The following is a 64,007-nucleotide window of genomic DNA, read 5'->3' as shown; positions in this document are numbered from 1 at the left end:
TATTCCAGCTATGAAAATATTTGCAAAGAAAATTAATTACCTGGAAGGAACCAGTCTGGATATTTCCCTAAATGCTGTTTAAATGGACTGGCAAGTGTTAGTTGAGAAAGAGGTCATGCGCTATTGACACATGCACTGTAAACTGCCATGGGCACTGATTTCAGAAAGATGTTGAACATCGTTTCGAGCCACCACTATAAAGTGCTGCTTGTACTTTGGCAACTGTTGACACGTTTCAGAAGTGCCCATCAACCTGTGCCCTGAGGTCTCTCCCAGGAGTTCCCAGCTGGAACTATGGCTGTGTGAATAATGGTTTGGAGGTTGGGTGGGGGTTTTTTAGTTTTGTTGCTGAACACAAAAAAATGACAACAAATCCACTCACCCCAAGATACCTTCCAGAAAAAAGAAGCAGAAGAGGCATCAGCTCAGACTGATCATGTTAGTTTTCCCAACTGAAAAGAAATACTGAAATATTGTTGTAGGCTGCATGAAATGTTGCACTTGACCCAAGAAAGAAGTGCTTCATTTTGGGGATGTTTTATGAAAGAACAGGAAACCACAAATTGTATTGCTATCAATCATGAATACACAGGACACGAATGAACCTGAGAAGACTATCTAATACCTACTTCTATTGTAAACCAGAATTAAATTTCATCCCTGACAGATCTGTCAGACCTGATCTTAAACACCTCAATTGATGCCAGTCCCAGACTCCCCAGACAACCTCATTCAGTGCTTAACTGCCCTGAAAGTCAGAAAATGTTCCACATTATCTGAGATAAATCTCCTGTCCAGAAAATTAGACTGATTATTTCCTCCTACCCTTGGTGGCTATGAGGATAATTGATCAGGGACCTCCAGCCCTTCCCCACTGGAAAGCTGTTATCACACTCATCTGTCTGATCTCTGCTTCTTCTAGATTGAACAGTCTCAAATCTCTCAGCTTTCCCTTGTAGGCTGGGTTTTCACAATCCCTGACAGCACTTTGCTCTCCTTTGAGTTGCCTCCGGATTCAGCTTCTAATCCTGTCCTGTGAAGTGCTGGTGGTTTTTTCCAGTTGGGGTTACCTGTAAATTTTAAGCTGGTTTCCTAGGGAAATGGGACTTACCTAATCATGTTTTATGTCTGTCCGTTTATTTTTTCTATCTACTTGGCTCATAATTTTTTAACCCTTCTGCCACTTTCAAGCAAACATGACAGTGGTCAAATATCTCTAAGATATTATGTCCATATATATTTCATTTAAGAAGTGGTAGGATGTAGGAGACGCATCTCATTAGAGCCCTCACCAGTGAAAGGCTGCGACATGATAAAATCCTCTGCAGACACGAAGGCACCTCCATGGATGAAAGGTGCTACAAACATCCCAAAACCCTTCAGCTAGAGATTGTTCCTTATGTGATATGGGGACACAAACACCCTGGGAGCTAGGGTGCATCGCTTCTACTCCTAACGCAATGTCTGGCTGTAAGAATATGTTGGATAGGCTAGTTCCCTGTCAGATACATTCATTATTTTTCTTTATTTCATAACAAACCAGTAACATGTATTTTTGGCAGACTGTTTCCCAAGCAGTTAGACTTCCACCACTGTGGAAATTCACCAGTGGAAGGTGTGGCTTCAAGTCAGCAGAAAGCCTTAGGTACCACACTATAGCGGACGGGCACTTCAGGTTTGCTGCTGGAGCTGTTCCACATCAATAAAAATCCTTCAACATTCGTAGGCATGAGGGCCAGAATGCAGGTTTCTCCTCCAGGACCCTCTTTGTGAATAGTGTGACATTTGCTCCCTTGTTCTCCTTCTCCTTCAGTGAATATTAAAGGAATTGGCATAAAAACACAGCCACATGGATGAAGCAACTATGGATGCTGCTTTCCATTCCTGCAGCATGGAGGTGAGGGTACCCTTTTGAGATGCAAATCTTTTCACCAGAGAGGATGCAGTGAGAGCACATGGCACTGGTGAACTATTAAAAAAAAAAGATATTGTCCTTTACCCAGAAGTTTTGTCGACTAGTCTTTGAGACTTTTTTCACAGACTATCAACTTCAAGCCCCCTCCAAAAAAAAGGGAAAAAGACATCAAAAAAAAAAGGAAAAAAAAGGAAGAAAAAAAAAAGGAGAAAAAAATAATATTGCATGCCACTTCTGTGTAAGAATCCGTAGCTTGTCCTTGTCAGCAGTTGCCCATCCATCAGCTTGACAGACCACACGTCCAGGGGCCCAGACACTGAATTACCCTCTGCTTCCTGCTCAGAAAGTGATGCTTCAGAGGTGCTTCCTGCCTTCCTGCTGCAAGCGGGAGAGAAATTTCCAGGGACTTCAACCACATAAACAAGTAAAGGCAATTGTCTCTTCCCCACAATGCCCTTGCCCCACAGAGGGTTTAGTGGTGAACACCAGCCTGGTGGGGAAAAAATCAATAGCTCCCTGAATGGAGGGTACACAGGACCCTATCTTGGCATAAGCAGTTATACAGGGTTTTTGGACATGATGGGGGCAAGCAAATAAACAGTGAAAGAAACTGTATTTTTCAGAGGTGTGTCCCTAAAATTCCACATGCCTCCAACCATAAATAAGTGCCTTGGAGTGGAGAGACGTATCCTAGGCAAGTTAACTAGTCTGGGCCTTGACAGCAATGAACCTGCTCCTCCAGTTTTACCATCAGCATCCAGCCAAGTTAGAATAAAGGTGCTCTGGAGATGTCCACACATGCCGAACTCACACCTCCTGTTTATAACTGGACATAGCCAAATACAAGTGACATGTCCACAGATTCCAGCAAAGGTCTTAACATTTTTGGCATACTCTGAAAAGAGGGTTATTCACATCTCTACCTTTAGGCAATTCTGTCTGAAAATGAATGATTTTATGGTTTCTCATGATTGCTTCCATGCCTGTTCTCACCTGGGGCAGTTGTTAATTTCATTTCTAGCTGGAGGGATAGATTTTCTGCTTTGCAATGTCACTTGCAAACCAACACATTTTCTGGGGGCTACACATGGAGTACATGTCATGCTAAATGTATTTCCGATTTTACATGTGGTTTATATGAAAAGTGATGGCTTTCAATGTTAAATGAATGCCTTCTCATTTTCTTCTTGTAGCAGCATCTTGAATGTGCTTCCACATCTGCCTTAGGAAGGTTTATGGGCATACTAGTGAAGCATGCCTGATGAAAGCCACACTAAGGCCATACTGCCTGGCTCCAGTGGTTGTTGCAAGGGTGCAGGCTGTTGCAACAGTGCAACCTGCAATGTAGACAGAGCTGAAGGTAGCTTCCACCTTTGCATTAGATGCTGAGGTGCTTACAGCCCCAGCTGTGGCACAGAGGTGTGACCTGAGCGGGTTCAGCTGCTGGCTGCAGCATCCCAGATGTATTCTATTCTGTATGGGAGGTTGACCACTTGCAAACTTACTGAGCTACACGAGCAAAGCAGCACATAATCATGGCTCCCAGTGCCAGCCCTTATCTCCCTCCAGGTTGTTATTTGAATAATTAAGCAAACAAAAGGCAGCCTGGCTGCTCCTTTGGCCTGGCTTCTCCAGCCCGGGAGGCGCTGACAGAGCTGGTGAGCACGGGGGAGTCGTGACAGGTCGGGGAGGAGAGCGGAGGGGGGTTGTCCAGTTCCTCTGCTGCTTCTTTGTGTCTTGTTTTTAATGAGCTGTTGGCGACCAGAGAAGCAGATGGATAAACAAAAGCTTGCTGGCCCTGTTTGGCCAAGGCAAGCCTTGGTGCTCCTCCCGTTGCACAGACCGTTCCCAGGGACCATCCACGGACACAGTTTCCCCTGCCCCGGGGATGCAGCAGAAAGAGGCTGCAGGGAAGGAGAGTAACCCCATGGGCTGGGAACACACTGATTTCAGGATGGTCGCTGCTTTCTGAGGGGCTCTGGGAGATGCTGTGAGAGCAGGGAATTGATCTGATGAAACACAGTGATGCATGTGATCTGGTTGTATCCTCTCTGTCAGCTACCAGCTCTCCTGCAGATCTCCAGGTCCGGTCCCACAGTGGGCTGAGATCTGCTCAGTGTAGCAAGAGGGCTGAACGTTGGTGGAGCTCCTTCCAGCCCCTTGTTTCTTAACTGGTATTGTCTGGCCAAGGCAGGGGCAGTTTTCTGAACAAAGCTGAATTTGAAATGTCTTGACAGGATTGCCTGTTATTTAAAGCAGGTGAGGGTGCTGAGACAGAGGGTGGCGTAGCTTTAGAAGGTTTTGCACGTTGTTGTCAGGACCCCAGGACGTTTCCCAGGTTGAAACTGTCTCTAGGGAGGGAGGAAATCCCACCCCGTGCTCACTCAATGACATGAATATATTTGGCTTCTCCAAGTAGCTCCCCATGGTTCAGCACTGATGGTCTCTGGTACAGGCTGAGCTATGTGAGATACTCTACAAGCCTAAAGGATGACACAAAGGCTGTGCAGAGACTACTGCCTAAACGGCTGGATAAGAAAGCTGCCGTCACTTTAAGCACTGCAGTTTTGGTTTTGTAAACACACATCTGTTGTCCATAGCTATCATGGTAGCAGTGTATTTAGAGGAATCTTTCTTTTGGACTTTAGGCAACTCTCTTTCTACTGCGCTTAGGTTGATTTTTCTCTCAGAGGTTCCTCATGGCATCCTTCAGTGCCAATCCACTACTGAAAGCTCCACCAAAGCTCAAAACAGACAAATCAGTGTAGCAAACATGTATATTACCATACATCCTGTGTCAGTAAAGTCACCTTGCATCTCTTCTAGCTCTCACTTTTCCCAGACACCTACCATTCCCAATGACTCTTGGTTATAGTTTTTACCTGATCTTACTAGAGGATCAGTCCCACCAACACCAGGTGTATAAGCAATTTGATTCAGATAAAAAGCCCTGCGTCTAGGATGACTCTCCATAGTAGTTATTCTTGTGCTTAAATGTTTACAGGGTCAGGTCCCCGTTCAGGTACCTGAAGTGTAAAGCAGTTATCTTCCGATTTGCTCATTGGTATCACAAATGTCCCTGGTACTATAGGGATGGCAATTCATACAGTGAAGCAGCAGTTCCTGCAGCATTATTCTAGTTAACAAGATTAGACTGACAGCCAGGCAAAGTACTGAAGGATTGTGTCCCATTTAGGAAACACAATGTAAAGACTGAGATCTCACTGGAATCACACAGGGAGATAAAAACACTTCGTGCTTTTGAAATGTGCACTTCCTTGTGGATGCCCAACATTCACAATGTGCAAGCTTCTTGCTGCCGGCTGCTCGGTTTGATGTGTGCACTGACCAGCCAGGAAGTATATGTGTTTGTGGGGTCAGCCCCCTCCTTTCCTTCTCTTCCTTTCCTCAGGACACTGCAGGGGAGAAGGAAGCAGGGGCCATGGCAAACACCAAAGGGCCTGGGGAGGGCTAGCATTCGTCTATCTTTGCTTAGATATGCTCAGGGCAAACAGTGGGTATTTGTTCCCATAAAGCTCAGGCACCAAAATAATTTTCAGCAATGACAACGACCACACCCCTCCAAACCACTCACTTAATAGCACCAACTGTGCATGAAAACAGAGCCTGGTTGGCATTGCAGTAAGCTTGAGTTGCACATCTTCCGACTACATTTCAGAAAAGTCACTTGCTAAAATCAATATATTTTCTACAGATTGCATCTTTGGAAACTCGTGCAGGAATGCAGAAAGTACTATAGTGAGCTACTAGTGATTTTACTGTGTTCTATGGATCCTGTAATAATTTCATGTGAATATTTTTCAATTTACCTCTATAACGGCATTTGCTTTGTTCACTAGCTAAACTGCTCTGGAGGCAAACAATTCTTGCAGGGCATCCGTCCCTCATCAAAACTTTTCTGTTGTAGTCAAGGCCAGCAAAACCAGCACCACCACAAATAAAGTTATAAAAAGTGGCTCTTCAGCCGCAGGTACCCTTGGTTCTCACTAGGTATTTATTACTGCCTCCTAACCCTATGTGCAGCCTAGTCTCAGCAAGGGTCAGTTGTTTAGTAATTGCTGCCAGAGTTCCCAAAATCACTTAGAAATACCAGTGACCTGACCTGCAGCATGATGGAGGTGGGGATATTAATGAGGGCTACCAATTTTCTGGTTTAAAAGCTCATAAGAATAGCAAGAACACATTTTATTTGCACAGTGCCGAATTGCTGCCCCTTGAATCACATGAGTCTTCTTTGACTTTCCCTGGATTTTATTGGATCTCTGGGAAAAATCAGTATAGAAATTTGGCTTCTACTGTTCCCTGTATCTTTCTGTGAGCAACAGGGGTGTAATTTCAAAGGAAATTACACTCATCCCCCAGTACAGTAAAACAGCTGGAACTGCATAGCGTGCAAAATAAAATCACTGCTTCATTAACTTAGTCATTTGTGGACAAGCTCGAATGCAGTTTTGCAGGGAAAGAGAAAAATGTAGCATGTACAAGTACATATATGTATATGCATGCATAGTTACGTACATAGCCGCATGTTTCCATCTATTTGATTATCTATGTATTTTTCTACGTATGTGTCTAGGCAAATGTATTTATTTCCCCCAGAGGCTTTATGGTTATGTGTATGGATAAAGCATTAAAAAGCGTGTGTTTGCTTTTCTCAAAGTGCTACCTCACAAACTTCTCTTTCAACAGTAACTGGTTAACACTTTTGATTAAAAGGTATCGTTCTGGTTGGAGGTGTGTGTCATTTTTGGAAAAAAACCAAACCTTTGGTGTGAGCAGGGAATGGTTGCTGCCCCTGGGTAGCATCCCGCAGAGAGCAGGATGGGGCTGTTGGGGGGTGGGAAGGGTGACCCTCACAGGCAGCTGCTGGATCCTGTTGGATGTGATGTGGCCACTTAGACTGGTGGGTACCTGCTGCATTGGGGGACCCCCATGCTGTGAACTCAGCACCGATGCCGCCGGACGCTTCACACCCAGCAGAAGGATGGCTGCGTCTCATGGCACGTGCCCCACAGGGCTGGTTTTTGGGGCCTTTTCTGTTGAGGGGCTTTTAAGAAACCCCAAACGCACGCCGAAGCGCCAGGCGACGCTGAATGTCAGCGCCGCCGTCCCCTCCGGCCGAGGGCCTCCTGCCGCCGAGCGGGGCGGAGAGCCCCCGGGCCCGCCCCCCCGGGCCACGGCATCCCCGGCGGGCTGCGCTGCGGGGCCCCGGGCGGGGCGGGGGGCGGTGCTTCGGCGAGGGGGGCGGGGTATCGGTGACAAGCCCCGCCCCCGGACACAAGAGGGGCGGTGCTGCTCTCCGGGGTCCCGCATCCCTGCGGTGCGGCGCGGCGCTGCTCGGCTCGGCTCGGCTCGGCTCGGCTCGGCTCGGCTCGGCTCGGCTCGGCTGCTGGCCCGACGGCGCCGTCGGGCAGAGGGTTCGCTTCGCGCCCCGCAGCGCCCGGCGGCCGCGGGATGGAGCTCGGTGCGGCGCAGCTGCTGGCGCTCCTGCTTTGCCTGGCTCCCGGTAAGCCTTCGGGGAGCCCCGGGCGCCCGGCGTCCGACCTGTCGGGGAGCCGTCGGGCTCCGGCAGCCCCACGGGGCCCCGAGGAGTGGGGGCGAGGGGGTGCTCGGGTGCCGGAAGCGACGCGGGTGGGATTCCCTTGGGGCTGTCGGGGCTCGTAGGGCGGGTGGGGCAGGAGCCCCGGTGGGACGGGGCACCCCGCGCTGCGGGATTGCTGTCCCCTCCTGTCCTGTCCACTCCGGCCTCCTGCCCTCTCCCGTCTGGCCGGCCGGTGCTGGCCTGTGGGGCAGGGCTGCCTGCCGTGACATGCTGTTCTGCTCGCTTGGCTCCAGCAGCAGCCACCCCTCCCGAGAGCGAACTGTCCCTGGAGCCAAATCCGGGAAACCCGTCATCAGCGAAGTACCTGCTTGGGATTGCCAGGGAAATATTAGCGAAAGGGGGAAGGTCCCAGTTGGGCCATGCTTTCTTGTTGCCCATTGTAGCTGGCCGAGCTGTCCCAGTTGGGGCTGCTGGCTTGTCCCGGTGAGGCGGGATTCCTGATGGTGATGGGAGCGTCCAGGGGGAACTGAAAACCTCTCCCTGTGGTACTCCCAAAAGTTGCACAACTGGTCTGGAGCCTCAGAGCAAGCAGGGGCACCCAGATGGCAGCCCTCATAAGCATGGGTGGCTTGGGCGGGCGTGATGCAAGCCTTCGTGCGAATAAAGTCTGATAGCAATAGATTTTTGCCTAACTGCTTCGAAGGAAAGAGATAACCTTAAAAAATAATGGGATAAAATACATTTTTGGGATCTCAAATATGTGACAAACTGTAAAAGAGTTTCTTCACGTAATTCATTGATAGGCGGTCTTGAAGAACAGAAGTATATTGAATTTATTATAAGAGAAGCTGGTAATCCCTTTCCCCAGGGAGTGAGATCATCTGATGAAGGTTCACTTTGTTTCAATGTCCTACATCCTCTTGTTAGACCTTGAAGTTGGCAACACAAGAAAACAGGAACTCCACCCTGGCTGGCTGAATTGTAGTGCTTTGCAGCTAGCTCCTGACCATCTGCCTTTGCTTCCTGTTATGACAGAGTTTTTGAACTTTCTGGGATGTGTGAAAAGTCATTATTTACCCGTCGCTGCTAAGTAGGTGATGTGAAATCATCTGCTTAAAACATGCAACATATTCCTGTATATAATGCTTTTCTGGTTCAGTAGCATTTACTTTGTCTATTGAGTTGATATGAGGGGTTTTATATGTGTTTTCACAGGTTTATTTATTTGTCTGGATCAGCCAACTCTTAGCATCCAAAAAGATGTCCTCACAATAACTGCAAATGACACTCTAAATATTACTTGCAGGTAAGGGCAAGTCTGTCCAGCATGATTTTGATGGGGATAATTTGTGTAGTGAGTTTTTGTACAGAAACGCAGGTGATTCGTTCTCTCTCCCATGATCACTCTTGTTCTCCCCACTCCCTTTGTACCCTCTGCCTTGCTTTTCCCTGACAGACTTTAGAAATGACCATAGAGGGTTGCAGCAAGGGAGAGCTGGGGAGCGCATGGTGGCCAGGAGGAGGAAGCGTTAGCCGGGTCCTTGTGGAGCCCGCTGGTGAGCTGTGCTGTTGGTGCTCCCTTTTGTGTTCTGTGTCACTTAGATTCAGCAGAACATAAATCTCAAGTAGCTTCCTTATAGGTATTAGCAACAGGTTGATTTACGTGAATTTATCCTATGTGGCTTGATGTCCCATTTGACTGAATGGAGCCTGTTCCTCTCCATAGCCATGGAGACTAGCCAGGTTGAGGTTCACCGCCTTGGCATCAGTGTTGGTGCTCATCACATGCTCACGGTCCTCTTAACGTTTGCTTTCACAGCGGTCAGAGACCTCTGGAGTGGTCCTGGCCAAGCAACCAGAGCAGTGCTGAGAAGCGTATCTCTGTGACAGACTGCAGCAATGGCCCCTACTGCAAGACACTTACTCTCCTCAGAGTCATCGGCAATGACACGGGGGACTACAGGTGCCTTTACAGGGACAACCAGGCAGCTACAACCATTTATGTCTACGTTCAAGGTAAGTGCTTACACAGCTCTTGGGTGGCTCTTCCCCTAGCCTCAAGAGAATAAAGGGATATCAAGTATCTCAAAATGTTTTTGACATTAAATTTTATTAATCTTAGAATTCTGGATTCTGCGAAACTGTTATTTTTCTTGTTTTCACATTGAGTAACTACATGCCAGTGTGGTAGCTGCCATCAACAGAAAAGCCTTTGTACCTGTAATTTTGAACTGACCTGCCGTATGCCGTACTCGGTCTGCCATTCTCCTCCAGCCAGAACTTAGCATACGTGTCTCCGCTGTGCTCTGAGCCTGTACTCACGAATGCAGAGCTATTACTGACCTCAGCAGGAGTTTCATACGAGGGAGGATTACAGAGACTGTGTATTTATTAAAAGGGCAGATCCAATCCCTTTTACAATTTGTACTATCTGATACCATTTAAAAAACCCCAAAAACAACAACCCAAAAACATAAACTGTCATACATTTGCTGACTGTGATGGTAAAATCTATTTAGAATGTAAGAGCTAAGTTTTCAAACTCAGGTTGTCAGTTGCATTGGCAACACAGGCACTGTAAATCCTCCTAGTGTATGCTCAGTTTAAGGAAGTGCATTCATTGAGGAATCTGCCTTTTTGCACTGATGGCTTCATACTCCTTTCTTGTGCACCCTGTTTCCTTATTATTATTAATGTATAGCTATGATTTTGAAAAATGAAATGTTATGATGTACCTGGGTTAGCTTGTTCTATAAGATCATGAACTTTTTTTTTGTTTGTTCTGACTTTGTAAAGGATGCTGCCATTGGAGGAGCCAATGTAGCATGTCACTACTTTTAACTGGTATTTCCTGTAATACTTATGCAAGGAAAGTCACACTAGGGTAAATCACATTTTTGTCAGCACAAAGACTGCGGTGGCAGGAAGCTGTTCTCCGAAGTGTGCACTGCTGCTGAAAACTGTTTTGAGAATAATGATATTGTAAAGCTGGGGGGTGTCTGTCAAAATATGTACCCCCTATTTAGTCTCATCGTTAAAGTGCTTTACCACATAGAAAAGAATAAAACTGATTTGAGAAGAAACAAACAGGGAAAGGACAAAATTGGAAAAGTTTCCTCCAGAATCACATGACAAATAACATCCACTTACTGATTGAATATTCTTCTAGATTACAGATCTCCATTTGTGACTTCAGTTAGTGATCAGCTTGGCATTGTATACATCACTAAGAATAAAACTGTGGTAGTGCCGTGCCTTGGAACTGTATCAAATCTCAATGTATCTCTACATGCGGTAAGGAAAAACCCCATTATTATTTTAAGAGTTAGTTGAAATCACTGTGACATAAATACATTGCTTGAAGTATAAGTACATTTCTTAAAAACTTCTTTCCATTCTTGGGAATTTTACAGCCTGTGATTACAAGGTGAGTGCTGTAATTGCACTTGTCCATGATCCTGCTCTCTCAAAGTGTGGAGTGATTGCTTGTGAAAGGGAGATTGCCTGAGTTAGGACATTAAAACTGGGACCCTGTAGTTATGGAAAATGTTGGACTTGAAAATTCAGAGTAGTTTACTTTTTGAAATCTGACTATGTATTTTATCAACATTTCAAACAGAAATATCCAGAAAAGATATTTGTTCCTGATGGTAAATCAATTTCGTGGAATAATAAAAAAGGCTTCACGATACCCAGTCATTTAATCAACTATGCGGGCATGGTCTTCTGTGAAGCTAAAATAGATGATGAAAGCTACCAGTCTGTGATATACATAGTTGCAGTTGTAGGTAAGCCAAAGTTTTTCTTTTTCTCTAAAGGCAATGTTATTTCGCTCACTACAACATACTGAACCAATTACATTTGGTTGGACTCTAGGTTATTCAATACTGACAATATAGCTAATGCAAAATGGATGTTGTGATATATATTACTTTTCTATTAAATGCAACATATTGTGTTCTTTCTGGTTGATCACTGGGTTAAGTGCTTTAGTGTTTTGCATAGATGCCAGGGATTTTTATTTTTTTTCCTGACAATGCAAGCCTTTTTCCTAAGATCACTCTCTTCTGTACTTTATTCCCATAGCCAGGATTCAAGTCATAGTTGAAGGGATTTAGAGGCAGACACCCATCAGCAGCAGAAGGAAGGGAATTGCTCTGAGGGCGTACCAAGGGAATGGGGTATCTGAAGGTCTCACTAGGAGCTTGGTTGTCTTGTCTCCTTCGGACCTATGTCCTGACTCTCACAGGGGTTTATGCTTTCCTGGTATATTTTGTTAGTTGTTCATCAGAACCCAGAAATAGCATGATGATTCTGTGGAAGCTCAAGCCTGAGCTGAAACTGCAGCTGTTTCTCTTCTGGCTAAGGACATGGTGACCACTTCAAGTGGCACCAAGGCAGTCTCACCTTGCTTAGCAGGAAGGCATAGCAGCCCTCCACCTTTTAATCTGTGCAGCAGGCTCTTGCTTCTCTACCAAAGTCATGAGTCCTCTGATTCAGAATTTCTGCATTCAGAATATTCTGTTTGGGAATATTTAAAATATTTTATTGCACAAAGTAAACTTTGCATAATTTTGCCAATGCCAGGTTGTTATTCTTAAGAAAGTTCCCACTTACTGCTGGGGAGGGGGATATACCTCCTTCTGTTTCAGGTCTACAGGGGTAAGAAGTAGGTGTCTAAGGCAGAGGAACTGTGTGGGGTCCCCGTCTCCTGCCTGCTCCCACCGCCTGGGGGCTCAGATCGAGTGCATACATCCTGCTGCGCCGCTCTGGTGCGGCTGTCAGGTGGGAAGTGCTCAGGGCAGGCACATCTCTTCCCTCCAGCCTCCTTTGTATGCCAGTCTTCATGCTGCACTGGGACATCTAGGGGCTTCTTTGTAGCTGGGGATTTGGTGGGAATTCAGTGAATTCACTTGGGAAATTTGGTGCTGAGTCCGGTAAAGAAACCTCTTCTTACCCCAATGTTTTGTGTGTTTTTTCCTTCCTCTAGGATACCAAATTTATGACCTGACAATGAACCCACACGACCAAGTAGAGCTGGCAGTGGGAGAAAAACTTGTTCTCAATTGCACTGTAAGGACAGAGCTGAATGTAGGAATTGATTTTAAATGGGACTACCCTTCCATCAAGGTAAATCCCTAATAACTTCAAGGCACCAACATCACAGTGAAATTTGATTTGGGTATAATGTCACTTCCCCCTTTATAATATTGATAAAGCAGATGATAATACACAAAGAAATTGTTAGTATATATGGGTGTGCAAAAGGTTACAGCAGGAATAACAATAGAATTCCCAGACACCTCTGTCTCTTATCTATTACAGGAAAAACGTGCCACCATAAGGGATTTAAAAACCACTGCAGGAGAAGTAAAGAAGTTTGTAAGCACTCTTACCATCGACAGTGTGTCCTTAAGTGACAAAGGTCGATATACTTGCGCAGCATCCAGTGGTCGTATGAACATGAAAAACAGCAGTTACTTCATTATCCATGGTATGGCATCTTCCACTTCAGTTTTGTTTTTGCCTCAGGTTTGGGATTGATTACTGGGCTGCAGGAGGCACCTTAGTGATGAATCAAATGACAGAAATTAACCAAATTGCAGCTGCAGTATTTCTCCTGCACCCACTATAGGATTATTTTTGTACCACAAGGTTAGTTAATGATAAGATTTTAAAGGATCCGGTATGTTAATGAAAGCTGTAGAATCCCATAGGGAAATGGGCAGTAAAATAAACTGAGGTAAGCCTGCAGTCCTCTTCTGTGTTGACCTCCTTGAGGTGTTGTAAAACCGATTTTGTGTAGATGACTTTCTGTAAGGCTTGCCTGTTCTCACTCCAGGTGAACTCAGGCTAGATTCTGGTGGCTTTGTGGGGTTCTGGGTCAGCATGAATGAAGCTAGGAAAATAAAACTTTCAGCTTTTACATTATGAATAGATGAATCAAGTGGAGTTTTTGTTGTACAGAAGTGATGCAAAGGAAACATGGCTAAGTGCATAGATAAGTATGAGGCCACATCCTACAGCCTTTTCTCAAGCCCCTCTTGGGCACAGTCCCAGCAGCTCCACTGGCTTACTTCTAGAAAAAATTGCCAGCATGAGAATGGCCCATTTTTAATCACTGGGTCAGACAAAGGGGTTTGTATTTCGAAGGAGGCTGGTTTTCCCAAGGTCTGATTTTAGGGGCCAGAATATTAATGTTTTTTTTTAAAAAAAAACCAAAAAAACACCAAACATTCAGACTTTATTATGTGGCACAGTGATTCAAGACAACTCAATTTTCTCCTGGGTTCTTTCTGTTTCCTTTCAGAAGCCAAAACAAAATCATGTGCTATAGTGAGCGTACCAGATATTAAGTCTATACCATCCTAAATCTTAAATCAAAAGGCTAATAGCTGTCTTAGTCTGAATGCAAGTTTATAACTTATAGCAAGTAATGCAAATCATTTCAAAGTATTCTGTGACTGCAACGGTTCAAATACATACTTCAGAAGAGGCTGAAAGGATCGGATCTAACTTTATTACATGCATACTATTATTTCCTGGACTGAGTAGATCTGGTCAGTTTTATGATATGTGTGTGTGTATATATATGTATGTGAATATATATAGATCTGACAGTTGGCACACCATCCAGAGAGCTAAGCATTGTTTCTGCTTTCCAGAGCTCCTTAGTGGGGCAACTGGTCCATTCCTCTGTGCAAGAAAAAGGACTGGGTTTTCATGGTGTTTCCATCTCTCCAGAGCCTGATTTGGAGCCAACTGTGCTTTACTAGTGGTGTCCTGTCACTGGGCCCTATTTGTCATCTGCTGTTAAGTGGTAACTCAAATGGAGAGCACTTCCACCTTTGTCCACATGGAAAGAACATTTAGTTTAATTCTTTTTTTTTTTTTTCTTTTTTTTTTTTTTCCAGAAAGTCCTTTTATACATCTGGAGAGAATGGAGAACTTGGTTGAGACAAGACTAGGTGATACAGTCAAAATTCCTGTCAAGTTTAAAGGATATCCTCCACCAGAGGTGAAATGGTAAGAATTGGGACATAATGGGTTTGAAAAACTGAGCTATTCTTAGTTCAGGTAAACCTCTAAAGTATTCAAAGTGCTCTATATTTTCTTCAGGTATAAAAATGTAAAGGCCATCAATGCAAATCATACAGTTAAACTTGGCTACACGTTAGTGATTACTGAAGCAACTGAAAAGGATGCTGGAAATTACACTGTTGTCCTTACAAACCCTACTAACAAGATGCAGAGGAGGCATACATTTACGCTGCTTGTGAATGGTAAGTGGCATTTCAAAGGGGTGCCTTTCTTTCACACGTGGATGTGATGTGTTACCATTCTTAGGATGAAATTAATCCCAGAGCTGTGAAGATTTAAGTGGGAGTGGTGGCCAGGAGAAGAGGGCAGAAGTGGCCTGTCTCTCCTGGCTCCAGGATGTGCCGGTTGAGAGGCTGCAAGCTCCTGGGGTTGTTGTTGTGATGATACCTTGTGTGTGTAGGGGTTTTTTTGTTTGTTTGTTTTCTGTATATTATTTCTTTGCCTCTGTGTCCTGCTCTTTTCCTGCTCTCCTTGCTTGGCTGTGCTGCCTGAGTCCTCCCCCATCCTGCTCCATCCTGGCCCTGTCCCACCTCGCACATCCTTCCTACCCCATGCAGGCTGTCCCTCCTCTTCTGCCCTGCCCTATGCAACCCTCCTCCTCTTCCCCTTTCTCTTCTTCCTCCTCTTCCTCCACCCCTTTGCTCCTCAGGAAACAGCCTAGCCCCATGCTTTGAAGACAGCAGGTCTTGGACAGGGCAGCAAGGCTACGTGCAGTGGGATGCATGGTTGGACATAGTGGTGGGAGTCTAAAGGCTGCATTTTAAACCAGGGGGTAATGAAGGGAGATTTTATAGGAGATCCTAAGCATTGTATCTTGAGGGCCTGATCCTCAAGGTGTTGGGCAGGTTCACCCCTTTCCAACATATCCTTGGAGACAGTGCTTGCACCTGGACACGAGGCACAGTGTGAATTAGTTGCTGTGGGTGTAATGCATGCATGCGGTGTGTTGGGCAGCTGTTAGCAGGAGGTGTAACCTGCTGCTTTCTCCTCCAGTCCCTCCCCAGATTGGCGAGAACGCGCTGCTGGCCCCTGTCGACTCCTACAAGTACGGTTCGACGCAGGCGCTCACCTGCACCATCTATGCTGTCCCACCACCCGCCACTGTCCTCTGGCACTGGCAGCTGGAGGAGGAGTGCACTTTCAACCCCCAGTGAGTGCTAAGCCCTCACCATCTTCTGCAGTTTATGTAGCTCTTGAGGGATGTTTGGATCGAGGGTTTTTTTGGGTGCATCCCCTGCCCAGGCTCATCACCGAGTGCAAACCCAATGGCCAATGAAGAAAAACTGTTGTACTAACAGGCAGATTGTTGCAGGAAGGCTGTGCCAAAGTCATTATTGGCAGAGGCAAGGGCCACCACAGCGAGGAGCTGGCAGCACTTGCATGTTGCTGTCTTGCTTTCTTGAAGGGCATCTTGACTTGCATGGAATCCCAAATGCATCTGTCTGTGTGACCTCCCCTCAGATCTCCCCATGGGCTGCAGGCCCAAAACCCCATCCCAAACAAAGAAAATTTGTTGTTTATGCGAGTTATGGATCCTGGTGGTGGTTTTTTTCTTACGCTCAAGTGCTGAGTGTGATGGTGCTCTTTATCTGTGTGAAAGTGTATCTCAGAGGAAGTGCACTGATTGATGTTGGGGAATGATAGAGAGAGTGCCTGACTGAGATTCACACAGCTTCCCTTATCTGGGCCTGCCATAAGCCCAGATTTCCTTTAAAAAAAAAAAAGCCACGGTAAAAAAAAAAAAAAAAGTCCTTCTTCTTTCCTGTTGTTGTTTTTAAAATGATTTCCACTAGTTTCTTCCTTTGGTGCCTGGTTGCTTCCTACGCAATGGCTACTGTCCTCAAGAAGTTCTTGTAGGGAGTTCAGTGATTTCTATGTCTCTCTGTCTTCCTTTGAACTAAATTAACTTGAATCATCTATTTATGAATGGAGGTTTGTTCCCAGAATAGCTGCTTCCCTCCAAGCATCCTGATTGAGCTGACACAGGCAGATTAATTAGGAAATTCACCTTTAGGCCTGGGGTTTCTTATTTTACAGTGCACAAAGGTCTCAGAAGGGTATAGAGTGCAATCTAATAGAAATATTTGCAGAAACTCTTCCCTCCCAGATACAGGCTGTAGCTGGTGTTGCATCTGATTTATAGACAAATATCTTCATATTATAAAGAGAACAAAAAACCCCACTGTATTGAAGGACGAATATTCATCTTATCTAATGCATGTGTCTTTACATATATCTCAGGAAAGTTCGCTCAGGAGCCAATCCGTATGCATGCAGGAAATGGAAAGCCATCTCGGAGAGAAAGGGTGGGAATCAGGTTGAAATTAAGCACCGAGTTGTTACCATTGCTGGGAAAACAAAGGTGAGCAGGTTTTCTTTTCTGTTGGTTGGGGTTGATTAGCCCTGTTCAGCAGTCCACGTATCTGGAAATTTATCAATAGAGATGAGACTCCTTTCACCTATCATTAAACTTGGTGATATACGCTCATCTAGTTGTGCTCCTACTGAAGCCAATAGGCAGTGGTACACACTTTCAAGACACTGACCCAAAGTAAATCTCTGTTGAGCAGCATAACTTAGACTTCAGTGGTCTGAATTTAGGTGAGTTAATCTTGCTGATTAACTGTAATAGGAAGAAGCTGGAGAGACCAAAGAGCAGAAGAAGTTGTGGGTGCTGTATTTATTAACACATATATCAAAGTCTGCCTTCTGGCAGGCTCCTTTCTCTTGTTTTCTTTTGCCTGATTGTTAGAGTTAAGGACAAAAATGTGAATGTCAGGAGGGGACTGTGCCCCTGCGGTGCCATGGATTTGTGCTTTGGAGGGAGTTTTGGTTGTGCAGATACCTGCAGAGCCTATGGTTAGGCTCATACATACTTCAGCACTTGACGTGGTATGAAATTGCTTGATTGTTCTTTTGCAGACTGTGAGCACCCTTGTGATTCAAGCAGCGAATGTATCTGCTTTGTATAGATGTATGGCTATGAACAGAGCTGGGTCAAGCGAGAGAGTTATCTCCTTTCATGTGACCAGTAAGTACACCCTGCTGAGGGCAGCCATGTTAAATTAATGTTATTTCATCTGTTTCACTAATGATAGGCACACCAATGCCACTGTCTAATTGCTGTCCTTTATAAAATCCTTTAATCCTTTAGAATTTTAAGTTTACCTAAGCTTTTTGGAAGTCAGCCTCTAAAGACACCACCTAACTTCAGCCAAGTGATTAGTTCTGCTGGCTCGGTGCAGTGGTGGTCCCAAGAAAGTGATGCAGAATGGGCACTGTTGTCCCTGAGAGTGATTACTGTTGGGCTTTCACAGTGATTTGAAAGAGCTACAGAAAGATTATGGTGGTGTCACAAAATGAGTAAAGATGTACCATAGAAGCTGGGAAACTAGTGGGAAAGAACTTCTGTCTTCTTAAAAATCAGTCCCCATATTCACATGCTGAAATACTATTTTAACTGAAATCTAAAAATGAACTAACTATAAGATAATGCTAAGAATCATCTTAGGTTGCTGTAAGTTTCTACAGGAAGAGGACCTGTGTCCACGTAGGCATTCCTTTGGTCCATTTTAAATGTATTGCTTTTAATGAGATTGTACTTTTTAGATTGATTGATTGATTTTTTTTCAGTGTTTTGTTTCCTTATTTGCAGCTGGATGAGGATAAGGCTATATTTGTAAAATGGCTTTTTCAAGTTAATGTTGGCAATAAAATATGCAACCTAATAGGATTTTTTTTTATTATTTTTTTAAATCACAGGGGGTCTTGAAATTAATCTCCAGCCTCGGAATCAACTCACAGAGAAGGATAACATGTCCTTGCAGTGCACAGCAGACAAATTCACCTTTGAGAAGCTATCATGGTACAAACTCAGCACTCATGCTTCACAGACTCCCTTTGGAGGGCTGCCCATGCCTGTTTGCAAGAACCTCAATGCTCTCCAGAAGCTGAATGCGACAGTTTCAAATATCAATGGTGAAAATATCACCTTAGAGCTCATCCTCCGTAACATCTCCCTCCAGGATGGAGGGGACTATGTTTGCATTGCCCAGGACAAGAAGGCTAAAACACAGCACTGCCTGGTGAAGCATCTCACTGTTCAAGGTACAGATCTCTTACTGTGATCCAAAATGGGTGGTTGCTTATGACAGTAACTGCAGTAGTGTCAGGTTTTGGTATCTTCAGGCCTTGCATGTGTTGGGTTAATGGTGCAGTCAGTTCGTTAAATAGATTTAGACCATTTGTTGTAACATGCAGGTCTGGGGCTTGTCCTGGTAGCAAGGACTTACCATTTCATCAGTAACAGTGAGGAAACATTGACCAAGCCACTGTGCTATGCAAGGAGATGAGTTTGGCTTTTGCACAAATAATGGCATGTTTAGCACAATAACTTCTCAATTTTACTTTTCAAAACATATTTTTCCTTGTAGCTGTATATGCATGTGTGTACTCATAGCATTAATGTTACTGCCTTGTGTCACTGACTCTAGAGTTTGAAGTAGTGTCTGTAATTTAAAAGTCATCAAGTGGTGCTGGTATTCAGGTGCAAGCAATGCAAGCTGATAATCAGTCAGCTTTTCACACAAATAATGATGACTGCTTTGAGACTTAGATGTCTAGACTGATAGGCAGATTCAGGAAAATATCTACCCTGTCCTGAATGGATGTTTGATGGACCAGCCATATCAGACTTCTCGTAATAACCCTGGAAATAGAAATGTGAGGGAAGCAATTTCTCCTCTATTCCCTCTTCCCCCAGCAGCCTAAGCAGTTACAAAATGAACCATCTAAAACAGGTTACATCAATACTGTTAACATTTTCTTGGCTATTATAATTTTTTCACGTCGTGGGAGTTTAACTATGATCTTAGCATGAATGCTGTGGCTGTTGGTGTTGTAAAAGGATTTGAGACTTCGCTACTGGGCCATCAGCTGCTATTACTGCAAAAATGCATGTTTTCTTTAACGGTCAGTAATTTTGCTATATTTTCAAACCACCAGAGCCCATGGCACCCACACTTGTAGGAAATCTGGAAAATCAAACAACAAACATTGGTGAAACCATAGAAGTGTCATGCACAGCGAATGGCATTCCTCCCCCAAACATCATGTGGTTCAAAAATAACGAAACCCTCGTTGAAGATTCAGGTGAGGACTGCTACTTTGCCATGAATTTTCTGTCACTTAAGGGCTTTCTTTCATGGGACTCACTGCTGATTTTCACCATGAAAGGTTTAATTTTTAACACATAGTGGCATAAAAATAGTGGAACTAAGAATCATGATTTTTCCAGGTATTGTTTTGAAAGATGGAAACAAAACACTAACCATACGTCGAGTGAGGAAAGAGGATGGAGGGCTATACACCTGCCTTGCCTGCAATGTCATTGGATGCAGAAAAGCAGTGGCTTTTTTTTCAGTAGAAGGTTAGTGTCAGCTTCTTTCCAGATTGTGCCTGAAATCTTTATAATCACTAAAAGGAAAATCTACTGACTATGGTGATCAGAGATCTGAAAATACACCATAAGATTTGTGAAAAGTCCTGACCATTCCTATCAAGCTCAAATTGTGTGCTGTGATAGCCATCATAATCCCAGCTGTTGAGGCTGACACTCTTCTCCACAATGCTGTTTAGTGCTTTTCAACGAAAGCTGAATCTACCTTATTTGTAGTTACAAATAAACAGAGCCTGTCTAAACCTGCAGATATCCTGGGACATCTCTACTATGTTTATTAACGGTTGTAACTTTTGAAACTATGTCATTGCTGTCACAGCATCTAAGAAAAGCAGAGTGAAGACTTTGTGCAGTCTGTTATGATTGCCGTCCCATTTCAGTGATAGGAACAGGTAGTAGTTTTGGGTTAGGGGACTCTGGTTCACCAAGCTCTGGAAGTATCATTTGTGAGACCCATCTCTCACTTGTTCAAGTCCTATTGTGGCACACAATAATTCAGTTTGCAGTGATGAACAATAAATTCTAGCAAGAATTAGTCTGAAGTCTGAGTAGCTGGAACCATGATGGACTTTCCACCAAGAATTTCAATGAGAAGCCTCAAACTAAAAGCTCCCTGCCCTTGATATTAGTACATTTGCAAAATTTAGTCACTGACTCCTTCAGGAACCTCCGTCTCACAAGTCAGGGTGATGGTCTGATCTGTTCCGTTAAGGTAATTAAAGCAGTATCCTGTTATTCTTACAGGTCCCATTAGGATATGAAGAGGTTGAGCAGTATTTTTACATGGGGTGGAAATTATCTGCAGCTGACATCAGTGTAGATTTCAGCTGATGTGGTAAATGTGGTTGGGGCATGTCTCTAAAGTTGGACATCTGTGTAGGACATATTATTTCACTCCAAGAAATTCATAGTGCAGCTCTTTGGGGTCATGTAATGGAGTGTGTTACTGTGTAGGAAAATCTGTATGGTGCAGAGGATGAAATATAGGAGCATGATCTGGCCAACAGGAGCTGAAGAAGAGAGCTGCTCCTGGACATTAATAGATGTATTGGCTATATCTGCTGGAGGCGATTTTACTGGAAAAGAGATGTTGTAAATAAGACCTTATTTTCACATGTTCTTGTAGAACCATGTTTTTTCGTGCCCCAGCTGAAGCGTGTAAAGAGACAAGACAGAGATTGTTCTCTGCGTTGTTCTCATAGCACTTTATTTACTATATGATGGAATTTTTTTGGTTTCTGGAGAAAGAGTCATTCATTTTGGATATTCCAAAACAGTGATTTGTTTTTCAAATGTGAGATTTTACTTTTTTATATTTCCCAAAGGTCCAGACATTGTCCTTGGAACAAAGCTGATGCTAAGAAATTGTGTGGTGTGTAAAACAGCACGAAACTAAGTGCAATATTCCAACATAAAGCCCCAAGCTTTTTGTTTTGTTTTGCTTTCATTTCCTTGCTCCATGTTACACTTTTAAAACGAACCTTCAGAACAAGGACCTCCATTCTCTACTTTAATGAATGAACAAAACAAATACGCTTCCAACTATCACTCATATATTCATTTATTTCTTCCCAGGCGCTGAAGAGAAAACAAATCTGGAGCTCATTATCCTCGTTGGCACTGCAGTGATTGCCATGTTCTTCTGGTTGCTTCTTGTAATCATCCTCCGAACCGTTAAGCGGGTAATGACAAAATTCTCTTACTGCCCTATCAGCACTGGTCTAGCATGACAAATGAGAGTTGGCTTGAGGACTTTTGTGTTGCTTCTTTCCATTGTTCTTAAATCAACAGACACATTTTTTCTCTCCATGCCATAACATTCTTGCCTGGAACCAGGGGCACAGAAATTTGTTTTTAATTGAACAGGCCCTTGCAAGAGAAAAAGTGTTTCAGCTGGTTTTGTTTATTAAAAAAAAGAAGAAAAAAAAGTGCAAGTAATTAACGATGATCATACTCACAATGACATGGTGTAGGGAAATGGTAGCCTGGCATTTCTGGGAACTAGTGAAACACTACAGAGTGAAAAAGTGGCACTTCGCCTGCACATCACCAGTGAAAAATCCATGCAACTACAACTAATACCATTTTCCAGGCCAATGGAGGGGACATGAAGACTGGCTACTTGTCAATCATCATGGATCCTGATGAAGTCCCTATAGACGAGCACTGCGAACGGCTCCCATATGATGCCAGCAAGTGGGAGTTTCCCAGAGACCGGCTAAAGCTAGGTGTGTCTTCACTGCATGAGCTGTTTAGTGATACTGCAGCCAGCTCTGTGCTGGGGGGTGTTTCAGGTCCTGGCTTGCCGTGAGGCTGCCCTGATGCAGGACCTCCGGGTGGGCTCTGTGGTCCTGTAGGATATAACACAACCTCTCCCTGTTATCAGCCCTCTGTTAATTTCTGATACATAAACTCAGTTTAGAGCTGCTGTTTATTCTGTATCTTTTGCCCACTGTGCCAGGCAAATAAATTGGAATATGTTCATCTTCTCACTTCAAGGTAAACCTCTTGGGCGTGGAGCTTTTGGCCAGGTCATAGAAGCAGATGCGTTTGGGATTGACAAAACTGCTACCTGCAAAACAGTGGCAGTCAAAATGCTTAAAGGTAAAAACGATGACTAGAACTTCACCTTGAATACACAATATAGGGATAATTACCAGTACCATAGCCATTAGATAGGAAAAAATCAAAATGTTTGTACCAATGGTGTATACAAGTTTAGCTAAACAGTTGGTGTCATGAAGCAATGATTAGGGAAAGTACATGCCTTTCCCTCATGGATAACTGGAGCAGTGCAGTTGTGGTTTCTCAGCCATTGCTTGTAGATCTATGCAGGTTCAGAATATAAACTTGCTCCTGCAAGCAGTTTGCATGTGTCCATTTCTGTCTTATGCAGCCTGGTAGGGAGCTTTCTGCAAGCGTCAGACAACAGCTTAGGCATGCTCCAATGGGAGTAGTTTTGTAAAACTTCCTTCTCACTTTAAATCATATTACAGTGCCTCACATTCACCACAGAAGTAAAAACTGAGGTTCACAGACACATTGTTTCTGAAGTGAATGTAGCTGGGGCAGCAAAATGGGATTACCAGCAGCTGGGGGCTGTATCCTACCCTGTGCTGTACTGGAGGAAGGGTGGGAAAGCTGGGGGATTTCTGACAGTACGCTGTGAGCAATTGCAAGCGCAGGCAAGACCTGTTGCAAACTCATTGCAATGGGATGAGCATGCAGGAATGACAATAAAAACTGGAAAGCCCAGTCCCTCCAGCTTCCTAGTGCTCAGGCAGCCTGCAGAGAGCTGCTTCTGCTGCCAGTCTCTTCCCACTGCTTCAGCCCTTTCCTCCTCCCCTTCTACACCTATGGGATGAGGACACCAGCCACATCTCCAGGTTTTTGGTGCAGTTTGGCTCTGGTCTTATCTCCCACAGTCCGTGGACTCATTGGACCCTTAGCATGAACTCCAGCAACAGTGACTGTGGGCTATTCTTGGTTAGGAGGATCAAATGGCAGAGCACAAACTGCTCAAAAAGTGTGTAGGAAAAAAGATGTTTGCTAATTTGTTTGTGTCCCTGTTCTGATGTACTGCCCTTGCCAAACTTTGGAAAATGTTTAAAAGCAGAGCAAACCCAATCCTGTCATGCATGTGCCTAGCTTTCATCAATGTCCTGCAGTACACCTGACCCAGGCTACCAAGGAGCAAGATTTCTCACTAGATGGTCTGGAAAATTAACAGAAGGGAATGCAGAGGGGAAAACCCCTCTGTCTGTGATGCTCCTGATCTGTGTTGTTTTACCTCTGCAGAAGGTGCAACTCATAGTGAGCACAGAGCACTTATGTCAGAGCTGAAGATCCTCATTCATATTGGCCATCATCTCAATGTTGTCAATTTACTTGGAGCCTGCACAAAGCCGGGAGGTGAGTAACTTCTCAGCAGGTGGGAAGCCGCTAATGAAAACCCTATTTCTGCCTTTTCTGCTGCATAGAAAATGGAGTTTCAAAATCAAATGTTGGAAGAAATTCTTACTTTAAAAAAAATAAATTTCTGGTAAGTGTGAGCAGGTCCAGAGGTTGAATAAGGGCTCAGAAGCCCTGAGTTCTACATCCAGCTCCATCCCTTAGTTGTTCTATCACTTTGCTTTTCTGTACCTCAGATCCACTTTTATAGTGGACACCCCGCATGTGACAGACTTTGGGTCTGAGTCTAGCACCAGATTTAACAAACTGGCCTTATTCTTGTCTAACAAATGGCTACATTGCAACTGCAAGTTGTGACTTCCCTCACTCTCTTTGGATGGGCTGGGGGTGCCTCTGTGTGTGTGTGTAGGAGGGAAGACTGCACTTTGGAGTCCAGCTCTAGGTGGATGAACCTATTTTACTTTATAATCAGGGACAGATGTTTTGTTTAACAAATCCAGCACTGCACATTAATTTGGAAGAAATTCAATGTAAAGTAGTTCAGTAATGATTTTTCAGGGAAGCTGACTTGTTGGCTTGTTCTGGGATCAGAATTTAATTTGTCAAGTTCCTTAACAGAAGTGCAGTAGTTGAGGGAAACATAATCCATAAAATATTTCTTTCTTTGTTTATTCCACAATAAGATAGGGATGGCCAGTATCTGGAAGCTAGGATGGAAGTGTATCATTGTAGCGTATGCCTATATGAAGCAACCTGAGCATGAAATCCCACATTTGGACTGTACGTCAAGGAATCTGTGTCTGAAACCAAGATTCTTGTTTCAAATTTTTAGGACTTAAGCTGCATTTTAGGACTTAAAGTGCATTGATAATCTTGTGTGTACTTCATTGCAGATGAGGGGTTAATTGCACTGAAGTTCATTCAGATATGTATGTCACATCCTTACAATGTCAATTAGTGTGGGCAGTTATTAGCACTTTAAATATAAGCATACCAGTATACATTTTCACATATGAAATTAGGCCTGTGATTTTCAAATGTGCTTTCTTTTCCTTGCTTATACAGCAGAAAAGGAATTATTTCCCTGGTTTGATTAGGTATTTTTTTATTACCAGTATTTAAAAAAACCCTTGGATAGTAGAATGCTTTTTGAAACGTATGTATTTCTAGCCAAAAATTATGCTGTGAGATAAGGCGGGATATAAATGGTCTTTCTAAAGAATTGCTTTATGTGTTGTGCAGGCCCACTCATGGTGATTGTGGAATATTGCAAGTTCGGAAATCTGTCAGCTTACCTACGGAGCAAGAGGAGTGAATTTGTCCCGTACAAGGTAAGGAGTCAAGGCTGAGGCTGACAGTGTAACGTTTGATTCGGTGGGGTTTTTCTGTACACGATGTTTCTGTTTCTAGTGCAGACTGAAGTGTCAATCCTTGGGGACGTGGAATAGCTAGTACTTCTCACGGGAATAAGAGATGGCAAAGACATCAGAGGTCATCTAGTCTTTCCCCTGGCCCCTGCAATGTAGCTATTTTGTTATTGTTAGCTTAAAATGTGCAAAGGAACTGGGCTTCCACTATTTCCCTTGGCAGGTTATTCTATACTTGGCTGTATCTGTCAGGAAGTTTTTTCTGATTATCAGCCTGAATTTTTTCCTTTCTTAGTTAAGCTCCAGACCACCTTAAATAACTGCGCTCCCTGTTTAGTGTATACATCTATCAGATATCCATAAGCATCTTCTATCGTGTGATTATCCTTCCCACTGTCCCCTTGGCTCATTGCTGAACCAGGCTATACATTTTATTTGCTGTTAGTCATTTTGTATAATTGGTGTATCTCATGAGTTTAAGTTCAGCTTTTCACCTCCCAAACTTCTGCAAGGAGGAGCTCCATCACAGCACCCCCTTTCTGCACCCAGGTTTGAAAGGAGGGGGAGGATGGAGGCCGGCATTTTCAAATTCATTTCTGGACACCTTTGAGAGGGGGCCTGTTTTCTGGAGGGGGTTGTGAGGATCCATCCCCTCCAAGGATTGGATTGCTGAATGAGGATCATGGCTGTGTGTACCCAGTGCTGAGCATCATGCTCAGGACCCTACCTGTTTTCACCCACAGCCAAGAGGGAGGCCCCTGGGCTATGCTCCACCATGCTGGTAGACCTGAGTCTTCCCGCAGCTGCTTTGTTTAGATCAGAGCTCCTTCCAACTGCTTGTCAGTTCTCCAGGGGGTTATTTTTCCTTATTCTTGGAGTCATTGTTTACTATTTTATATTGGCAAAGACAACTTGCTGCATCTTCTTGTGAGGTACAAAGGATGAACAAATATTTGAGAGGCCTTGAAGGAAGAGGCAGGGTTTCATGAGGGTGCTGACCCTTGCTTATACAAGCAGTGAGGATGAGAATCAGTGACAGAAAAAACCAGCCCTGCCGGGGGAGAAAAGTCACCAAACTGAAGCAGGAGAAAATGGAAACACAGTGGAGGAAGCTTGTGGGGCTGGCATCCTCCCTAGAGGCATTCGGTGGCATAGAGGAAGAAGGAAATAAATCAGATTTTGAGGGCTGCTAGTGTTTTAGCCAAGCTAGAGGTTTAGCAGAAGGGCCTTTGCAGCAGCAAGATGGAAAGCCATAGTAGTACAGAGGGGCTTGAGTGTATGAGAGGGGGCTCAGCAGCATCCACGTGTGCTTCATGAGTGGGTGGGTACCAGGGGGCTGAGAAGGCCAGCTTCTCAGTGTGCATTTATTCCCCAGCATGTGGAGATGTTGCTGGGGGGTGGCTGGGAGGATGCTGGACTAGGCTAAAGCTGTGCTGTGGAGTGGCAACGGGTACTGGAGCTGGTGAGCACATGTGGCCATGGGTTGGGGTTTGCCAGTGCTGTCACCATGCCAGCCTGGTGCCCCAGCCAGAGCTGGCCTGGAGCAGAGTGGCCGATCATGCCAGTACTGGGCTGCCCTCCCTGCCTTCAGAGGGGCCCATGGCACAGACCATGCGGAGCGCCATTGCCTCTCCCAGGGAAGCTCCTGGCATGCTTTCTGCTTCTGATTTCTCCCACCCTCCCCTCACATTCCTAGACTAAAAGTGCCAGGTGTCGGCAGGGGAAGGAGAACTACGTCGGAGATGTCTCCGCAGACTTGAAGCGACGGTTGGACAGCATCACAAGCAGCCAGAGCTCAGCAAGCTCTGGCTTTGTGGAGGAGCGCTCCTTGAGTGACGTGGAAGAGGAGGATGGTAGGATATGTCTTTTCTTGGTATTAGAACAGCTGTCATTGGTGGCAGTGGCAGCTGATGAGGGACATTGGGGACTGTGTGATTGCCAAAGCTCCCTCAAAGCTTGTGCAGGGTGTTTCCTAGATAACCAAAGTTCCTAAGCTATGGTTATGTAGTTCACATCCCTAAACACTCAGCTGAGTCCCAGGTAATGTCCTATCTGAAAAGGTGGTATTTCTAGTGCACCGCCTTTTGGAGATCCCTCTGTTTAAATGTCCCAGTGTCTTCAGGGAAAATCGAAGAGCACAAACTCCAAAGGCAGTGCAGAGAGGGATGCGCCAGGGTGCTACCTGTATTTCCTCAGTGTTTACGCAGAAGTTAAATATCATGAAACCCCATCTGCTTCACTGCTTATTAGCAGAGAGGTTTATCTACCTTCCCTCTGTACAGGTGGTGTGTCAGGAACAGGAAACCTGAATTACCCAAAGCCTCTCTTGGATATACACACCATCTGCAGTAGTTTCACAGATGCATTTGCTGTGTTCTCCTTTGGCAGAGGTAGCACAAAGTGCTCAGTGCTGCCAACGTGTTTCAGAGACCACTAATTTCATCAAGCAGTGGGATCAGACAGGTCAGGAGGGAGGCTGTAGCTTAGTCGTCTGTACCTTGACTTCTACTAAAAATCATTTAATGCAAAGAAAAACATCAGTATGTTAGCAGGGAGGATGATGCGGTTTCAATGCGCTCCTAATAGGTAATGTCAGGCATGCACTTTATGCATTTCCACACCATTTTGGTCCTTTTCAGACCTCTCTAGTGTAAACACTGACCTTCTGAGCTGGCATGACGTAATAAGTATGTAGACCTAAAGCAGGTCTTGAGATGAGGGTTTTAGCCACCAGTGTTGTAGCTTGCAGTAGATTTCTTCTGAAAATCAAGAGCTAAGCAAAGTCATTGAGTTGTTTATTTCGGCAGGAACTAAATGCCTAGGTATCTTTGTTGGATACTTGAGTACATTATTCCTCCAGGTCACTAGAGGATGAGGGAAGGCTTCTTCTACCCTAAATTAGCAGGGCTTTTTGCCAAATTCAAGTCTTTCTCCCCATGACATATTCTTCCCCAACAAGGACTAGGTGGGGCCTCACTCTCATTGGTTTCCAAATTCATCTGCTGAAACCACAGCAAGCCTTTCCTGGCCTAGGAACTTGTGAGCTGAGGTTTGGTTGTTTTTCTTTCGTGACTGTTTTTCAAATCTTTCCACTGGTGAGAACTCTGGAAATAAGCAATGAGGCCTGAGGTATAACCCATCATCTTGAAGTTTATTTTGCACAGGGCTGATTTGGTGTAAAATGGGTTGTTAGTGATAATTATACAGCCAAAAAGGGACTCAGTTTGCTCCTCCAGTTCAATGTAGCATAAAATCAAGATGGACTTCTACCTAAGAAGCACTTATGGGTGAAATCAGTTTCAAAGGGCATGTTTGACCATCATCTGATTTTTTTCAGCTGGTTCTGAAGACCTTTGCAAGAACCCTTTGACCATGGAGGACCTCATCTGTTATAGTTTCCAGGTGGCGAGGGGGATGGAGTTTTTGGCTTCACGCAAAGTAAGGAACTTCTCTGGAAGAGTGGCATGTTATTTATTTGACTGTAGGAAATAGTGCTGTAGGTCTATAGAAGGAAACAGCATGTTCATCTCTGGACTAGCAGCCATCTGCAACACTTTCTTTTTGCCCTAAGACATAACAAATCATTAATACTGTAGAGTGAAACAGTCCATGCACTTATTGACACAAATGTTGGTGATCTGTATAGCGTTTGTGGGTCACCCTGGTTCATAGAAGAATGAGTAAGTAGTTGGAGGAGAGGAGCTGACTTACAAAGATGATTAAAGGAATTAAGGACAAATCCCTAGAAAGCAGAGCTAAACGAGAGTAAAGAAGTTTACTCTGAGGAGGGTGCCTATGTCTTGTGCAGTGGAATTGGAAGGGCAGTGTAAGGAGATGCAGTGTTCACCTGTGAAACTTCATGGATGACTCCTTGGAGAGTCCCTTGCCAAGGACACTCTGGCAGTCAATAGCAGCTCACCTGAACTTGGCCTTCGAGGAGTGCTTTTCTGCAGTTTGATCCTAAATATGTATAGCACATTTTTCAAAGGATGTAAATTCCAGCAAGAGCGAGGAATAGGTTGCAGTTGTAGAGAAACAAAAAGTACTTAGAAATGGGAAAAGGAAATAGAAGCGAGGAATACAACTGTGCTCTAGAGTGCAGGCGAGGTGTTCAAGAGCAGATTCCAGAGTCTTTTCTAAAAACATGCATTTGTCTGCATTTCATACATCCTGGTTGGTGTGTGTATGTATAAATATGTCTTCCCAGGTTCTGCACTTCCAGTCCGTACTAGAAGCAAATCTTCAGCCAGTTTCAGAGCCTGGCTTTTTACTTGAGTTTTGAGTCTTTGGGTTTTGGCTAAACTGTTGTTGTGAATAGGTAAAGGCATGAACTTTTCTGTCTGTAGTCAAGATTAGTTTGTGTTGGATCAAATCAGCATTTTAGCATGGTATGTTTTTCAGAGAGTGGAGTACACAGATTTGAATGAAGCTAAGTAAATCTAAAGGTAATCAGATCTGAACTTGTTTTGTGTCAGCTTCTTAGGATAATTAATTAGCTAACTTCAAAGGCCCTCTCTGCACAGTGGATAAACAGATGTATGTTTAGACTTGGGAACGCAAGTCTCCCTGAGCCAAATCAGTTGTGACCATCAAAAAAGCACTTAAAATCAGTAACTGTTGATGCTGAGGTTCCTTTTTCTTAAAAGGTTTTAAGAATTATCTGGCCTTTGGGCGTAGGAGAGCACATATGTGAAAGAGATCAGCCCTGTGGACAGAGCTGTGACGACAGGCGGCATATGAAGTTGTTTACTTCTCTTTGCAGTGCATCCACAGGGACCTGGCTGCTCGTAATATCCTCTTGTCAGACAATAACGTGGTCAAAATCTGTGATTTTGGCTTGGCTCGAGACATCTACAAAGACCCAGATTATGTCAGAAAAGGAGATGTAAGTTTCAGATTCTCTATTTGAGAGAGAATTAAGATGAAGTCATGACACGTTTTTGTTTGTTTGTTTTTTCACCTTAAATCACTTTGTGGAAACTCAGTGTTTTGCTAAACTATGATACCTTTTTGTTTATGGAAATGCTTTCAGGCCAGACTACCCCTGAAATGGATGGCACCAGAAACCATTTTTGATAGAGTATATACTATTCAGAGTGACGTATGGTCCTTTGGAGTTCTGCTATGGGAAATATTTTCATTAGGTGAGTCACCATAATTCTACCAAGCCATCTTAAATTTTAAACAACAAAGTCTGAAGAAAACAGTCACAGTGTTCTTGGATCCTCTAGCATATCTTTTTTTCACTTCTTGAAAATTTCCTGTTTATTTTCTCTATCAAAATAAAATAAATTTCCTTAAAAATGCAAATGTACGAACATGGACTTGAAACGCTTCTTCATACAATTTCAGTATGTGATGATGTGCCTCATTTACTCAATCAGTTGCTGTTTCCATCATAAATATAAATTGTTTGCACATCCAAATGTACTAAATTACCTTATTAACTCAGGCCATAGCGAATTATTTGTTTGAAAACCAATCCCAGAATTCAAGAGTCTAATGCATTACAGTTGCTGTTGCTGTCATTTTAGGCGCGTCGCCGTACCCTGGTGTGAAAATTGATGAGGAATTTTGCAGAAGACTGAAAGAAGGAACAAGAATGAGAGCACCAGACTATACAACACCAGAAATGTGAGAAATTGTTCTTCCAGCTGCACTCATTTACCCCACAATAATAGCGGATGCTGGAGCAAGCACCTGCTCGCACCTTGCTGGTATTTTACTGGGGTTTGTCCTTCCTAGGTACCAAACAATGCTGGATTGCTGGCATGGAGATCCTAAGCAGAGACCAACTTTTTCAGAGCTGGTGGAGCACCTGGGGAATTTACTGCAAGCCAATGTCCGTCAGGTACATGAGATGTATTCTCTGCTGAAACCCTCCTGTTTCGCCAGCCACCACAAAGTCTTGTAGTCAGGTACTGCCTGCTGGAGCTGTGAGGAGCCTGGGCTTCTGACACCACTCCCGTTACTGACTGGCAGTCGGGGCAACTTGCAGAGAAGGATGACTTGGTGGGCAGAAGAATGCAGAGGTCTGTTGTAAAAAAAAAAAAGCCACTTTGCCCTGCCAGCAAGGGCTTCCCCTGACACCACTGATGAGCTTACTTAGCTGTCTTGCTGGGGAGTTGTTGGCACAGGCTCAGTTCCCTGCGGTGCTGATGATTTCTCTGCATACTGCAGAGGCATTTGGCAGGTAGCTCCTGTTGATCTTACTGTGCCAAAGACAGATACCTTAACATATGTGAGGACGTGGGTTGCAATGCCTTTAATGACTTCTGGAAAATGAGGATAAAGGCAGTTCGCTGCCTGTCAGCAGCTCCATGCAGAGAAGTATAAGATTTGTGTTGTGTGCAAGCACTATAGTAAGAGAGCCCACTGCATGCAGGTGGGGTACATGGGCCTCCCCCCCAGGTTCTCCATCTTGTGGCTCCCTCTTCATGTAGCATGGAGGTGGCCAAGGCCAGGGCAATAGATGTGAGCACACTGGGGGAAGGAGGCTGGATTTGGCCATGTGCTCTCCTATTAAACGAGTTGTCCCTTTCTGAGCTATTTGGTAATGATGGGAATTACCTGCCCTTCCAAACTATGTGTACATAAGGAAACTCAGAAAGGATAGCGTTTCTTCACTTTCCTAAAGAGCAGCTTGAATCTTATGTGTCACAGAATCACAGTCTGGCTGAGTTTGGAAGTGACCTCTGGAAGTCATCTGGTCCAACCTCACTGCTCAAGAAGGGCCACCTAGAGCTGGTTGCCCACTACCATGCCCATGCGGCTTTTGAGTATCTCCAAGTATGGAGACTCCACAACCTCTCTGGGCAACCCGTGCCAGCACTTGATCACCATCACAGCAAAAAAGTGTTTCCGTGTATGTTCAGAACATACTTTGTTTATATTTGCTCATAATCTAGTACGGTTGGATTTTTAGACCCTCTTGTCATGAATGGTAGTGTACTGTGACTATAAAAGACAAAACATGATTTGCTGTCTGATAACTAATAGCTAATTATGCATGTGTCATATTGTAATCTGAAAGGGGTAGATGAAAAAAATTAAATAAGAGGTGGAATCTACTAAAGATTTTCCTTTGGGACTGTAAATACATATGCAGTACCTAAGGATGCGTAATCCATTTTTTCTCTTTATACCTTAGAGCAAAAAGCAAACAAGTAGAAGAAATTTCTAAAAATGGTGTCCTTGTTATTCACATCAAATTAGATGCCAAAGTACAATAGAAATTTTCCTTTTCTGCTATCTTAATTTCATTTTTTTTCATTTACTTCTTATACTTAATTTAGCCTTTCTTACTCATACACTGTAGTCTAATTCAGTCTCAGTTTCAGTTTAAGTTAAAACTTTCAGTTTAAAGTTTCAGTTTATTTTTTTTCCTCAGGTTCATATTCTTTGTTTCATTGGGTTTTAAACATTACTAAAACCTACATTTTTTATTTCAAAGACATCAATAAAAAGTTCCATTTATACGTTATGCTACAATATGTCATATAAAAAAAAATCTCATTTTTTTTATCTAAAACTACTTGGCAGTGGTTCTTCTTAAGTTTCCTTCTTTTGGCGTAGCTGCTCCTGCAAAGGTGGTATAAGGTTTTATAGTTTAATGAAACTATAACTCAAGGTAGCACTGTGAGACTGATGCATTCTCCACATATGTATGTGTAGCTGTTTATTTATCTCAGCAGCCTAAATAATTTTTGTATTTTTTCACTGCATTTACAGGATGGTAAAGACTACGTTGTCCTTCCTTTGTCAGTATCACTGAATATGGAAGAGGATTCGGGTCTCTCTCTCCCAACTTCACCTGCTTCCTGTAGGGAGGAAGAGGAAGTCTGTGATCCTAAATTCCATTATGACAACACAGCAGGAATTAGGTATTTTATATGGTGGACATCCTACTGGGGCCTCTGGGCAGGTTTTGTTCATGCTGGGGGCAGGGAAAATGAAAGGAAGAGACTTCAGCTGCCTGGTCCATATTTAAATTTCTCCATAGGGATAAGAAGGAATCTGTAGTTTTTATAGGAAAAAAATAGTTTCTTACCTCCCCAAACACTAGTGGGTTTTTTGGGTCTTTTTTTTTGCTACCCTTTCAAGATTTGGTACTCTCACTCAAAAAAACCCCACAAGTTTGTTATTTAGTTCTCAAGAACCAGAATGAATAAAAAGTTTAACTGATCCAGTTCAGTTGTGTTCACACTCTTGTATTGCAGCTCCCTAAAATATTAATGGAGATAGATCTGTCATTGGATCGATTAGATCTGGCATTTCCCCTCCTGAAGTGAAATGTTGGTAAATAGGTCATGAATTGATAGCCAAGGGGAATGCAATCTAAATAGTGTTGTCACTGGTTTTTGTCCACTGCTTGCTTCTGGTGGGCTGCTGGTGCATCCACAATGGACCAATAGTGGTAGATGCTGCTGGGTGTCATGGCAGAAGTGACTTCCCTGATGAGGAAGGAATTTTTTTTTTTAAGTAGTGCTTATGTTGGACCTTGTGAGGACCTCAAGCAACATGAAAAAGAAGTATTTTCTCACCCAGTGCTGCCCAAGATCAAATTCAGCCACTTAGATGCTGGGAGCCCTGTGTTGCTTGTTGCAATTGTGGAAGAAGGAGTAGGATAGAAAGAGATGGATCCAGCCATCAGTGCAGAGATGGACTCTGCTGGCAGGTTTCATGTGGTTTCCACAAAGTGGAGCTCTCTCCCTCGCTGCTTGCATTATATCCACCAAACACAAAGAAAGTTCCCAATGATTTTGGGTACTGGAGGATGACATTTTTATGTGGTCCTGGCAAAGGCTAGGTAGGCACAGTGCATTTCACACTTCAGTTGAACTATGGTCCTAGAGCTGAACTCTCAACCCCATGTTTTAGTAGCGGGGCAGTCCAAAATATGAATATTTAGAAGACAAAAAAGCATGACGTAACACTGAAAACATCACAGTTATTTTCCACTTCTAATACTTCCTATTTGGCTTTCTTGGACCCCATTCCTGTTATGAACAAAAGTAAAATCTGTCAGCCTTTTAAAGAGACTTTGAACCTCTTCTGTCTTACAGTGTGACAGGGTTGTGAAAGCACTTGGGGAAACCATGCTAGGAGAGGCAAAGTGGGGAGCTTACGGCATACTTAGGGGCTTTGTTCTTCCGTCCTGGTAGCTGAAAATTATTTTGTAGGCATGGATCTTGCTATACATGTAGTAAAGATTGATTGATCTGTTCAGTAATGTCTTTTTCAGTCTTCATAAAAGTACTAAATACAATCTCTAAATCAAAACTGGAGGAGGAAAAGCAAGCCCAGGGAAATCGCAGAGAATATTAAAGAGTATTTAGATTATGAAGTAAATTAAAATCAGCAGAACCTCCTAATATCTGCCATATTTGACTTAGGAAACAGACAGACAGTTTCTGAACCTATAAAGGTTGTCATTAAGAACAGTCAGGTGAGGTAAAGAAGATTTAAGGAGGTGTGACGATAATGCCTTTTTCAGAAAGAACTAACCCTTAAATCAGGTTAACTTGAATCCTAGGAATGGTCCCAGAATAAACAATCAGATAAATAATGGTAAATGCCTGCAGGAAAATGAAGTAACTAAAAACGTCTGGCATGGATTTGTCAAGAGCAAATCAAGTCACACCAACCTAAGTTTCATTTTTAGGGAGGATAATTGGTCTGATGGATAGCAGGGAAGGTGGATTTTGATCTTCTGGGGGGTATTTTGGGGCCTTTTTTAATGGGACAGTCTGTTAGAAAATGTGAATGCGTGTCAGGAAATACTGTCAGGGTGGCATCAGCTGAGCCCTCACCACCACCAGGCAGGACGTGGGCTCCACGTGTGGCCTCTCTCTGCCTGCACACTCTTTCTGGTCGTGTTTGCAAGTAGCTTGGCTTAACCGGGAGGATCTAATTCATTGTAGCCTATGTAGGCTGACTCTTATCTGGGCTGAGCGAAGGCAGGACTCCCATACCCAGGAGGTCGTTCAGATCCACACCACCCTGGTAACTGTAGTCCTGGCCATGCAGTTCTGTGCCTGTGTGGGCAATTACATGCAAGCACATGGGGAGCTTTCAGACTAAGAAGGCAAGTTGTGGAATGAACTGCTCATTGTTCAAGGTCAGGTTGTCCAGGCGGGTAAGTGGGCTAGATTTTCCATTAGATGTTTTTGGCCCTGGAAGGGTTGCGGGGGGAAGTGAATACTCGCAGAGTAACAGGAGCAGAAGACATGGTCAGTGCAGACAGAGATCTTGAAAGAACTGGTTTTGTTAAGTCTAGGAAGAGAAAATTGAGAGGGAACATAGCAGCAGTTTTTGGTATAAGCAAAGTTGCTCGAAAGAGCGCGATAATTAAATATTCTGTGTCCCCAGCAACAGAAGAAATTTTATTTGCAGAAAATACTTGGGTTTAATATTTGAAAACCATTCTAAAGTGTGGTTGATCACCTGAGCAGGATACACAGGGAAATTGTAAAATTCCCGCCAGTTTAAGTAAATGTGGATTGGAGACAGGCAGGACTCAACATAGCTAGACTCAAATACGAAATGGGATGAATAATGTTCTTAATTGCCTCCAGCTTTGAGCTTCAAGTGGATGCAGGTTTCTCTTCTAACTCCATGGCTTTTTCTTCAATAGCTGTTAGGAACAGAAATTTGTCCTGTTTAACTGGGGCAACATCCTTTTCATTCTGTATCCACTTAGACAGAAAGCTGAGGGTAGCTGTTTTGTTTACTGTATTGGTACCTCCATGAAAGTCAATTTTATTTCTTTGTCCAATTTTTTTTATGGATGTCATCCTGACCAGGCGGCTTCCTTTGGAGAAGAGCCTTCAACAGAGATGTAGCACTCCCTGTCCTGATCCCCATGGTTTAAGGGCAGCAGGCTGCTGAGTCTGCTGTTGTTGTCTTAAGTCCAACCAGGGGTCTCAGAAGTACAGTCCAAAGGAAGAGACACATGTCTGTGCTCCAGAATTCTCTGTGTATTATACTTCTAAGCAAAGCTTGCAGGAAGTGAAGCCCTCCAGTGTAACTGAGGAAAGGAACTGTTTTCTCAAAGCCATTTCTTAGGATTTGCTCAGAGATCACGGTTGTCAGGAGCAGAAGGTCAGAAACATGTCACTTTCTAGGCTGTTTGTCCTTTTCAATAAATAGATATTCTGAGGTTTGCATAATATGTTTTGACAAAGGGATTAACTTCTCTGCAGAGAGATAAAAGGATTCTGATATCATTGCACTGTTTGCAGCCAAGCTGTGGATAGTGGACACAAACCTTTTTTTGTTTTCTTTTCTTTTCAGTCAGTACCGGCAAGGTAGCAAAAGAAAAAGCCGCCCTGTGAGTGTGAAAACATTTGAAGATGTCCCTTTGGTAACCACAGTAAAAGTTGTTCAGGAGGTGAATTTGTTGTTTGTATGTCTTCTCCTTCTGTTTATGTCTTCCTTTCTTGGGTTTTGTTTTTATCCCTTGCCATTTAATGCATTTCTAACACCTTTGCAGGAAAACCAGACAGATAGTGGGATGGTTCTTGCATCTGAAGAGCTGAAGACATTGGAAGAGAGCGATAAACAAGTGAAAATACCTTTTAGGTAAGGCTCAGGCTGTGTGTATTGAATATGACCTTTTGCTTGCAGTATGTCAAAAGATTGATTGGTTTGTAAAAGTTTTTAGAAGAAAAAAATCTTTTCTTACTCTGTTTTTAAAAACACAAAGAAAAATTGTGCACTGTATGCCTGGTCATCGTCATTTAGTACCAGGGGAGGAGAAGTAATGCAGCTGTTGGAAGCATCAGCCAGCACTGTAGGAGGGACTTGTATTTATCAGCTGCAAAAGCATCAACCACCCCTTGAAGGAGCTGAACGGGTGCACACAATTGAGCATATTTGTGAAGGCCTGTCTGCAATGACAAAGAGCTCTTTTTTTTCCTTTTTCTTAAGCTGACTCTTGAGTCTTCAGGATGTACCTGGGTGTATTTTCAGAGCATTGTACAGGGGTTTCATTGTGCAGTTCACAGGAAGCACAGTGGCATTGGTGGAGCTGAAACCTCACGTATGCTCTCTGAGAGCTTCTCAGGATATATTTTTTCCAGGATAACTCCAGTGCAAAGAAAGGTATACTGCAGTTACAATTGCACCACAGCTGAAATCTGTGAAGCCTCTCAAATTTTTCTTTCCATTTAATCTGTGGTCACAGTCTTAACTCTTTGTATTGTCATAAGATTAAATATCCTTTTCATGCATTACTAAAGTTAGGGCATATGAACAGGTCTCTACTTACTATCAAATGCATGTTTAAAAAGGCTTGAAGGCAGTTTTGCTAAGTGCACCATTTTGCTTTGGTTGTTGCTGTGATGGAAAGCAGCTGCCGACCAGGAATCACCCACCTGCCCTCCAGAAGACCGTCTGTCTCCACAGCTCTCAGTCCTGTTTCTGCTTCTTTTTCACAGCACGCTGGTGCCCAGCAAGAGTAACGAGTCCGTCATGTCCGAAGCCTCCAACCAGACAAGCGGGTATCAGTCAGGGTACCATTCGGACGATATGGACACCACCGTCTACTCCAGCGAGGAGACTGAACTCTTGTGCGCCCGGGAGGCTTCGCCCCCATTCTGCCGCGCACACGGGCTGGCCTACGACGGGGCTGTGCCGCTTGCCTCCCCACCGCTCTAGGGCAAAGCCAGTGGCCCCGGGTCCCCCCGGGTTGTGCCTTCCTTGCCTGGGCTGGTGGTATTCAGGTTTGATGTATAGAAAGACGGCATCTGTGAGACTAAGACAAGATGTTTATTTTTCCTGAAGAGGATGTAGAAGCGTCTGGTAGCAAAACTATGCCGTGCCAGGCTGCAGGGCGCCTTCCTCGAGAGACACTGGGCGGCTGAGGGTGCAAAGCCTTGGCCGCAGCATGTGGTCTGTGCCGACCCGATGGCGGTGTGGTGGCCTTTGGGACCCCAGTGACATGCTAGGCATCTGCTTGATGCAGGCAGCAGCACGACGTTCAACTTAACTCTTTCCAGTTGTACGAAATAATGGCACAGCCTTGCTCTTTTTTCATTGTTTTTCCCCTTGTGGCTGGACTCCAGGAAGGAAACAGCACGGCACTGGCTTCTTGTTTCTCAGAGTTAGCCCCTGCTTGCACCTCTACAAACAAAAAAAGGAACCTCCAGCTCAAGGCTCTGGCACTTGCCAACAGCCTGAGACTAAATATAGGCTGGGCTAAATATAGGTGGGAGTGATGGTCTCTGTCCTTGGCAGAGAAGAGAAGCTGCTGTACCAGACCTCAGGAGCTGCATTTGCTTGCAAGACTTGTGCGGTGAGGCTGGTTAGTAGGAAGAAGGCAGAGCACCAAGCCAAGTGACAGGACATGGGTGCCAGGGGCATGCCTCACCTCTGAGGGTGGCTCTGGCCCTGTCCTCCCCAGCACCCTCGACCCATGCCAGGTGCCTACCTCCTTCTGAGCTAGCCTGAAACGGCTGCAGAAAATACACCCCTGCTCTGAATCACCACTGGGGCAGCCTCTACAACAGGTAGAAAAGGCAATGTAATCTACCTTAGGACTACGGGGAGCCCTGTGGTCCTGGTGGGACATCCTAAGGGCACCCTACCTTCTCATCTCATCCCCCTCCCTCAGATGTAGGTCTGACTCTTTCACTTTGCAAACTCAAAGTCTGTTTGCAATGGCAGAGATCTCCGTTGATGTGTTCTTGGGAATCCGTGACTGGTTTCATGGCAGCTCTGATCTTCTCTGAGTGGTGAGATTGTGCCTAGTTGTTGGACAACTTCTTACCTGTGTCCTTGTAGTCCCAGAGCTCTATTGATAGACACAGCACAGGCTACAAGATTTGAAAATGTAAAGCTATTTCTACTGAGTTCTTTTTTGTATTTTTATAATTATTATTTTTTTGTTTGTACTTACTATAATGTCAAATGCTGGGAACCATGAATATAAGGCATATACAGTATTTATAGCCTCTTTATGTAGAAATAAATGTAATATATTAAAATACAAATATATATATTATATAATGGATATTGTACTATTCACATTTTGTATCAGTGTTCTGTAGCATTACAAGGGTCACAATTTTTAATAGCTAAAACTTCACTTTATTAAAAGGGACTGGAAATTTAGAGGTGGGGGCTACAAGTGGATCTGTTTGCTTTTCTTGCATGTATTTTCTTATATCCTTTCTGTTGACAGGGAAGCTTATCATGTGCTACTTATTTGAAGTAATTGCATAAATAACTAGTTATTTATACCACTGTACAGGTCTATGAACATTTCTGTGGGTACTTATAGTAAACTTCAGTGATTTTTAGCAGTTCGCAGTAAGTGCCTTTAGAGAAATGGTCAGAGGAACAGACTGATCGTACAGACTGAATCTCCTCTGAAAGAGTTTATTATGTTCAGTTCGGGAATGGCTGATCTAATTGAACTGTGGCTTTTGCCTTGGAGGACCAGTTTCCCTCAAAGCTTTATTCAGCTTTTCCCACTTGCATCTCTTCCATCTTACTTCTAATAGCTGAAATGTTTTCCCTGCTCTTGTGTAGCAATGTCTTCCTTTTTTTAATTCTGTACTTCAAGTTCCCACGTTTTCACTCTGTTGTCCACTTTCTTGCTTTCTCTTCTGTACTCTGTAGGCCTTCGTTCTCAGTGCAAGGCTGGCCATCCTTGGGGTATCAGGTCTCAAAGAATCATAACAGCTTATGCTAAAAAAAAAGGCAAGGGAAGTTGAACCACAAACTGCAGACTTTAATTCAACTCTTCATAGCAGTTTGAAATGAGACCTTCGTGAGCTACTGCATAGTGAGAGCACTTTTGTAGGACGTGGGAGATCTCATCGCTAAACTCTTCTCAGGCTGAATATGGGACGTAATTCCTTCTACACAATGCATGCATGCCCCAACTACAAGGCTGTGGGAGGTCAAGCTTCAATGTTTCTCCATTTCTCTCCCTGAATCTAAAGCATTTTACAGCCAGGAAAGCAGGAGCTGGGAGGTCAGGTAGAAAAAGAAAGGAGAGGCTTTGTGGCTTCCTAGACCTACTGTAAGGGATTCTAGGAAAGACTTGTATTTTCATGTATGTATTTGACATTTATCTTGCTTCCCAAGGAAGAGTCTAGCCAGTAGGGTATGCTCGACAGACAATGCCTCATTCTTTAACATACCCCTTCCCCAATATTCTTCAATGAAAATGTTCTTCTATGTATTATTATACAATGGATGTAAAATACTGGCACTGGCAGAAGCTTGGTGGGTACCCTGCTGAGCCACATATTGGGAGAGCCCTGACAGAGGTGGAGATGGAGATCTGTCATTGATATCTGTCCTAGATCTGGAGCTCCCCAAGGTTTAGAATGTTCAGTTTAGACATCTCATTTTGTAGGGTTTTTTTGCTCTCAAGCTTGGTGTAACACACAATATGTGCTACATTCCTGTAGTCAGATGCTTCCTCATGTGTTTGTAGTATCTCTAAAACAGTCATCCACCATAATGCACACTGATGAAGTTGCAAAACAGCCTTTTCAGCTAATGAGTTCTCACCTATAATCTTTGTCAGCCAATGAAACTCTCTTGTGGGCCCAAAACATTTTAAATATGCCTGGGTAATGTGGGAACTAGCACACATCTGCTTTAGGAAAGGGGATTAGCCTCTTAAAAAACAAACCCAAATAACCAACAACCCAAAAATCCCCATATATTCAGCTTCAGGAGCAAGCAAAGTTTCTATAAATGGGTTCATATACTTGGCATCCAGTAATACAATTCTTTTCTTAGACCATGGCCATTACATCCTTTAAAACACCTGGACTTTTTGTTGCATACTGAACGCAGTACATGCAGCTAAACCCCAGTCAAGCCACATCTGTCTCGGTAGATGCTGTAAATTCCAAAAAGGATATTCTCAATGAAACAACAGGCACGTAGTGCACAGGTATACAAATACTTTGCAAACCAGTCCTGGCTTTATCTCCATTCTGCAGCCATGCAGCAAAGTGTCAGCATTTGGATCAGCATCCTTATCCATGAAATCCAGCCTGGATCTGAGCCCAGTGAGCTGCAAACAGAAGGGACACTCAGGAGATTAGGCATCCAAACATATCACGGTGAGCACCTGGGTAGGAGTGGGGAGAAGTAGTGATGGGGTTGAATTCTCTTGTTCAGAAGAACTGCCAGAACAAACTGTAATTGCTGATGGGTTTGGACGTGGGGAATCAGTCAGAACCATGCCTGAAACAGGCAGTTTCAGGGCTCAAAGATGGCTCATGTCAGCTCTTATCAGTGTAAACACAGCCCATCTGAAGAATGCACAGGTCATTCAAGCATAGTAGACAGGTCTTTCTCCCTGAAAAAGATACTGTAAAATGTATCTCATTCTTTGCATGGCAATGTCTTGGCAAATCCAGTCCTTGCCTAAGCTTTTATTAACACATCTCCAATAACAAGCAACTTTATTTCACACAAGCATAAAAAGTGTTATGATGGTCCCTCCATGTCTTCTTCTGATGTGATCGTCCCCAGGCACCATGCCTGGGGACTTTTGGGACAGAGTGCTTGTTAATTCTAAAAGCAGCTTGTGACTAAAAAAAGACTACAATCACAGAGCTGCTGAAATTAGGGACTAAAATTTCCTGCTAATTGCATCTCTTTTTGATGGTTCTAAGGCTTGAAAACATGGTTGGGTAGCATGGACAGCCTCCAGATATAAAGCTGGAATTTGCTATTTTTATGTGAAACATTCCCAAACCATGAATCATCTGAGGTTTCCCCTCATAGCTGATACTTGAGTACACACCCTGTGTTACCTCACAGTATGGGACCTCACAAAGCAACAGCAAAGGCAAGGAAAACAAAGTTAACGTTTGTTCTTCCTAATTGACAAATTTATTAGGGACAGAAGTTAACCAACAAAGACCTTTTTTTGGACTTTAGCCCTGGATTTTCATTATGCCTGGCTGAGTATTGCTTTCTGTGTCGTAATATACGTCCTCAGCTTCTCAACTCCTGACATACAGGCTGATTAAGTCCTAGAAGGTCATTGGGAAACATAGTGGGAGCTTGTAACATATGGTGCCGATAAACATCTCAGCATCAGAGATAAGAAGCCGGTCAATGTAATCTCAGGAAGCTCAGGTTTTGTTGCCATAAAACTGTACAATGTAAAGCCTAATCCCTGCACAGATTTCATTAGCTGTTAAACATATCAGGTTCATGATGAAGGGTGTTCTGGTTACATAGATGTTATTCGCTACCTGCCACCAGTTGGTTCAAATGTGAAGTATCTCTCCCTTGCAGCTTGTTAGGATGACGTGTTATGGTGAATGATGGCTGCTCTGTGAGTTTTCGGGGGGGGGGGGGGGAGCAAGCGAATTCAATTTCCAGACGCAGCTGTAGTGTCAGACACAGCCTGTGGTGCCAGGAAAAATGGCAGTGCCATGTGGTTTCCTATGTCTTGGTCAAAAAAGACGTTCTTAAAAGGTGGAATATGTGAACTGAGGTTTAATTCTGTTTTCCAAGGGGGAGCCAAAGCTGTTCAGCATCCCACAGAGCTGTTTCTCTGAGTTTCATGCTTCTCCCTCAGTATAGTCACGTTCAGTAGCATCATTAGCAAAGGTTTCACAGGAGTGGGAATGTAGCTACTTCTATTTGTCTTGCTCTGTTTTTACACTGCAGTCAGAAGCATGATTGCAACATGTTCTAGATAGACATAAGGTAGTATTCATCCTGCCAGACTAAGCAGAAGCACCAATAAGGGTTCAGCAGCCTGGCCTTCTGCTTGGCGTAGCGTTGCCCATTGCTGCTGGCACCAAGCTCACTAGCAGAAAGTTGGCCGCAGGATAACCTCTGTATGTGGCAAAGTCACAACTTCAACTGCAGTGCATCCACATTTAGGAATAACTGCAGGGGTGCAAGTCATGTTTGGTTATCAGAGTTTCTTGCACTTCTGGGTGAACTGCACTAACCCGTGATCATTTCCATGTCACGCACCACGGTGGCAAAGATTATCTGTGATGTTTCATTTCTTTGGTTTCAGAATGTCATTCTTACAATCTCTTCCCAGACCCAGTTGAGGTTGGAGGTTGCAGTCTGTTTTCCACCACCTCTTCCTGGTGTACCAGACCCGAGCTCCGTGGACCCTCTCTAACCCTGCAGCCGATGGGGACCAGCAGGCAGCAGTGGGCTTAGGTTGGGACTGACACTCTGCCTGGACTCAGTAGTGCTGCATTGTCACGGAGCAGGGGAGAGCAGCAAAAGGTTGGAAAAGGTTTTAATAATTTTAAGTCCTTTTCAAATATGCATAGTTCCTTATACTGGAGAGTTGTAGAGTTGTACTTCAGCACCAGGAACCAAGGAAGAGAAAAGGGGTTTTGCTCATTAGAGTCCATCAGGTTGCACTGTCGGACTGGCAGACCAGCCCTGCTTGCTGCTAGTCATCTGGAGGCTGCTATGCAGTGCATATTTCATGCAGAAATAGGACCCCTTTATCCCTAAAGTTTTCTAGAGTTTCCCTTGCACACTTGCAGAGTTTATTACCCTGTTCACTATGTTCAGGCCATACGATTTAAGAGCTGATCAGTTTGGCAAGGCATTTGAACCAGCAACGTACCCTTATGGTTAATAACCTTTAAAGGATTTTCCGCTTGCTTTTTAAACCCACGTAAAACCCTTGGCATCTGCAACATCCTGCAGCAAGGACTTCTTGCATGCAGATTTTCACTTGATGTCCCACTCTGTTTTCCAGTACATTGACCAAATATTCCTTACTTGTTTTCTCTGTCTTATTTAGGATTTTATGGACAGCTATCCCCTCAGTCCTTCTATTTCAAGTCAGAATATTCCTCTCCCATAGCAAAATCTGTTTGCATCTCCCCTAACCTGCAAATAGGATCCCTCGGTGAGAAGGTGACATCTGCTTGGCATGATTCCCAAGCAGGTCTCCACAAGATAGCCCGCTTCCATCAGGAGGAAGGAGGGTGTGGGACAGTCAGCAGAGGATGGCATTATGTCAACTGATTTGCATGACGGATGTACCACAGCATCGGCAAACATCCGTCAATGTCAAGATCTGACTGACTCTGCTGGCATCTTCTCGGCATTGCTATTTTTGGCCGGTGACATGTTTCCAGGGGCTGGGCTGGACTTGCCTCCTGTGCATGCAGTGTCGCCCGTTCCCAGGCTGTTTGCGCTGGCTCCGGCCTGGCTGCGGGGAGGGATAAGACGCAGAAAGCAGAGGCTGAATGGCTCAAATGCGGCATAAAAAGGGGCACCGTTTACCACCACCAAGTAGCAGAACAGAGTGAAAGCAGGGCCTATCTTATCAGTTACTTACCGAGTTAAGACTTGAGGGTATAAAAACTCTCTTTAAACTCTGGGTAATACCCATAAACAGAGCCCTTAGGAGATAACTTCACAAGGGGAACTTTCTGGGTGCACTTATGTGTAGTTTTAAATTACAATCACAAAGACATCTTTATATTGTCTGATAAATGTCTTAAACTGGCAACAACTATTTAACGTTACGGTTTAGTTAAGTACTAAAACGGCAGGGAGCGTGCAGCTAAAGCGATATGATTATTAACGTATGGTTCGGTAACGCTATCAAAACAATAGCTTTAGGCATTTCAAGCCTGCTTTCAGGCTAATGTTCCTAATTTTTCAGGAGGATTATTAAGTTTTATTAGCAATTGCATCTCAGTATAATTATATGGATATTAGAGAAATCAATATTGTATAATGTAGAGCCCGTTAATGGATATACAGTTTGTTAAGTCTGTTATGGGACCAGCTCTGAAGTCAATTTAAGAAGGAATCTTTATAATTCTGCTGGAATTAGTCTTTGCATGATGAGCTAGATACCTTAGACATTGAAGAGAAGATTGAAAAATCTGTCTTCAGTCTTGAATCTTTGCATTCAAGTGACAGTTCTACAAGTAGACTACAGAAAATCATTGTTGTATGCTTAAAATCTTCCCCTTATTCTGACTTCTAAACGTCATTAAAATTCCTGACCACTACATAGCTTTCAAGCAAATTGATATATTCATATAAAAATGTATATTCAAATCACCCTGCTGTAAACACCCATTAAAAATTCACTGATTTAAGGTGATCTAAGGTGGAGAAATGTCTGTCACAGAAGTATCTTGACAGATTTCTCATCTGAATTGATGAAGTGCATTCTATTTTCATCACAGAGGTTTTTACTTTTTAAAGAACGTTTCTTTAGGTCTGGGCATGTGTCCGTTTATCAGAGCTTAAATATCATGACTTTCTTTTGTGTAAAATCCCCAAGGTGTATTTCAGGCACCTTTCATCTCATGAGCTATATTTGCAGTATATATACTTTCAGTATAGATCAGCCCAGTGTTCTCTGACACCTAGTCTGACATAAGGCGGCAACATCACGAGAAGAAACTGCCCAACCTTTCCTCAGGACCCTCAGGCTTCACCCTCACAGGATGCTGCATGGGTTTTTGTGCTAGCAAAGCAGCTGCCTGACCACAGAGTGAATCCAGCCAAAGGACAGAGCTGACTGAAAACAAATGGCGCTTTCGTTGTTTATTTGGCTGGTTTTCTCAGGTTACTTTGAACTCAAATAAGTCTCAGGATGCAGTTTGCTAAGCACAGCAGCTACAAAGGGACATGGTAGCCACAGGAGGGAAAGCAGTGGGTCCTGGCAGTGGTGGAGAGGCACAGCTCTGTTCCTTCCTCCAGCTAGCACTGCCTGTGAAACAAGCTGTTGTGGCCTTTTCCATAGGCAACATGGTGTGTCCGTGCGTCTGTAAGCAGGTACCAGCAGAGCTGCAAAGGGGGAGGGTGACCCACTGCTCCATCTGGAGTATTTGTTAAAACGGCAAGAAAGGCATCTTTCCTTCTCCGCTATGTACTGGCTTCTTCTCCACTAGCTGAAAGGATTTCAAGTTGGAGATACTCCTGCAGGTACTTAAAGTCCTCAGCAAAAAAAGTTCTCTGCATTTCTTTTATTTGTGTTAAAGATAAGGACGATGATACTTTGCTAGTTCCTTACATAAGCTGTAAGTATCTGAGAGAAGGAGAAGAGCTGTAGGGAAAAGCTGTTTTCTGTCTCCTGCAGCACAAGAACTAGTGAGCATCAGCTGAGAGTAACAGGGAAAAAGTTCAAAACAAACACAAGAATATAGTTTTCATTTGTGCTCAGTGAACCTGTGAAATCCTTTTCCACAGGCTGCTAATATGTACAGCAGTTCAGAGAATTATGGAGCAACTTAATGGAAGAAGAAAGCATTCAGAGGTACTAAATATAAAGATGCCATCACAAGTTCAAAAATCTCTGAGCTGCAAGTCATGGGAAACTGAGATAGGGTATTTGGGAAAAGTTTTCTACATGTGTGTCCTGCTGTTTTCCTTAGGCTTCCACTATCCGCCGTGAAAGCTCCTAGGTGCTTTGGCATACTGTGGTATGACCCCCCTGAAATTTCTGCAAACTAACTTGTAAGCTCTTACAGCTAACTAAAACATTGACTTAACACATTAATTCTCTGCAGGAGTTACAGTTTTCAGGCTGCACGTAAAAGTTCCTAAGTGTGTGTTTTTCAATACACAAGCTGCTGTACACTGAGCACCGTATGGATTAGTAAAGGGGATTCTGCTAAAAGTGCTCCAAGTGGTCCCAAGCCCTTGGAAAATGAGAGTCTCTGAGAGAGGATGAAGGGGCAGCGGATCAGGCACTGCACCTCACATGTGTGGCTGCAGCCTGCAGTTTGATTTCAGTGATGCCTCACTGCTACTGTGTACCAGTTGCACAGCTTATACCTCATCTCAGCAGCTTATTGAAGAGTCATGCAACCCCTGAGTGAGAGACTTTAGACCCTGATTTTCAGCCTGATTGCTGGAAATAAACAATGCATTCCTGACATTTCAAGTACACAGTCAGAATATCCTCAGCTCCAGCAGGCTGCTGACAAGTTGTACAGAGGAAATCTACTACAGCCTCAGGAACTGATGGGTTTCCTACTCATTCTCTACAGATTGACTAGTGCTAAATATATATATCCCGTATTTCCACACAATCTTGGTAAAGAAGTCAACCTGTTTAGTCTTTTTTTTAAGACATAGAAAAACATAAGGTGAATGTAAAGCAGTAATTAATAACGGAAAAACTAAACCACATTTTTTTACCACTCCATGCTTCTAGCTCAAAGTTCGCTGAACACTACATCAGACCATGCTTATCAATGCAGAGAGGGAAAACTCATTGACATCATTGGGAAACGTGAAATTAATTAGTAATTTTACAAGGAAAAACTCATTGGAGACTAAAGCATGGAAGTGCTAAACAACTGAAACATGCTGAAAAGGCCGTGAGATGTAAACACTGTTTATTTCAGTGTCTTTGGATGTTGTCTTGCTGTATTAACTCATTAAGAGACACTCAGATATTCTGGCCTTGGAAAATTCTCCAGCGATAAAACATAGACAGATACAGCAAGCTCAGTCCTGAAGCTGCTGGGACTTGCACACCCACAGCTTCTCTGCAGACAAATAATTGCCCTGACTATGAGCCTGAGCAGAAAAGCCCCATCAGATTTGAAGTTTGGTATACCTGGCAGTATTGCTACAGCTTTGTCACCCTGTGCACAGCACTGGAGTGAGAGATCTGGATCCAGGGATTATACAAGCCACATGTGATGTTATGGGTAAGAGACACAGAACTGGGACAGAGCAGTTAACCTGTCTGTATGCTTCCAAGCCTTTTCCATAAGGCTGAAGAAACCGAGCAGACAGCCTGATAAAGCTGCACTCTGGGAAATCCAGCTCACTGTTTCAACTTACATCTCACTATCTGTGTGCCTCTCCAGCAAGCCACTGTCTCACTTTAACTCTTCTCCTGTGTGAGAGATACGATATGAGCTTCTAAACAAGCTGCTTCTGCAGATATTGCTGTAAGCCTGGAATGGGGCCCCCGGAAATTTCAGAAACAACTTACTTTGCTCCCCCTTTAATAAAGACTCTACCTTAAAGTTTAAGATCAGCCCTTAGGTGTTAACTATTCAAATAGGTTTTTTCTTGCTTACTCCCTTGCTTCACATACACACTGACACCTTAACGTTTCAGTCATCCTCCCCACTGTCTTTAGAGCAAGGTTGTATAAACTTGGTCTACCTTTCCTTAGTTATTGCTGGGGTAGATGGAGATGCAAGCAAGGCTGTGAGTGACACTGTCAAAGCAGGAGCTAATCAGCCCCTGGGAACAAACGTTTACTGCTCTGCTAGGAAAGCAGTAGGGAAAACTCAAGTTACAGCTGGATTTCTCTAAACTGAGCCCTTCCCAGGTAAGGGTGTTTTAAAATCAGACTTGTTAGAGGAAGAATATGTTAATATTAGCTGAGATTGGAATAAAAGGGGCAAGCAGACAGGTTTGCCCTCTGAGCCTGGAACCAGCAAAGCTGAACTGGCTGTGGCTCCTGCTCTCGTGGTCAGATTTCTTAGTGCCTAATAAGTCACAAACTCTATTTGAAGCTTTTCCCCAGTACTGGAGTGCACAGAAAATAATAAAATGGAAACCTAATGGATTAAAATGTTCACTGGACTAAAAAGTTACTGCAGGGGACAGGCAGACTGTGATTACATGAGAGTGATTTCCTACCCAAGGTCTGCGAGAACCATCAGTGATATTCTGCAAAGTTAAATGCTATACGTAACATGTCACAGCCATTAATACTTTTTTTTAGACAGTCCAGGGAAAACTTAAAGAGTTTTCTCTGAAGTCCACTGGGCTTTTGCCCCCATGCAAACCTCCTCCCTGTGAGGAACATCATCCTGCGAAAGCAACTGGGTGAAACTTGGTCCTCATTGAAATCCAGGAGTGTTTCACCTTTGATTTTAATCCAGCCAAGATTTTACTTGCTGCTGTCTCTGCAAGATCTCACAAACTGTGCATAGAAAAACCACCTTTCACTGGTCTCACAGTTTCTGAAGCCCAAGGGACAGTATCTGTGGAAAAAAAACAACAAGGCAGATCAGACAACAATAACCCAGGCTTTTCCCTACAAAACAGCACTCCCCTCCCAGTGCAGCTAAAGGAAACAACAAGCCAGATGAGGAAGGTAAACTTGGGATCTGAAAGGAAAGAGTCTCTGGTATTCATAAATGTCAGAGGTTCACACGGAAACTTAGTTACAGCACTGATCCTCCGCAGTCTATTTCAGGAGACGCAGCCGTTTTTCAGCGATAGTATTTGAACTCATTGGTGTTAGAATATTTCTTCTCTTTTTAGCTCTCTGAGTGGAAAACCTTGTTCTGATTTGAAACCGTATTGACAGCTAGAGAATACAGCGAGAGCTGAGCACTGAAATTCATTGCCTGAGTAAGAACAGAGGGGAAACTAAATCACAGCTTCAGCATGTGATCTGTAACAGACTCGTTTGACCCATCATGGCCTTTGTCTTCTGTGATTAACAAACCTACGGTATAGAAAAAAGAGAAAAGAAAACTGCCTGCATCAGGGACTGTGATGAAGTACAAAGAACGCTGCTGCATACTGAATTTCAAACGTTAATATCCTCTGAAGGAACAGAATGGTCTGCATTTACTGCTTCTCACAGGATGATGGGGTAACTCAGGTTGGAAGGGACTGCAGTCTTTAGTCCAGCCTCCTGCTGAAGCAGGGTCAGCTCTGAGATCAGATGAAAGTGCACTTCACCCCGCGCTTTGGGTCCTTGATGTTAAACACAAGAGATTCAGGTAGACCCCTGTGGCACCCCACTCATTACCAGCCTTTGGGTGGAGGATGACGCATTAACCCTCTAAGCTTGATTATCCAACCAACTTTTAGCCATCTAGTTATCCACCCTTTCAGACCAGAATGTCCTAACCTGGGATACAAGAAAGTCATGGGTGACAATCCCAAAAGCCTCACTGATGTCAAGGCAGATGAAATCCACTGCTCTCCCCTCACCCACAAAGCCAGTTATTTTACCACAGAAGACAATCAGGTTGGTCAGGTCCGACTTACCATTGGTAAATCCATGTTAAGTGTTCCAAATCACCCTCATTCCCTTATATGCCCAGAAATATCTTCCAAGAGGACTTGCTTCAAGATTTTCCCAGGGATCAAAGTGAGACCGAGTAGTCTGAAGTTCCCTGGATTGTCCTTTTGGACTTTTTTGAAGATGCATGTCACATTTGCTTTTTTTCCCAGTCATTAGAGAGAGACCTTTCCCAATTTCCATGACTTTTCAAAGATGATAGAGAGGGACCTTGTGATGACAGTGGCCAGTTCTCCCAGCACCTTCAGATGCAACCCTTCTTGGTGTGTTCATCTTCTATTTGGCAAACATGTAGTTTCTCTATATACTGGTTGTTAGTACTAGCAACCTGCAGTAGCAATAACAGTACAGAGAAACGGCTAAATGGGATGCTAGAGTTGGAAAATCATACACAGAAGGATTTCCATTGTGACAGTAGGTGCATGAGGACAGCTTTATTTATCATCAGAGAAGTCAAACTACAGCAAAGGTTGATTTCATCATCTGTTTCTTCAAATTAAGAATGAATCCACTACCAAGGCTTCACAATGGTATAAATCTGTAGTGGCTCAACATTTTAACCAAAACTTTTTTCATATGTTTTCACTTCATTTAGTGGTATGAGTAACACTGAAATACTCATCTCTATTAAACATAGTTGAGGTTCTGAAATTTTCCTGCAGTATTTCATAAAATCCTTCCTGACCAGTTGAGAACAACATCCATGCATAATCTTTTAGATAAGTCAGCTGCTTTTGATATTGATCTCAGTGCACTGTGGCTACAGCTTCTGGAGGGACCACTGTCACTTTAATCCTTTAACCACAGGATGCCAAGAAAGTATTTGGAGGTAGCTGGTCCTCAGCCTTATGAGATCCTCTGGGGGCTACCACAGCAGTTTAATCTCTTACATTTTCTATTCAATATGACTGTATGATATTAGATGGGAAAATAAAGGCTCTAGCTGTGGTGGAATATAGATATCAAGCTGCATGGTTAGAGGATCAAATTATATATGATACCTGACTCTAGGTTTCTGTTGTTCCTGTTCAGGTGATATATTGACTCAAAGGAGTCAATATTTCCATTTAGAAAGGATTTGGTACTAAAACTTGGAAAAGAGCTACATGCCTCAATCCACAGAAGAGGAAATACACCTTGGTATTGGAAGAGGAATTGCGAAGCGAGTGAGATACCATAATGAAGGTGTATGGCTGCTTATAACCCAAGTGTAAACTGTCTCTAGTTTCTGACTCACGTAGCAGCTCAGGACAGAACTACTCTTTCCATCCATAGATGACTGCAACAATTAATTCTGGATTATTCATTGCTTGCGTTAATGATTATTCATGCTTGGATTGGACTCTGCACTGTTCTCACTCTGGCTTTTGTGAGCTTTCTGCTGCAGTTAGTGCAGAAAACAGCGGCCAGCCAACCCACCATTACATCCTTACGTTCATTACACCATTACACAGATCTTACTGCCTTTTAGATACTGGAAGGACTTCAGTATGTGCAACTTCATCTTTAGGTCCTTGGAAAGCTCAGACCAAGGGCCTGGATCCCGAGAAACACTAAGGCTTCCACATCCAGTTGAGATCCATAGAAGAGATAGGTCTGGTTTTGATTTGGCCCCAAACTATTTCTGAGAGCCTTTTTCCAGTCGTGAGATACCATCCTGGGAAGGACAGGCACTCTAGCTGAAACTCTGCTGTGTGGAGGATACCCTGCCATGCAAATGCATGGTAAAAAAGTTGCAGGCTCATATTTAATCTGTTGGAAGGTGGGTCAGTCTTTTCTAATCCTCGAGAACATTTCTTGGCTTTTTGCCATTGTATCTGGGCAATTTCATGTAAGTACTCTTGGTTGTGTTGACTAACAGATGTTGTCTGTAAGTTTATGTCTGCGTTAGCATCAGTGCAGCTCTCCAGAAGGAATCAGTTGGTGCCAAATACCCACTGTACGTGAGGAAAGGAGGCTGCTTGGAGCTGTTTCTACTCTCGTCTCATAGCCTGAATGCCCATTAGTGGCCAAGGCACGTCAGTTGAGTTTCTAGAGCTCACTGTTCTGCCTGGTGTTATCTGAAGGGATCTCGGTTTGCACACTCTGCGATAGTGCCCCAACATGACCAAAGTGTTTGGTGAGAGGGGAAGATTTGCTTCCAAAATGTTCCTTCTAAAAGGAACAGAAATGCTAATGTTGTTGCAGCTTGAGTTATGCACCATGAATATTGCTCTTGACTACAGGAGCTTCCATATCACTGTTAGTCCAGGCACCACTCCTTGCACAGACCCTTCCTGAGACTTGTTAATGTAAGTCTTTAGCTTTTCTCAACAAATTGGTTTGAACTTTCTAACCTCAAAGGTTAAGCCTGCTACTCAGCGAGTACCTTACATTATCTGCCTTTATAAACTGGAAGAGGGCCTGTGTCATCCCAGCTGTAGATGTTTGCTCCACTCCTGGGAGGATTTTAAAATTGCCTGTTACACCTGTTTGTCATCTGGAATGAGAAAAGCAACATGACTCTCTCTGTCGCAGCCCTGTGTTTATCTGAGAGCTCAAGCTCAGGATCGCGAGATCCTCAGGAGACCACGTTTCAACTTGGTATCCTGATTTGTGGCCTCTAATTGTTTGTTTTGAAAACAGAACTGTCACCAGCATCCCTTGAAAACAGAGCTCTGGCTTTAACAATGTTGTAGTAGTCACTTGATATTGCTGCTAAAATGAGAGTGCATGTTGGTGTTAATTGAGGTCAGCATCAGATGTGTTTTATTGGCTCCTGATTGCTACCATTACAACCGTTATTACTACCGCTTACCTTTCTATAACCTCGTTGCTCATCCATTAGGTAGTATAGCAGTTACACAGGTTTGTACCCATTGTCATAAATGGCAAATGAGAGACAATAAGAAAGTCAGCTTCTGCTCCTTGAGATTAATGGAAGTGTCATCATTTCACCAGCATAATAACAAGCTCACAGTGCTGAAAGAGATATAGCATTTCCTTTGGGGGAAAAAAAAAATAAAAAAAAAAAAGAAAAAAGACAGTATTATGCACTTAAATCAGTTCTAAAACTTAAAAGCCAGAATTCCAAAAAGGAATATAAGGGGGAGGGGAGCACCTGTCAGCACCATCACCTTGAGCAGTCCTGGCTTCTGGTCTAATGATAAGCACTTTTCTGTGCTTTGACTTTGGGAAGAGATCCTAGTTTCTGGATGCCTGAAAGCAGTCATAGGGCACTTGAATTCGCAAGTACGTTCCGGTATGGTTGCGTCTTAGGGAGTTTGATATATAAGCAGTACGATGTGTTGGACAGAAGTGCTGGGGACTGTCAGACCATTCCAGACCATTCCAGACTCTCTCAAGCAAGATCCTGAGACAGTGGAGGAATGAACTAACGTGGGCTAACAGGAACCTCCCAAAGTTCAACAAAGACCCACAAAAACCCAAGATGTCCTGCATCCTGGTGCAGCCCCACACAGCAGCATGGACTGGGACCAGTTTTACAGAAAAAGGGGGACCTGCTGGATGAGAAGTTGAACACAAACCAGCAGTGAGGAGATGCTGAAGGGAGATGGGTTTGCTTATCCTGTGGAAGCAAAGGCTCAGGGGACCTAATTGCTGTCTTCAGCTACCTGTTGTGGCACAGAGAGAAGTTAACTTGAGCCAGGTTCTTCTTGGAGGTACAGTATGAAAGGATAAGAGAAACAGTCACAGGTAAGGGCAGGGGAAAGTTCAGATGGGCAGAAAGAAAAGCTCTTCACCATGATCACTGGAGCAGGTTGCCTGGAGAGGTAACCTTGCAGATTTTACAGATTTGGTGGAGACAAGGTCCTGAATAATCTGATCTAACTTTGAAGTTAACCCTGGTTTGGGCAGACGAATGGACTAGATGATCCCCAGCACTCCCTCCCATCCTAAATCATTCTATGACTTAAAGTGTTAGGTTGTACTGGGAAAATATTTCAGCAGAAAGCTTTCCACAGAACAATTCTGTTCTAGTAAAGACAGAACTATTTCATAGGACCATGTGTGTTTTGACATGGAACTTTAAAAAACCCTCAAAACCACTTTTGAACAACTCCAAACTGAAATAGGACATATTATTTCAGTTGTTACATTATCTGTATACATTTTTTACAAAATCATACTATAAATATATGTGTATATTTCTATTGTAACACTGAATTACTGTGAAAAGGAACTAATTCTACATTATCAAATGGATGTGCTAAGGTCTGGCTGACATTTCCAAATTCACACCATTTGGAATACTTTCTGCAAAAATTTACACACTTTTAGTTATTTTCTGAGGAAAGAAGACAGACTTACCTGAAAAGGAAGAGATAGAAATTCTGTCATCCATAAATCATATACTAACTCACAGAAATGCTAAAATATATCACAGCAAATACATCCTACTTGTATGTTGCCTCACACAGAAGCCACCCATGGTTTTGTTGCAGAGAGAAAACCTGCTGTTATCACTGGTTGCTTTCAATTCCGATCTCTGTATCATCTGAGTGATGAAAGAGATGTATCACCAGACTGAGGCAGGAGTCTTTTTCTGCTTCATGATTCAGACGCTGTGCCACATCCCCTTTTTGAAGGATTTGGTGAATTTCTCCAAAGAAATAGGATCTTCTTTTGCATCAGCTGCTGAAATCCCAGGACTCCATCCTTAAAGGGAATTATGAACTCAGCCCTTTGTAAGCAGGGCAGTTTGAACAGCTCTAGGTTTTGTGCATGGCATTGGCACTCTAGCAGTTGAAAGTTCCCAACACAGAATTCCTCATTTGGTAAACTAGATGATTTCTTCTCTTTCTGCTCCTGCTAGCTTACATTTATCTGATTGTCTGGATTTTCTTCCATTTTTCTAAGTGAAGTTCCTGTTGCTCTTTTTTTACTCCTAGTGGTAATTTTGATTTATTTTGCTTTAGTTTTCAAGATTTTATAAGGGATTATAAGACGAGACAATTTCTGTAATCACCAAGTGCACATTTGCAGGGACATAATGAAGTCAGAAATCATGCTTGGACATTCACTTCTCTGTGCCTGGTAAAGCTGAGAAGTTGCCAACCATGGGCTCAGGGATGGAGACAGCTGGCCTGGGAAAATTATGCCCTTGACCTCCTGGATGAAGTGAGGACGGGTGAAGATGAGCAGGCAGTGTAGCAGATATGTTTCTGCCTGGCTGGCCCTGCTACCCAGAGAGACTGGAGGAGCGCAGTGAAAAGGACCCAGCAATAATAGTGGGGTGAAGGCTGCCTTGTGGCATTGGCCAAGCTGAATGTTATACTCAGGACAATCTCTCCAAGAAGCTTGGGAAGAGATAAAAAAATTGTAAGAGAGAGCGCTCTCACTCCCTTCCCTCCAGCTTATTTGGGTAGTTGGAACCTCATTTCCTTTTGCCTTTACTGTCTTTTCCCACAGAGCACTAGTAGTGAATTAACTGAGAACCATGACCAGGATGGACCTCGCTCTGGCTGGTCAGGGCTTTATGTCCTAAACAGCAGAGACAAGTCCCAGAGGCGGAGGGGTGTGAAAAGAGACGTGCTTGGAGGTGTGAGGTTTTAACACCAAGCCATGTCCAAGCACTTAAAGGGTAAGGGTTCATAGGCATACACATGGACAAATTTTACCATCATCATGTGAATGTTGTTAGTACTAGAATTAAGCTGTTTAAAATAAAACATTGTGTTTACCTTGTTAATAAAATGACTGTCAATGTCCTAATCTTGAGGTGTAATATTTTCACAGAAAAAAAAACAGTTTTACTAATAAAAACTTGTAATTAATGGCAAGAAACAAGCAACTCGTTCATAAAACAACTGAGCGCAACTGAAGAATGGCATCTTAAACTGATCTCTTGAAAGAGGAAGAAGAAGATCTATTGAAAGAAGAAGATCATCATTCATCTTTGCACGTCTTTTGATTGAAGTTACTTTAGGGATCATCTTTCAGAAGGAAAACAACCTTAGCATATAAACACTTTGGCCAATGTTTATCCAAGACAAAGCATGAGGAGACAACTTAGGTGTGTATAAACAGTGAATTTCACGGGGAATTAGTCTGTATTTTACGGATCAACAGTGCAGCAAGGTATAATGTGCTTGAAACTGCTATTGAAACTCCAAAATGTCTTTGGCAGGAGTTTTAGTAGAATATGTAATGTTATTCAGAATATTTATCTTTGTAGTCATTTTTCCACTGTTATATAAGTTTTTATCTGCAATGACACACGGCAACGGCTGAGGTAATAGCAAAAATGAAAAAAACTGAAAGGTGCACTTGTGCAGGCTTCTGTGAAGCTGTTCATGTGAAGGTTTGAAAACATCCTCTTCCCCTTTTACAGGTGGAAAACCGAAGTGCAGAGATTAGAAATGACGGGCTGAGTGTACGGCTGTGCTGGCAGCCGAATCCCACGCTAGGGTCCGTGCTGCTGCTGGGACTAGGTGTATCTCAGTGACTGAAGGAAAAGACTCCCCCAAACTAAAATCCACAGCATCTCTAGTGACATTGGCAGACTCTTGGGTTTTGTAGGCTGGAATGTACTAGGAACTACCGTTGTCTTCAGTGGTGAAAAAAACCTGCACTGCAGAAAAAGCTGCATGAGAAATGTCTTCCTGCTTCCTCACAGGTCTTCTACAGGAGGATCTTACTGGGAGCAGCAGAACCCACCACTGCCCAGTAGCCAGAGGAAAACTCAGAAAATTCACTTTCCTTGCCTTGAAAAACCTGAGAGAGGGACTTGAGTAGAAATTGAAAGAGGAAAAATGTTGAAGTAATACTAGAATGATTTTTTTAAGTGAAATTTTGAAGAAAACCTTATGTTTAAAGAAAACCTGTGTCTCTTCTAGGGAAAAATATCCCTCATTTTAATCCTTCCCAAGTAGAAAACTACAACAGCATTAATAACTTTTATACTGATCTTTTGGCCAAAAAAAAAAAGTGTATTTAAGGTATAATCAGCAGGCAGGATTATGTCTTAAGGGACATAAATTTTAAGCATGTATTTTCTATCTCCACCATTTCAAAGTAACAGAATAAGTTGATGAGAATTAAAACCAAAAGTCACCTCCAGGTTTTGCCTCTAGCTACCTTTTTGTCACTTACAGGTTTGGACCTTGGGAAAGTAAAAATGAGAAGAAAGAGAATGCAATGCAATTGGGAGCACGACTTTGCCTGCTCTCTGCATTTGGGTGACTGTTACTCACTGAGCATTTACCTGCTAGCGTGTAAGTCCTCATATAAGCCTGATTGCCCCATGTTACAGCAAGTCTTTACTGCATTTGTTTGTTGTGTCTATGCAATAGCAATGGACTACTGATGGTGTAGTGGAGCAAAACAGTGGATTTTCCACTTCAGCTGATGCTGAGAGGTAAGCTTTGCCTGCTGGAATCTGCAAGCAAGCTTCACAGCCACAGAGAAAGAGCTGCCTTCCCAGTCTCTGAAGGTGGCCTTTTGCTTCAAGAAAAGTCTGCCAACAGTTTACAAGGACCAGTGAGGGGGCTGTTCCTTGCATTCGAGCTGCAGGGCTGTGAGGTGAAACGGCGCATGCAAACCTGCCTTTTACGGGCTGGGAAATGGATAACAACAATGGAACGAAAGGTTGTTGTGGTCTCAACAGCTTGTGCTAGCTGGCTGCCAGGCTGTAAAACTGTAATGACACCTGACGTGGCCATATGTATTTGGATACTGAACCCTGATGCATGTTTTAAACTGGAGTATAGCCTGTAGGTATATTTAATGTTTTTTTCCTTTTTGCAAATCTCTGCCATTTCCAGCAATATTCCTTGTGGGGAGTTCCCCTGGAAATGCTCAGCTTTTCAGAATGACACTTATTTTCCTGGACATTAATTATCTAGGGGACTATTTATCTTATTCCTACTTACTTATGACTTCTAAGGCTAAGATACTTCTCTGGCGGCTCTGAAGTCAATCTTTCACATAACAGCCTGTAAGACTATAATTTACATAGAAATGTATTAAATAAAAATAAATATAAAGGAACCAAAACAAAGTATAAAATTTACCATATAAATTTTGTGTTTCAGGCTAATTTAAAATAAAATCAGGAGTTTACTAGCTGTGCTTCTTATGGCATTTAACATGAAACAAAACAAGTCAACAAGACCATCAGGGTTCTTACTTCCAGGAAGCAATCTATTTTTAATATTACAAATGCTTTCCTGTTTTCTTTTCTCCAAGATTTCTCCAGTGCATATGAAATTCAAGGGTTTAAACATTTTTTTTTTTCCTTGGCCATGGTATGCAATCAGGGAAAGAGATCAACATTTGTTATTTATTTTAAGAAAGTCTCTGCACTGCATCAGCTGAGCAGGACAACATTGATGGGCTTTAGGGTTCACCAATGTCACCCTTGTTCTAGGCTAAAAGCTACTACTGCTAGAAAACTCATGCACTGCGTGTGCATCTAGTGTACGTGGGATACATGTTCTGAGACTGACAGTGGTCAGGATATCTACTGATCTGCAATTAGATTATCCATGTTATTATTTTTAGTTCTTATTGAGTTGGAAGCAAAGTGAGCTCAGAAAGAAATCATCAAATGGCTCCAACTGAGATCAGTGATAAACAATATTTTTTTTCACACAGCAAAAAGCAGAGTAAACACAGCCCAGGTTTGCTCTGGTAGCAATGCTTATAATACAGCAAGAACATCCTTTTAAAATTCTTGTCCAGACTGCTGCAGCAAGCCGAGCACAGGGTGTGTTTACAGAGGCTTCTCCAGGCTTTATGCAATCTCTGTGTCACCTGCAGCACAGTCTGGGAGTGCCAGGGCAGGAAAGAGAAGTATGGATATGCATGGCTGCACGTACAGCAGATACTCTTCTCATATAGATGGCTGGCCAGTGTGGGGTCCTGCAGATTAAGAGGAAAATCCAGTGATGGAGCTGATTGCCTTTGTTGCATAGTAAATACGTACAGGAATATCACATTCCTAGTTTCAGCTCCACAAGAACTTCAACCACTAAAGCCAGTCAATATGCTGGTGTCAGGATGCAGCTTGATCACTCCCTCATCTTGCTTTGCAAGGTACTTTTCTCAGTGAGCAGATGCTATAACAGTTTCTGAAAGCAGGGTAACTGATTTTGCTTAAAATTGCCCAAACATCACACAAACCACTTTTTAGGAATAATCCTCATGTTTCGATTTTCCAGTGTATTATACTACAATGGTCTTTATTGCGAATCCAGAAGCTGTAATGCTGTCCGAATGGGTTGTTGAGTTCACCTCTACACTGAGTAATGAGATGTCTCATTATGAGATGGGGGTTTTCAGCCCCATTTTTTGTCAGAATCCCTGTCTCCAGTAGATCTTGAACATCTTGTTTTATGACTACAGTGTTTGCTATTCTTAGCATTGTGTACTCGGTAGTGAAAACCCTACGATTGTTCTTTACACATACAGACTTAAGCATAAAGCCAATTTTCATATCCTTAGATGCTTCCCCTTCTGCTCAGTGTCCACTTCAGAGAGTGATTTGTATTTGTGATGCTCCGTCCTCTTCTGCCTTGTGACCATTTCTTTATTTTTGAAACTGAGTGGTTGCCCATTACAAACTGAATCTAATTGTTTTCTGGTTCTTCATGCTTTGTCACAAGTCACACTAGAACTGCTGATTCTCAGCAAGATGCAGAGCTGGAGTTACTAGGCTCACAATGATTTGCACCCATCTTCCTTGCTAGCACCTGCTTCCTTTTCTGATGTACTACTACAACAAAAAATGTAAGTAATATGGTAAATTCCAGAGCCACTCAGAGTCACCTGGCATCCATCCACTGACCTTGGTCCACAAGCTGAAGACCAGCTGAAAGCCTGTGAGTTGGTTCATTGCCAGTGTATCCTGGAAATCCTTGGTAGCTTTCTTATCCGCTACAAATACATGACTTTGGTGGTCCTCCAGCAGCTCAGGTAGAGTCATCCATTTCCCTCCAAACCCTAAGCCCCCATGGCTTTGTCTTCACTCTCAGCTGTTTCCCTGGATTGCTCATATTGCTGCCTGTCTCCAAGCTGCACGCTGATGGTCTGTATGCAATCCAGGTGATTCAGTCTGTCTTCCAGGGAACTGTTCTACAACACCATGAGAGATGCATTGGCAGGCGCTCCTATCTCTGTTAATCTTCCAACGGATTACAGTGTGCAGAAATTAATGGATTTAACATCTTTCAGGAATGGCCTAGATGATGGGACAGAGCACACACTCAGTAAGTTTGCAGGCAGTACAAAATCAGGAGGGGTAGCTGATACACCAGATCATTGTGCTGCCATGCAAAGGGACCTGGACAGGCCAGAGAAATGGGCTGGTGGGAACTTCATGAAGTTCAACAAAAGGAAATACAGAGTCCTGCACCTGGGGAAGAATAACCCCAGACACTGGTACAGGCCGGGGACCAAAGCAGTTCTGCAGAGATGGCCTTGAGGGTCCTGGTGGACACCAAGTTGAAAGTGAGCTAGGAACATGCCCTTGCAGCCAAGAAGTTCAACAGCCTCCTGGACTGCACTGAGAAGAATGTCTCCAGCAGGTTGAAGGGTGGCTCTTTCCCCTCATCATTGGTGGGATAGGTGTGGAGCGCTAGATCCAGTTCTGGGCTCTCCAGTACAAGAAGGGCATGGACATAGTGGGGTGAGTCTGGCAAAGGGCCATGGAAATTAAGGAATTAGAGCATCTCTCATATGAGGAAAGGCTGAGACAGCTGAGATGCTTCATTCAACCTGGAGAAGAGAAGTCTCAGGGGGATTTTAGCTATGTGTATACATACCTGATGGGAAGAGAGTAAAGAAAAGGGAATTAGTCTTTTCTTGGTGGTGCCCAGTGGCAGGCAATGACCAGAGGCAATGAACACAAACTGAAATCCAGGGGACTGAGCATCAGGAAACACTTTTTTACTGTGAGGGTGACTGAGCGCTGGCACAGGTTTCCCAGAGAGGCTGTGGAGTCTCCATCCTTGGAGATATTCAAAACCTGACCGGGCATGGCCGTGAGCAACCCACCCTGAGGAGGGGAGTTAGCTTGGGTGATCTCCAGAGGTCCCTGCCACCCTTTCCCATTCTGTGATTCTGCGATCTTTGCAGTATCTGAAGTGGGATGATTCCGTCTCTCCCCTTTCCGTGGTTGGAAACAGATTGGAAAAAAGTCCTAATGATCAGAAAACTGATCTGATCCTTTATTCTTGTGGATGTCTTCTACAACAGCCTGCAAAACTTCTGGTTTCCTTTGGGAAATATTTTGGTTTGTTTAAGTCCTTGTAGGGGTTCATTCCTGCTTGCAAGAGACAAGTTGGGCAGAGGTTTCCTAGTACCTCCATATTTCTAGTCCATGTCAGCCGGGCTGCTGCCTTTGCCCTTCCAAACTGGGAGTGTTGCAACTGGGCTTCCCATTTCCCCAAGTTTGCTGATTTTATCCATGCTTAGAAAAATCATCCCAGGCAAAATACCTTCTGTGCTATTTTTGTGAAGCCTTCAGATTCTGTTTGAAACTCTTCTGCTAAACGAGTTCTTCTTTAAATTCATACATCATGGACCAATTTTAAGGTATATGAGGATCTTTACTATTTGTTCATTCTTGGTTCAAGAGGACAACAAAGTCCTGTTATCTTACCAGAACAAACTAGTCAGAGTTCGCGACACAAGCTAATACTAGCTGCAGCTTATGGCTCCCCAGGAAGAGAAAACCAGGGGAGGGAGTCAAGTATCAGCTGTAACCTTGGTTTTTCTCAGGGAATGCATTGCCTCTGTTTCCTGAATGTCCCTGAATTCAAATAGGGAAGAAAACAGATCTTTTACCCAGAAGTCCTTCCTCAAGTATAGGGCTTCTCCAATCAACTTAACTGCTTCTGAGGACAGTGATATGAAACGTCAGTGTCTACTGCTCCTGTATCTTTATTATTAGCTCCTCTTGCCTTTCTGCTGCTTATCTCCCAATACCAGTTCAAAGGAGCAATGCCTGGCCCCTGGCATGGCTAAGTGACCTCCTAGGGCAAACAAACATAGGAGGTGAGCCACAGAAATAGGTAAATGCTTCAATTAAAGCCTTCTGTGGCCTCTTGTTTCTGACCGCCTAGAAGAATGTGATGACTTTGATATGTATTTCTTTAGTAAAAATAGAGCAAATTTAGGGATGTTATTCGACATATAATAAGGTGTACTTTACTATCACGGACCTGGGTTTCACAGACTCTGGACTTGGTAAAACTCAGACATCGCAAGCAATGCTCTATTCCCCAGACCTCACTTACCTGTGTAGCATTTGCCATTCTCCAGAGAGACTGCACTTTCAAACAAGAAATCACTGACAACCAGATGTACAAAGCATTAATGATTAACACAGATTCACTCCAAATCAAAATACACTGAAATATCAATTATTAAGCAATAACATGGACTTTTTTATTTTCACTGCTTAGAAACTTACGCTGTAGAAGTAACCCAGGGCTCTAGCTTATTCGAAATTACTAACCTCCTAACTGCAAAAAAACCCCCAAAACTGCAATGGCACAGACCATGGCCATTTAATAAAAAAATACTGCTCTGCACTGGCATTTGCAAGCAAGTTTCTGGCTGACATTCTCTGCTGTATGCATTAATTTTTAATTCCTTCACTTTCATTATCTGCAAGTAGTGATTTTTCCATTATATTTGTAAAGGTGCAGCAAAAAAAAAAAAAAAGTGGATGAAACAACAAATGGTCACTGGGCAGGAAATGAATCACTCTGGCTTTGAGCGTGCTAACTACAGATACTGCAAATATACAGAAACACTTTGAAAACTTTCCAAGGACAATACTCTGTTAAAACTATAACATGTATTCTGGGGATCTGGTTGTATGATTACACAACTCATGAAAACAAAAAACAAATGAAGCACGCAGTAAAAATCCTGGGGATGTGTTTGAATGAGAACTTTTGTTTCAAATGGGCTGACATCTACTACTCGCAAACAGCATTCTATAGCCAGGTCTCTGTTCCCCTTTCTAGGAAGGACTCAGCAGACTACTGAATGAGAGTCAGGTTAACTCCTGCCAGAGAACTGCCTTGTTTTCTGCACATCAGCATCATCCCCAAAGGATGCTGCAGTAACATGTTAACATTTTTTGTAAGAGAATATGTGACTATTTTTTTCCAAAAGGAAAAGTAAGGGGTTTCTCTGTGCTCTGCTGTGACACTTGGCATTTGTGAGAGCATGTCTCTGGTCATTTGCTATCACATTGAGAGTTTATGTAATGTTTCCAATTTGATTTGCTTGATGGGATCTCACTTGCTCAAGAGGGCTGAAGATACACAGTTAAGGTCAAAGGTTGTCTCAGAAGCTTTTCAACCTCCTCTACTTTTACATGGTAACCAGAGCACAATATTTGAAGAACAGTTGCAAGCTATGGGCATATTTCAAGCCTAACTCATCCTCATTGATTCAACTGAAGTGATGGGGAGCACAAGGAGTTCAGATAGGATCCGTTACGTCCCAACACTTGGCACCATGTCATTAGTAGAGAATATGCTTATTTCATGATCTCTTTAGGTATGTGCAAAGGACTATCTAAATATCAAATAAACTATTGACCTTCTTTTGGAGACTTCTTCCTTGTGACTCCTGTTTGAGCTGCCCAGATCTGGCCTGGATAATAGGTGACTCAACCAGGGGATAAAAAAAAAAACAACAAAGTAAAACATCTGTGG

At 43.3% G+C, this 64,007-nt stretch overlaps 1 protein-coding gene across 2 annotated transcripts; it reads left to right on the top strand.

Moving 5' to 3' along the window:
* Positions 1 to 7,249: 7,249 nt before the first annotated feature.
* Positions 7,250 to 39,330, top strand: KDR (kinase insert domain receptor). Of its 2 annotated transcripts, none has more exons than XM_055725146.1 (30): positions 7,250 to 7,442; positions 8,694 to 8,784; positions 9,298 to 9,494; positions 10,648 to 10,772; positions 11,098 to 11,266; positions 12,469 to 12,608; positions 12,804 to 12,972; positions 14,393 to 14,504; positions 14,598 to 14,761; positions 15,573 to 15,729; positions 16,821 to 16,941; positions 17,502 to 17,610; positions 18,342 to 18,686; positions 19,584 to 19,730; positions 19,876 to 20,007; positions 21,613 to 21,719; positions 22,130 to 22,265; positions 22,537 to 22,641; positions 23,836 to 23,949; positions 25,192 to 25,280; positions 27,013 to 27,169; positions 28,654 to 28,754; positions 30,079 to 30,201; positions 30,349 to 30,460; positions 30,851 to 30,950; positions 31,062 to 31,167; positions 33,048 to 33,199; positions 36,612 to 36,708; positions 36,811 to 36,899; positions 37,757 to 39,330. In XM_055725146.1, the coding sequence occupies exons 1-30, from the start codon at positions 7,391 to 7,393 to the stop codon at positions 37,974 to 37,976; spliced, it is 4,038 nt and encodes a 1,345-aa protein (XP_055581121.1). In that variant the 5' UTR covers positions 7,250 to 7,390; the 3' UTR covers positions 37,977 to 39,330. The 2 variants fall into 2 exon arrangements, with proteins under 2 accessions (XP_055581121.1, XP_055581120.1); XM_055725145.1 differs by having other exon boundaries at positions 36,612 to 36,723.
* The last annotated feature ends 24,677 nt before the right edge of the window (positions 39,331 to 64,007 follow it).

Source organism: Falco cherrug, chromosome 1, assembly GCF_023634085.1.
Source record: "Falco cherrug isolate bFalChe1 chromosome 1, bFalChe1.pri, whole genome shotgun sequence".
Taxonomy (NCBI): Eukaryota; Metazoa; Chordata; class Aves; order Falconiformes; family Falconidae; genus Falco; species Falco cherrug.
This window is presented reverse-complemented; position numbering and strand designations above follow the sequence as displayed.

Coding starts and splice junctions, on each gene's coding strand:
- KDR (XM_055725145.1), top strand. CDS start 7,391: ATGGAGCTCGGTGCGGCGCAGCTGCTGGCGCTCCTGCTTTGCCTGGCT. Junction 12,973..14,392: donor CAGTTACTTCATTATCCATG/GTATGGCATCTT, acceptor TTTTTTTTCCAG/AAAGTCCTTTTATACATCTG. Junction 31,168..33,047: donor TGCAAGCCAATGTCCGTCAG/GTACATGAGATG, acceptor CTGCATTTACAG/GATGGTAAAGACTACGTTGT.